At 35.4% G+C, this 72,089-nt stretch overlaps 6 protein-coding genes across 6 annotated transcripts; all 6 read left to right on the top strand.

Moving 5' to 3' along the window:
- The first annotated feature begins 11,454 nt into the window (after nucleotides 1-11,454).
- On the top strand, nucleotides 11,455-12,270 carry LOC138339432 (uncharacterized). Its single transcript, XM_069291029.1, has 2 exons — nucleotides 11,455-12,022; nucleotides 12,131-12,270. Exons 1-2 carry the CDS (start codon nucleotides 11,455-11,457, stop codon nucleotides 12,268-12,270), a joined length of 708 nt encoding a protein of 235 aa, XP_069147130.1.
- A 22,862-nt stretch (nucleotides 12,271-35,132) lies between these two features.
- LOC138339640 (uncharacterized) lies at nucleotides 35,133-38,140 on the top strand. The gene has a single exon (XM_069291501.1). It carries the CDS (start codon nucleotides 35,476-35,478, stop codon nucleotides 36,652-36,654), a length of 1,179 nt encoding a protein of 392 aa, XP_069147602.1. The 5' UTR covers nucleotides 35,133-35,475; the 3' UTR covers nucleotides 36,655-38,140.
- A 3,720-nt stretch (nucleotides 38,141-41,860) lies between these two features.
- Nucleotides 41,861-46,937, top strand: LOC138339645 (uncharacterized). Its single transcript, XM_069291512.1, has one exon. The coding sequence runs from the start codon at nucleotides 42,204-42,206 to the stop codon at nucleotides 43,380-43,382; it is 1,179 nt and encodes a 392-aa protein (XP_069147613.1). The 5' UTR covers nucleotides 41,861-42,203; the 3' UTR covers nucleotides 43,383-46,937.
- Nucleotides 46,938-52,405: 5,468 nt separating this feature from the next.
- Nucleotides 52,406-53,023, top strand: LOC138339431 (uncharacterized). The gene has a single exon (XM_069291028.1). The coding sequence runs from the start codon at nucleotides 52,406-52,408 to the stop codon at nucleotides 53,021-53,023; it is 618 nt and encodes a 205-aa protein (XP_069147129.1).
- A 3,173-nt stretch (nucleotides 53,024-56,196) lies between these two features.
- LOC138339430 (uncharacterized) lies at nucleotides 56,197-56,757 on the top strand. Its single transcript, XM_069291027.1, has one exon. It carries the CDS (start codon nucleotides 56,197-56,199, stop codon nucleotides 56,755-56,757), a length of 561 nt encoding a protein of 186 aa, XP_069147128.1.
- Nucleotides 56,758-59,776: 3,019 nt separating this feature from the next.
- LOC138339429 (secreted RxLR effector protein 161-like) lies at nucleotides 59,777-60,223 on the top strand. The gene has a single exon (XM_069291026.1). The coding sequence runs from the start codon at nucleotides 59,777-59,779 to the stop codon at nucleotides 60,221-60,223; it is 447 nt and encodes a 148-aa protein (XP_069147127.1).
- The last annotated feature ends 11,866 nt before the right edge of the window (nucleotides 60,224-72,089 follow it).

Below are 72,089 nucleotides of genomic sequence, written 5' to 3'. Positions count from 1 at the left end.
AATGGGAAGTGTAGACCACTTTCCCAATGATAAGAAAGAGCTAGTGAATGAGGTACATAGATTGGCTCGGCTGAGTGTTTTGTTGGAAGATTCTCCAAAAGGAGTGCCTATGATTCATCATAATTCTAAATCTTCTTTAGTTGTGGAGGTGAGTTCTAAGCAACATCTTGATCCTCTATTGATGGAATTTATGAAACAAGTCCTTTGTATGTTTAATAATCCATTCTCCTAAGGGGTAATAGGGTACTTAGTTATCAAGGTAGATTATATGTACTGGATATGGATTGTCTAAAGGCACAAGATTTTTGAAGAGGTTCATGGTTCTCAATATTCCATTCATCTGGGTGCCACAAAAATGTATTGTGATCTTCAAGAGGTCTATTGGTAGGAATGTTTGAAGAGGGATCTAGCGGAGCTTATGGCTAAATTACAAGCAAAACATCAAAGACTGGGAAGCTTAAATCAAGTGATGGATGTCCCTACTTGGAAGTAGGAGGATATCAATATGTATGGTGTAGTGGGTTTATCTCGAACTCGGAGGAAAAATGATTTGATATAAGTAATTTTTGGTAGATTAACATAATCTGCCAACTTTATCCCTGTTAAATCTACTTATTAGGTTGTGGAATGTTTTAGGTTGTACCTTAATAATATTGTGAATTTGCATGAGATTCCTTTGTCCATAAAATAGGATTGAGGTGGCCAATTAACTTCTCGTTTTTTTAGGTCATTCCAAAAGGGGCTAGTACTGAAGTGAAACTTAGCATAACTTTTCATCCTCAAACGAATGTTCAAGCGGACTGTACCATCAGAACCTAAAGGATATGTTATTGGCTTGTTTCATTGACTTTAAGGGTAATTTGGATGATCACCTACTATTGATATAATTCTCCTTCAATAATAGCTACTATTCAAGTATTTCTATTGCACCACTTGAATCACTGTCTTGTACGAGATGGAGACCTTCGGTTGGGTGGTTTGAGGTAGGTGAGTCTTCACTCCTTGGCCCCAAGATAATCTATGAAGCATTGGATAAGGTTCAGATGATAAGGGATACATTGAAACTATCCTATAGTCAGCAAACATATTATGGTGATAATCGAAGAAAAGACCCCGAGTTCGCAATATGTTATTGGGTCTACTAAAGAATTTCATCGATGAAAAATGTTATGAGATTTGCTAAAAAGAGAAAGCTTATTCCTTGATATGTGGGACCTTATGAGATTTTGAAATGGGTCAGGCTAGATGATTATGAGCTCAAATTATCAAGTTAATTTTCCCTTTTTAACCTGCTATATCATGTCTCTATGTTCAAGAAATTTATAGGCAATCAGACATTTATTCTCCTGATTGAAGGGTTGGGAGTGAATGAGAACCTTTCTTATAATGAGGTGGCAATTCGAATCCTAGATTGTCAAGTCAAAAAGTTGAGTAAGGAAGTTATCTCTCTAAATGTCCTATGGAAAAACCATCTTGTTGAGGATGCAACATGGGAAACCGAGGCCGACAGCAAGTCCAATTAACCTCATATATTTCCCCTTATTCCCAATCATAGTTTAGGTTAGTAGTTCCTCTTAAAAAAATAAAAATTATGAATAATGATTGAACTTGGCCTATTTTTTAAAGTATGTGAATATCTTTGTAAAGGTTTATGATATGTAAAAAATGCTCTCATCTTTAACTTGGTTTTATATGTTATATGTGTATTTGTTTTTACGTGAATTATATTGAGCATGTTTTGTGTTTCTTGAAACAAGAATTGCATGGTAACTATTGACGTTCATGTTGAACTCATGTTGATATTGAGAAGACAGTTCCTCATATTGTTATATTGAGCTCTTATATGTTGTAAAAGTTGAATTGAGTGGCTATGAGTAATACCAAGTTTATATGTTGAAGGGTGTTGTGAAGTACTCCTATGATCTGTGAATCGTGATGATTTTATGGTGTTGGTTTTGTTTGTCGGGCTGCTAGTATTGAGTCTCGTTCTATATATATATTTAGATGTCATTTAGTGAAGAATGTTCCGATGCGGGGATAATGTAACACTCTAGAAGTTCAATCACATAGTGGAAAGCAAGAATTGATGAACTACGTACGCCTTATGTCCGTGTTTCTAAGATTAAACAAAGATAATGAAATTAATTAGGAAGTGTTAGAATCAAAACGTCAATAAACGAACACGATGTCTCGGGACTAATGAAATTCCGCTAGTGTGTCTGGATGTATTTGAAGGGGTTTTTAGTGTTGGCAAATGGTAAAATTTAGGGAAAAGGTTTTGAATAGGTAATTCAAATTTTGGAAAAAATAAATTAAAAGGGAATACTTGTTTATGGTGGGGACACGTAGGCGGGTCTATGTTTATCCTTTATATATATATATATATATATATATATATATATATATATATTAGGTTTATGGCACATGCATTGCACATGTGCGCATATATGTCTCAGTAGAATAACTTATTTTTAATATAGTAAGAATGCACAAGTACCCCGCAAACCTATTCTCCAAATATCATAGACAGACTTATATTATACTAAGGTCCTATTATCCTCCGAACTTATTTTATAAATAATTTTCTACCACTTTTAAAACTATTGAGCAAGACTATATTGGGCAACGAATATTTGATCGATCGTAGTAGTGCATCAGAGAGTGAGAGAAGTCATTTGGTTTGTTATGATTGAATTAAAAATTGCGTGGAAGAAGTCTACTTTTTATTCAATCTAATGAGCAAAAAATGATGTGGAAATAAAAGACCACAAATGCATGCTTCAGTTGGCTAATCTAAATTAAGGTATGTTTCTCACATTTTTGGACGTGTAAACATGAAATATTCTCTTTCCTTTCATACAATTTGGTTTGTAAATTAGTAATATTGTTTTTTTCTTTCAACTATCGAGCACTAACATGTATTATGTACATTTTTGACAAGCTTTTTGTATCATCATAGATTGTAGTTGTGAGATAAGTTTGTTGTAGCTAGCTGATGAGTGTTGTTCATTTTATTTACCAGAAAATGGTAAATAAAGTTGTTTTTTGCAAGTTCTACACCAACAAAGATGTAAAAAAATATTCAAAATAGCATTGTGTATGAAGACTAAAAATTTAAATGTTCTCTTTAAATTGACACTAAGGGAATAATATTTTTTTTTAATTTTGGAAAATTTATGGGCTAATATTATTGATAAATTGAGGCAGTGTAAATTGTTCAAACAATGAAGAAAAACAAAAAAACTAGAGAAAAGTTGTATAGAGTTTTTATTCTCTTAAATAAAATATTCAAATACAGAATCCAATAAAATGTAATTTCAATATTATTTCCAACAATGAATATATAAATGATATATATTCTTTTCATTAAAATGGATATGTATTATATATAGTTAAGTAGAAGTTTCGTTGTCGCTTCTAGTAATAGAGTAAACAGATGGATTCCTAAAATGAGCTAACTTATTACATTTAGACAATACTACTACTTTACTGCATAGAGCATCAACTTTGTAAACTTTGATTAGGCTTGCTTCTGAATGATGTTAAAAGAAGTGTTGAATTTTGGTCATTGTGTTCTTGGAACCTAATGTTCAATAAAATGTTTCCTACTTTTTTAGCTTCATGAAACATATGTGGGAGCACTTGAATCGCCAACTTTGTCATAGTTAACTTGCAAGTTGCAATTATACAATTATAAGTTGGCTGTGGATATTCTAAGTATTCTAAGATGTCAGTCATGTCATTTTATGTTTTGAAGGATAGGAGATTATGAGCATCGGATATATTTAGGCCAGTGAGGAAATCTTCTAGCTGGCTTTTTTTGGTATTATTATGGCTCTAGTTCCTTTTGTAGAATCTCCCAATCATGTTACCTCATGCATCGCTTATGAGACCACAAGTTCGCATCTTCTTTCGTTCTTAGAGAAAGTACCATCCATGTTTATTTTTTATGAAACATTTTGGAGCAGTAACCACTGAATATGTTGGTGGAGGTGATACGGTGAATAGGGGTGTAAGTATGCTTCATGTATTCTGTGGTTCAGTTTCTTATTATTAGTTCCGATGTAATGGCTGAATTGACATTATGGATATCATCATTCATGTTTAATGATATATGCCATAATGCAAAGGGGAAAAATCTATAGTGGTAAGCGTATTAACTATGTAGAGGTTTCAAACTTTTTACACATGTAATTGTGGTCATATTGGAGACGTAACTGGGAAATATTATTTTTCCAAAGTCCTGTATAATTGTTGAGCTATATTACATTGTATGAAGATGTGGTTAATTGAATCACTATTGATGTGACATATAGGAAATGAAAAAGTTAGCACCTATGCCATTGTGGTAAAGGGAAGCGCTAGTTGGAAGTCAATGCTGTGAACACAACCACATTAACATTTGATTTTCTTCAGTATGTTGAATTTCAAGATACAGTAGAATGAAAAGGAATTAACTGGGTGAGAAGCAGTTTTATTTTTTCTTTGGAAGCTTTTAAGAAAAGGCCACAATTTTCTTTAGGGGATTTCACGTTTCCCCAAAATTACAGCTTTCCCTTGTGGGAAGAAGATCCCCAAATGAAGTCTTATTGAATTTGGTCAATAGAGTTGCAAGTCCTTTTGAGGATGTTAAGTTGTTAGTATTGAAATATTTTATGATACTCAAAAACACAACAAGAAATACGCTCAATATGAAAGGGAAACGTGGTCTCTTAAAATGAGATTCTAGTCTCTAATGTTCAATAGCGACCAGAAAATCTAGTCTCTACCCCGTCTTTATCGCCCCATTCGCTAAAAGACATTAAGGAAGAAACGAAATAGTTGGTACTTAAATTGATTATGAGACCAACATAAAACTGGTCCGTACGATTGTTTTAGGGACTGCATTTCTTGTCCCTAGTTGTTATTCAATAATCTAGTCTTAAAAACACATATACGGAGTATATTTACTTGTCCTTGCACACAAGATCCACTAGCTCAGTGGGCTTTTAGGACCAGTAATCTCACGATCATAATCTAGACCACACACGAGACTGGCGTTGTTGACCTCTAAGAGGTCGCAGACAAAGCCTACATACGTAGTACTTACTTCATCTAGGTTAATTTTAGCGAAAAATTTGAAATTCTTTTGTTTCGTAACATACATTTATGCATACTACTTAACATCATAGGCGTTCACAAATCAATCATCTAATAAAGAGATAATCAAATGAAAGAATCAGATCATAATTTTACTAAACGCATTTTTGCCAAAACGGCACCACTACAAAGTCTCAACAAAAGTGGAAACACAAAAGGAACATGCTCCAATAGCTATAGCTTACAACTAAGCTAGATAATAACGGTAGACATTCACGAAAGCATGAGAGCCTACCAAGTCCGGATGAAAGATCCACGTCCGGATAGCTGCAATGTCAACCTGTAATCTCTAGCGTCCATCTGTGGTTGCACCTAAAATAGTACACTTGTATGGAATTAGTACAGACTTGTACTAAGTATGGGTACATGAAAGCACAGACCAAGGACATGCATGAGTAAGAACAACTCTTTCCTAACAACATGATTATGGAAAGCCAAGTATGTGGACTTGCCAAAATGGGATTAGGAAAGTTAGTGAACTTTCCAAATTTGGATTAGGAAAGTCATGTCATGAGAGTAACATGCATCATCATAATTATCATACTTCACACAACACATAACATCTAACACATAGGACATATCGTTTTGCATATAGCACATAACATCTTAAACATAACACATATCATTTTGCATATAGCACATAACATCTTTCATATCATTCACTCATATGTCATGAGACCTTGAAATCATGGAGTTGACATTACGAATTCCCAAAATGAGGCTCAACATATGGGACCTCAACTAGGGAGCCCTCTTTAGAAAACACAGAGTTTGCTTTATTTATTCATACATACTTCTATTTATTTCATTCATAGGCTAGTGTGGACACCATCTATACCTAGGATGTAGTTTAAGACTTTCATTGGGTTCGTTGTGCAATGATCAAGAATGAACTAGTGTCGTTACTTAGGTCAAGCTCACCTCTTGATTATCCTATCCTTACACCTTTGGTATCATTTATTTCATTATGTGTATCATTTGAGGATGATCTCATTCAATCATTGGGAACATTATCTTTAACCATCTTAGATCATGTGAGCATGATGACATCCAGTGTCTCCTTCATACCGAAAAGACATGGAATCACCGGCTAAAGTGACCCAAAAGATGCTAGTGTACATAGAAATTAAACCTCGTCAGATCCTTATATTGGCACTATCGATTCGAAGACTAGGAAATATAAGGAGACCCATAACCTGCATGCCGAACAGACTCATCTAATGGGAGTTACGTGAACCTACGCCCTTCCGGAAATAAGGCATCACCGCTCATAGCTAGTCTATCTGTACACAGTATAAAGTTCCATTACATTCAACTCAAACGTCTTGGAACCTTCCTTCTAGTAGGATGACATCATAGCTCAATAGATGATTTCTTATCTCATCATTACTATTAAGTGTATATTAATCTCAATACTTTCATTAGAGTGTTCATAGAGACTTGTCACTTCATTAACTTTACACTATCATGGTTGAGTACGTTTTGGTAACATTTACTTAGGCTCAATTGAGATTGCTCCTCATCTTTTACATTAGCCTCTTATCATGTTGTCACCACATTAATTAACTTTAGAACATTTTATCTTCATAATTACTCACCCCTTATTACGTGAATTTTCATTTCATCATATGCCAATGCACTTGGCCATTTAGTGTGTTTCACACTCTTACTTAACCCTCTTAGGGTTTGATCATTTCATTGTTCATTTCATCTTATGCCAATATACTTGGTCATTTAGTGTGTCTCACACTCTTACTCATCCCTTCTAGGATTCATCATTTCATTATATAGATCTTAGTTTCACTTACTTTTAAATGTATGCTATACTTATTAGTTTATATATACAAGCCATGAGTCTTCATTCATAGTTCGTTTAAGTGATTCATATCTTTTTAATATTATTTGGTACAAGACTTATGCATCTTTTATGTAAGCCAAGATTTCAATTTCGATCTATGTGGGCAGCATTACTTTAAATATTTCTTTACGTATGACTTACGTATCGATATAGAACTTGGGGAAGGGAACCCGATTTCGAATCCCATAGTTAATACTTTCATTTTTTTTTCTATTTTGATCCATATGGCTTGGGGACCCAACGTCGAGCCCCAATGCCTTCATATTATTTTTCCTTAATTTCTTCCTTCATTTTTTGCTCATTGGGACTAAGAGGATCTGGGATTGAAACCCCATAACCTCATTTTATTTTAATTTATTTCTTTTTTAATTTCTCTTCTTTTGTCCATTGGGGTGTGTGTTCGAACCCCCATAGCCCACTTTAATTTTTTTCCGTAGTTTTCCTTGGTTCTGCCTAGAGGTCGTAGGTTAGATTCCCACACACCTCAACCTTTTATTTTTCTTTTTATTCATTCTTACATCTGATTGAGAGGTGGTGGGTTCTAATCCCAATCCTCTCATTTCTTTTTTTTATTACATTTTTTGTTCAAGGCACATGGGTCCGAATAACACATGCCACATTCTCTTTTTCTACATCATTTCAATTTGTTTTAACATGGTAATGTTACGGGTTTGATTCTCAGTGGCCTCATGTGTTTTAATTCATTTTTACATAGCATGATAATCCCCTTAGCTTTGGCGAAACTCATCAACAAGCTGTTGGAAATTTTTACAGCATAACTTCTCACCTTTTTTCACATTAAATGTTTAGACGTTTTAAGTAGTTTTTAGTGAGTTATTAGTTGCATTTTAATGGATTCATTTGACTATTAGTTTGCACCTAAATCAGCATTTTTACATCACTTATTAACATCACAATTTAAGCATGTTTGTGCACATGCAATACAACCATAAACATGTAATTTTTGAACTTGAATCCAACAGTGTATATAACGGCTACACATTGCACACACATCATTATTCACCTTATTACATACAACTTGCTCAATATTCATATAATTCCAAACACGCACACATAAACATAACCATCACGAAAACACATTACATCCCTGATTTCTACCAGCAAACATACCCAACCTATGATTTGATGGGAGCTAGTGACAAGGACATGCAACAGGGAACAACCCTAGTTTTCGAATTTGAATATACAAAACCTTAAGGGATATCTTGATAAAGGGACCAAGTGATATACCGTGGTTTCACGGTTTTATTAATACTTTTTCCTTAAGTTTAGTGAAAACTTCTTAAGTTTAGTGTGTCCAAAAGCCTTTTTGTGCTAATTTTTATATAAGTTTCTCTTTATTTGCAGGAAATCTGTCCAAAGATGAATGCAGAGATTTTGAGCGAAAAAATGTAGAAGAGACCACCTATGGAGCTTGTGACGGTCCGTAGGTGGCAGCGTAGTGCAGCTACTGAAGGAAGATGGGGAAGTCTGACCAAGTGTGGGGTTACGGAGTCCATGACGGTCCGTCGTGTCTATGACGCTCCATCCTGCATGTTCGTCATGAAGTTCAAAGAAGTAGTCCCACTACCCATATTCCGAGAGTTTAAGTGTTTTGAAATGAAGACACTCGACGGACCGTTGCGCCTATGATGGTCCGTCATACTTTTCGTCGAGGGTAATAAAAAAAGCAGCAAAAGAAATTGCACAAGTATGGGATGACGGAGTCCATGACGGTCCGTCGTGACCACGACGATCCGTCGCGAGGTCCGGAGACTCATCCGCGTTTTTACAGATTTCAAGAAAATAGAGTCCTTGTTTAATTATGTTTTTATTTTCTATAACTATATCAAAAACCTCATTTTTGAGGTTAGACTATGTATTATTAGGTTAGACTTCGTATTATTGGTTAGACTCTGTATTGTTAGACACCGTATTAGTAGAACTCGCCTTAATGCTACTTGCCGCACCAAGGAGGTAGATAATAGGAAAAGAATGATCAACATAGATTTTGTGTATACTATCTAATAGGCTAGTATTGATTGGTACGAGTTAATAACTTAGTCAAATATCGAATACGATGGTTAATATGAGGTAAAGATAAGGGTTATGATAGCAACACACACGTAGCCGGACCAAGATGCGGAGTGAGTTTTTCTAGATGCCGGACCAAGGATTTAGAAATACATAACTTATCACTTTGCATGCAAGATACTAGGAAAGAATTGTTATAGTTAGAATTATCAAGTTATGAACCTGTGGGGAATACGTAAACCCTAGTTACTTTGATTAATTGATTAAACTCCAACATTCAAAGTTATTAAGTGTCTCTTTCAATCTCGTTAGTTATTTTCATTCATTTAGTAATAGAAATCCCCTTTTATTGTTTTTGCTTTCGAAGGAAGTAATTGACCGAACAATAGTAATAATAGGTTAAAATTAAGTCTAAACTATTTTCCTCGTGGGAACGTTCCTAACATCACTAGTTGGGTTATTTACTTGACACAACCGCTTTACTTCTTATTTAAGAAGTAAGGTTGAGCGTATCAAATTTTGGCGCCGTTGCCGGGAAAAATAGCTTTTAGATTAACTTAAAATTATTACTTTTCTTTAGTTGATATTTTCTTGATTTTACTTTGTTTTATTGTTTTTGATTTGTGTAGAACCACCCTCCTTGTATGCCAAACACACGGAGAGGAAGAGAACCCTTGTTTCCCTACAATCACGAATTAGAGCGTACACTACGCAACATGAATCGAAACTTGGAAATCAATGATGATGATCCAAACCAGAACATCCCAGCTCCGGTTGATGTTCATGGTTAGTTGTTACCCGATGCTCCGGGTGAACACCAACAGAGGGGACAAAATCCCGTTCCACGGCCCCAAGCATACTACAGAGGCTATGATAACATAGCACACTTCGATGGGCCACTTCTCTTGCCTCCTCTACCCACAAGCCACACCTTTGTGGTAACTAGTAGCCTGATGCAAATGCTCAGTGCCAGAGGTTTGTTTTCAGGGCTACATTGTGAGGATCCACAAGCCCATATAGCTAGGGTAAGGGTAGTGTGTAAAAGCTGTGTGGGGAGGCCTGATTGGATTTAGATGTAATAGGGCTCAGAGTGTTTCCTCTCTCATTGACGGAAGAGGCTGCTATATGGTTCACTAATCTCCCGTACAACTCAATTTTAACTTGGAACCAACTAAGGGATGTTTTCTCAGCACGCTACTATCCGGTCTCCAAGAAACTAAACCACAAAGACAGAGTGAACAACTTTGTGGCACTACCAGGAGAGTTAGTAGTTCTTGGGATAGATTCATCTCATTCTTGAGAAGTGTTCCAAATCAACATATAAATTATGAGTCACTAAAGGAATACTTCTATCGGGGACAGGATGATAATAATAAAGCGGTGTTGGACAATATAGCAGGTGGATATTATGGAGAATGACCTTATGCTGAGATTGCTGAAAAATTAGAGAAAATCTCCCGAAATAATAAAGCTTGGAGTATTAGGAAGTCAGATACCGGGAGAAACACCTTCGCAGTGCAGTCCACTCACAACCAGCAACAGATGAGATTCGTGAAGAACTGGCTCATATGAGAACTGAGCTTGGGTAGGTATTAAAGCATGTCCCTGGGGGTGCATAAAAGGTAAATGCAATCAACTACTTGTCGAAACCACCGCCACCTAATGATTAAAACTATTATGCGGAGGACACCTATGCAGTAAATGAGCTGGCGGGGGGTTTCCAACCGAGAACCCAAGGCTCAAATCATGATAATTTGCGCAAAGGTCAAGGGAACCATGGTCGGATCTATGGTCAGTACTACCGTGAGGGTTATTATATCCGAGATGGAAACTACAACCGCGACAATAACTTCAACAGGGGTAACTACGGTAACAAAAATGATAGGATTGAGCCCTATGTCCCTCCTAAAAATTGTGAAGTTACTCCTAGGGATGATGGAGATAGTATGGCACGAGTTGAGGATATGTTGCACAAAATGATGAGGAGGTTTGATGCTAGTGATGAGCACATTAAAGAGTTAAGGTGCGATTTAGGAAGTAGTAGGCAAAAAGTCGATACTCATGCAATATCGATTAAGCAGATCGAGTTGCAAATGGCCCAATTATCTGCGACAGTGAAGACACGGCAACCGGGCACTCTTCCTAGCAACAGTGTCCAAAATCCAAAAAATGATGCGCACTGTATGGTAATCACTACTCGGGGTGGTAAGCAACCCATTGACCCACCTATGCCGTCTAATGAGGAAAAGTTGAGAAAGGATGATGATAAGGTGGTAAAGGGTAGTGGTGAAGCAGAAGAGAGCATTGGAAAAGATGCAGAAGTCCCTATGAAGGTAATTCCAATGCCTAGACCACCACCACCACCCTTCCCTCAAAGATTAGTCAAAAAGACCGAGCATGGTAAATATCGGTGTTTTATAACAATGCTGAAGCATCCTTCTATCAATGTCCCTTTGGTAGAAGCTCTTGAACAAATGACCGGTTATGCCAAGTTTATGAAATATCTGGTTACAAATGAAAGATCGGTCACTTTCGAGGATGATGATAGACTGCAGCATTGTAGTGCTATTGCTACAAGATCTCTCGTACAAAAGAAAGAAGATCCGGGTGCGTTCAATATTCCTTGTACAGTCGGGTCATTACATTTTGCGAAAGCATTATCTGATCTGGAGGCAAGAATAAATCTCATGCCCCTCTCGATTTACAATAAGTTGGGTTTGGGTGACCCAAAACCCACTGCGATGCGGCTACTGATGGCTGATCGAAAAGTGAAACAGCCTATAGGGATACTTCATGATGTGCTAGTAAAAGTGGAGTCATTCATATTTCCCGCAGATTTTGTTATTCTTGATTGTGAAGTCGATTTTGAAGTGCCAATTATTCTTGGGAGGCCATTCCTTACTAGAGGTAGAGCCGTAGTTGATATGAAAAAGGGGCAGATGAAATTTTGGTTGGACAATGAAGAAGCGACCTTCAACATTTGTAGGACCGGTGAGCTCCAATCGTTATCCGCCATATCCCACAAAGAAAAGATGAAGAAGGAGAATGAAGAAAAAAGTTCATAACAAGAGTTTATGGTTGGGGATTTGGTACTTTTAGATAGATCTGGGTTGCCTTGTCTTCCATGCAAGCTCATTTCCAAACGGACAAGCCCTTACTTGATACCCCAAGTATTCCCTCATGGAGCAGTTGAGTTAAAAACCAAGGAGGGAGTGCGGTTTAAGGTGAATAGAAAATGAATAAAACTCTATTTTGGGCATACTGCATCGGTTAATGAAGTTGTTGACACCCAATTTTTGACCCACGTCGGTATAAATTAATTATCGAGCTTCGTGAGTTTTCCAAATTATTTAAGTTGATTAGTTTTATAAATCTTGCGAAAATTAAAAAAAATATGTAATATATATAAATTAAAAATATGTATATAATACGGATTTTATGCTACTTATCATAATTTTAGATAGTATATATATATATTACATAATTATGTATATAATTAGTATATTTTATGATTATTTAAAAGTTATATATGTGTGTGTGTGTGTGTGTGTGTGTGTGTGTGTATGTATATGTATGTGTATATGTATATGTATATGTGTACTATATCTTAAGTTTAGAAGGTATTCTATTAAAATAGTTTACTTTAAGTCACAACTATATTTTGAATCATTATTTTATGATTTAAATAATTTTATTACTAAACAAATAGGCACGTTAATAAATTTATACCAAATTCGTTTTAAATCAATTGGCTATTATTCAAATGGAACTCTTTTTCCATTTAATTGTGAAGAGCCAAATTTGGGCCCTCACCTTATTCCTAACTCCCAGGCCCAAGTTTCCTTTCCCAAACCCCATTTATTCTCAGGCGACCCAAACCCCATTTAAACACCCACTAAATTAAACCCAGGCCCAAACGTCCATACCGAATTTCCCAGGCCCAGCATTTTAATCCAAACATCCCCTCAACCCAACCCAATTCAAACCCAACATCCTACCCAGCACCCATCCCTTTCCTCCCTCTTCCTCTCACATCAATCCAAAAACAGACAATGAAACAACCCCCAATACCCAGAAAAACGCAGAGAAAACAGACCCAAAAATGGAAACGGGACCCCCCCATGCTCTCTCCTCGTCGCGTCTCTATCCCTCTCCCTCCCTCTCTCCACCACGCGCCCCTCCCCTTCCTCTTCCCCTGCTCCTCACGCCTTTCCCAGAAACAGAAGATGCCAAAAACATCCCCCAAAATGCGACAAACCTAGAAAACGCCAGCATCCCGCGTCTCTCCCTCACCCGTCCATCTTTCCTCTTCTCTCTCCCTTCGCGCTCGTACAAACTCTGTACGCAGCAATGGGCGCCTGCAGCTGTAGCTTTGACGCAGCAAAGCAACACGTTTTCGTCCTTGCCGTTGGGAGATGAAGACACGTCGCCTAGCAAGTACCACGGACTCATCTCATCCCTCCACCTCTCTTCCCGCTCGAATCGTCCTTCCGGATAAGGGAGGGAATTCGAATTTCAAACTCGAAATGGGCCTCAAATCTTCACCCGACCCCTCTCCCTCGAAAAACCCTAGTTTCCTCTATAAATACCCCCTCCGAAGACGTTGCAACGGGTTGGACATTTTTGGTTTGAGAAATTTTCAAAGGTTTGGAATTTTTACTTGAAAAAGTTATTTGTTCTGTCTATTTCTGGAGTTTTTATTTTTGAGTTGCATCTACAGAAAGGAAAAATTCTTGAAATATTTTGGCTCTTTTCTGTTCCGTGTTCGTGTGGTGGAACAGTCGTCTGCTCGCCATTGTCCCTGTTCGCTGCACTCACAGAGGTAACACCCATCTTGACCCTCGACTTTTAGTAGTACTTATTGTTTGTATGTTAGTGTTTAGGTTGGTCCTAGCTGCTGTTCATTTGATGTAGTGCAGAAGTTGATTGAAATTTGTTGTTGGTTTCTCTGTTTCGGCTTTGTTTTTGGCTTTCATCTTGATTTATGTCTTCTACCTCGATTGAGTATTGGCGTTTCAGCCCTGTTAGACTGCCTATAGGCAGCATGATATTTTTTTTGTGTCAATAATGGCCGCTAGTTCCTTAATAACATTTAACCGCAAAGGTGCATATTAAGATTGGTTGTCGTCTTGTTCGTAGGTTGTTTTCGTTCTTTTGTTGGTTCATAACTGCCATATATGTTAAAGTTTGTTTGATTTCAAATGGGTTTAGCTTCGTGGACTAATATATGAAGCGTAGCTATTAATCTTCAATCGTGCGAGTTACTCGTCTTCGAATATCCGTGGAGACAGAGGACAGAACATGACCTGGCTGTTTTGTTTCTTTTGGAGTCTTCCTACAACCCTTCATTTACGAATTAACACTGTTTTTGTGAGATGAAGTATTGTTTCAAAATTAGTTGACATGAAGATTTGTTTGTTGTATTATGTTCTCATTCGATTTCTCAAGCATTTGTTGATTACAAGTAGTTGCAATCTGCTTTTCCTCGTTCAAGTTGGGAAGGGATTTAATACCCATTGCTATTTAAACTCTTTTGTCCATTAGTTGCTACTTTATTTCATTCTTCTGGCTGGTCTAAAATAGGTAGTCCTCGTTGTGGTTGTGGTTGTCCTTTGTTAAAATAATTTAGTTGGATCTTAATCATCTTTAAGTGCAGCCTTACTCTCTCACCTTAAAAGTTAGCAAAATGAGTCTTAATGCGTTGTGCCATCTCTTTGTTTTTTTTTTAATTTTATTTTTTTATTTTATTTTTCTTTAAACAATCCGTGCTTTGTTTATATGATTAATGGAAGGGTATGCTTGATAATTCTCCTTTAAGTTGCACTCTTCGTCTCCACTTTGTTATTCCTATGTTGGGTTATTAATTAATATGCTATTAACCCCAAGTGATTCTATGTATGCCTTATTTATTTTATTTTCTTTATCTATGTTAGTCGATTATGTACTCATTCCTTTGTTTTATTTTGTGGCATGTGAAAACACCTCTTGAGCCCGTCTTTTCGGGATTCCCTTTCTCTTCACATTCCAGAAAAGCCTTGAAGGCTCAATTCCTTCGTCGAATAAAGGGCAAGCGTAGAAAGTCCGAATTCCATGAGGATTGAAGAAGAATCAAGAATGGATTAGAAGATTTCTTATTTATTTATGTCCTTTGTATTTTCATTTGTAATTGGCATAAGCCCTTGTTGTTTATTTTTCTTACATTTTAGTTTGTATGTTTAGACTAGGACAGGTGAAAATGGGTTAAAGACCCGACGACAGGTGGGTCCAAATTCGATCAATGCGAACAGAATCGAAGTTGGACCCAAATCTCTCTCTCTCCCTCTCCCTCTCTCTCTCTCTTTATTACTTTGTTTGTGCGTTCGTTTAAATTCTCGTTAGTATTAGGATGGGAAAACTCCAAACCCCTCGAAACGCCTATCTGTTTTATCAAACTTAAGAAGTTTAACTAAAGGTGGAATTTCAAAGAGATAAATATTTCAAACTTATAATTTTGTCTAGATCAAAATTTAAGTTAAGCTTTGTAAAGATTCTCAAATTGCAAGATAAACTAAATATTTCGAAACTTGTAAAGTTTGCCTAGATATCGTAAGAAGTTCAAAATTCGCAAGTCTTTAAAACAAAATAGTCAAATAAGTTAATCGCAGGAAAACCGTATTAGCGGAGTGCCTTAGGTGCCTTCAACACCTTCCTAAGACACTAATAAGAATCCCGAACCCTTAAAATATTTTTCAAGCGATTTTCTGTTTAGTTGTTTGGAAAATAAGTTTTCTTGATTTTTCTTAAAAAATAAAGTGGCGACTCCTATAGTAAAAAATATCTTCAAAAATAAAACAAACTCTTTTCGAAAATACATTTTTCGATAAAACAGAAATGGCGACTCCGCTGGAGATTATTTGGAGGATTCTAACCCTAAGGCTAACTTATTTGACTACTTGTAATAAATTGTTTAGTTGTTTAAATACTTAGTTTTTTAGAAATTGCATTTCATGGCATAAATTTCGCCAAACGGCAACTACTTGCATTAGGAAACGAAAGTTACGTGGCTTACCGCGACTTTCTTCAGAAAAACCCAAAAAGACATTTGGGAGTATCAAATAAATAGTCGGAATGCGGTCATCCGACGTTATTCGATATCTCCACCCCAATGTTTTTCCGACTCGGGTAACCGTCTATTTGTAAACAATTCTAGAAAAGCCTAAGATAGAGCGAAACCAAAACCAAAATTAGGCATCAGCCTAGGATGACTTAATACCCAAGGCGTATTAAGTCCATTCTAGTAGAAAACCACCAAATCGCGTCTAAGGTCTTCGACCTCACGACGCATCATATTGTTTGACATTTGAATAAATATATGTATGTTTAATGCCTACAAGTTATGTTGCTTTGAATGAGGATGTCGTAAACCCACTCCTAGCCAGAAATTCCAAAATATACAGAAGCCACTATTACAAATGTCCGACCAATATTTCTGAGTCTCAAGTTTCTCACTCAAAAAAAAACATCTTCCATACCACAAATCCGAAATAACCCCTATTGTCTCAGACCAGAACTACGTAGGCAGCCTTTCCCAGCCCGGCCCCTATCACAAGAAAATTTTCATTCTCCTCCATGTTTCAGAGATACGAAGATAAGATCAACGGACGTCGAAAAGCAGCTGCAAGAAGACCATAGCTCAACGTGATTTTGCTTTCCCGAGATGACGTCAAAACAAACAAATTCCTGTTTGTTCAAAGTATATTTCCGTCCTCATTCGTCGGTTAAGATACCTCAGACAAAGTGACTTGTGTGTTTATCTGTTTTATGTGCGATATTATGCATTTTGTACTCTGGATATGCACTAAAATTTCCTTTGAGTTGTTTTTACCTCTCAGGTACCTCTTACTCATCTGTGTCGATAAAGCTGGCAGATCACCACTACTTCACCAGATCAAAAGGTCACGCAGATTCCTTCCCCGGACCAAACGCAAATAAAGACATGGGCGACAACAATGAACAAGTCAGCCTCATAGATGTCGTGGTGGCTCAGCCCACCGTGGCAGAGCAGAATGAGCTTATTGCGCAGGTGATGCAGCAAATAGCTGACATGAGGGTAGAGATGCAACTGAGACAAGACACTCCTCCGCCCGGGTTTGGCCCCAACTTTCTCGACGCAAGCCTCCTACATACTTCCCCTCATCCAACTCGGACCCTACTCAGCACCGTCCATCGACACCCGTGCACAACCCGTCCGGGATATATATGACCACCCAAAACCCTCAATACGCCTCAGTCATCTATCAAACTCCCTCACCGCTTCCAAACAATCCTCCAAAATTACCCCCACACCCCCAAAGCACTCAAACAGCCCCACTACCCTAAAATCAAACCCAATATCCCACCGTCTTCAATTCCCAAACACCGCATCCCCACTTAAATAAAAATACAAATCCCCATAATTATCTGCAAAACTATCAAACCGCACAGAACGTCCCAAGCCCTTCCATAGCTCCACCCCTCCCCAAAAGAACCACATTCCAAGCCCCCGTCCCGGCCGAGCATGAGGTGCACGGCTCCGAGTTGGACCATTATGAGGAGCAAGAAAGAGAGTGGAGGGAGAGGGAAGAAGAGAATGTAGACATAAAGGAGGAGATCAAAAGGGCAATGAAAGAATTGCAATGCACTCCAGACGTTTCCGGTTTGAGCTACGTAGAACTATGCATCCACCCAGACTTGAACCTACCTTAAGGGTTCAAGATCCCGATGTTTGATACCATCGGAGGGGTGGGCAACCCCATGGCACACCTAAGGGTGTTCTGTGACCAACTCGTTGGAGTTGGCAAAGATGAAGCATTGCTGATGAGGTTGTTCAGTCAGAGCCTGTGCGGTGAGGCCCTGGAATGGTTCACGTCACATGAGAATCGATAATAGCCAAGTTGGAGCGCACTGGCTAAGGATTTCATCGACAGATTTGCATACAATGTCGAGATAGTCCCTGATCGGTACTCCTTGGAAAAGATGAAGCAGAAGTCCACAGAGAGCTATCAAGAATTTGCGTATAGATGGAGGAAAGAGGCAGCGAGGGTGAGGCCTCCAATGACAGAAAAGGAGATTATGGAGGTGTTTATACGGGTGCAGGAGCCCGAGTATTATGATAGAGTCATCTTATTAATCGGCGCCAAGTTCACCGAGATAGTCAAAGTAGGTGAGACTATCGAAGATGGCCTGAAGTCGGTAAAGATAGCCCGAGTGTCTGCATCGCCTAGGTCTTCCAGATTGGTAAGGGAGGTTAACGCTATCTCACACGGGGGAAGTAAGGCCCCCAGAAACTTACCACGTCCCCAAGGCCGCTACAACCCTCCATCAAAGCGTCATCAAGCTTACCATCCACAATCAAATCATTTCGGCCAGTACAATGCTGCCCCCACTTATCCTTATCCCCATATTTTGTCGTATTAGAATCCACCCCAAATTCCCCAAAATTTTCCCTCCGTATATCCAGATTACCCCCAAGATTATCAAGTCCCTCCCCTTTAGCAGAATGTCGCTCGCAGCTGCGCTAATAAATAGCAAAGCTATCGAGCACCGTCCCCCACATATCAAATACAAACCCCAGCATATCAAAGCCCCCATCCAAATTACCGAGCTCCACGCCCAAATGCCCGCAATTATCAACAAGTCCCTCCCCCTCAGCAGAGCGGGTATGATCCCCCTCGCCCTAGGTTTGAGAAGAAGCCCTCCAGAAGCTTCACCGTGTTGGCTGAAAGCAGAACCCAGTTGTTTGAAAGATTGTCTGCGGCCGGATACATCCACCTTGTGGGGCCCAAGCCCGTGGATGTCAACACCAGATTCTACAGACCGGTGCAGAGATGTGCTTATCATTCCAACAGTGTGGGACATGATACTGAAGAGTGCATCAACCTCAAGCAGAAGATCCAGGATCTGATTGACCAGGAAGTGGTCTCCCTTCAGCCTGCGGCACCGAACGTCAACACAAATCCGTTGCCGAATCATGGGGGTGAAAACACCAACATGATAGAAACAGACAAAGATGGCGGGGAAGGAATCTGTGGCCCTTTCAAGGAGAACAATTCCATCATCGAGAAGGAGGTTGAGCCAGCTGACATTCGTGATGCGGAACCAGGGGAGATGCTACAAAATTGGACGTCTACGCCGATCCTGATGTCCTGAACTCTGTGGTAGAAAGGAGTTATTTTGTGCATATCAAAATCGGTGGTCATCCGGAAGAGTCCCGAGACCCACCATTTCTTTATTCTCTTAATTGCTTGAATTTTTTATTTTTGTCATGATGTTTAAAAAGCATGACACGGCCCTGTGCACGACCCAAGCTCGTATTTTGTTTGATTTAAATGAAAGCCTCTTTATTTTGACTTTGTTTATTTAATTGCTTGTTATATTTTTTTTCCTAATTTTGTCTATTTATGATTTCAGTAACGTAAGTTATAAACCTGCCAATGTCATGTAATGTCATGAGCTAAGCGAGCAAAATGAGGTAAATGACGACGAGGTTGACGACTCCGACAAAGAAAGTGGGGAATGGATGTCATCGGTCCTATAGAGTCAGCCGCTTCTAATGAACACAGATTCATTTTGGTTGCCAGATTATTTCACCAAGTGGGTGGAAGCAACCTCTTACAAGTCGGTAACCAAGAAAGTGGTGGCCGATTTTATCCGCAACAATTTGATATGCAGATTTGGAGTTCCAGAATCCATCATTACAGATAACGGTGCAAATCTTAACTGTCATCTAATGAAAGAGATATGTGAACAATTTAAGATTATCCACCAAAAGTCAACTGCTTATCGCCCTCAAATGAAAGGAGCTGTAGAGGCCGCCAACAAGAATATCAAGAAGATTTTGAGGAAAATGATTGACAAGCAGCGAGTTTGGCACGAAATGTTGCCATATGCTCTACTAGGTTATCGAACAACGGTAAGAATATCAACTGGGGCTACTCCGTACTTGCTAGTATACGGAAAAAGAGGTAGTCGTGCCTGTTGAAGTCGAGATATCGTCATTGAGGATCATCCAAGAAGCTGAGATAAGTGATGCTAAGTGGGTAAGCAAACAGATTGATCAGTTAGCTTTGATTGATGAGAAGAGGATGGTCGTTGTTTGCCATGGCCAATTGTATAGACAGAGAATGACTCGCGCTTTTCATAAAAGAGTAAGAGCCAGAAATTTTGAAGTTGGTCAGTTGGTTCTTAAGCGTATTTTTCCTCATCAAGACAAATACAAAGGAAAGTTCGCACCAAACTGGCAAGGTCCTTACATGGTTCGCAAAGTACTATCTGGAGGTGCTTTAGTCTTTTCAGAGATGGATGGCGCTGTATGGCCCAAGCCTATCAACTCAGATGCTGTCAAGAGATATTACGCATGAACTTCGTTTTGCATTTTCTATCATTTACTTGTAATATTCTGTTTGCTTGTATTTGTTTGAATTTGAACTCTTATCCCTCTTGTTCTGAACTACGTTCGACCTGAATTCTCAAGAATGAGATACGTAGGTGGTCTTTTCAGCCTCGGTCGGTTTCTTTGTAAATTTTATTCTGGGTAACCTTTAAGGGGGAACTACGTTTGACCTGATTCCTACCTCAACGGGATACGTAGGCGCCACAAAGTATCCAGCCAGATTCAAAGGTGATCAAACAGGAATCTCAGCGAAGATTTCATGATTTCTATAGAAGACGCTATTTGCATTACGTTATCAAAGCAAGATGATTATTGTCGATCAAGACCATACATTACCTTAGAAGAGAAAATTATGCAATTATTATTTTATCATTATCGATCAAGTCGATATATTATTGAGAGATCGTCTTACCATTACTATCCACGGGGGAGATATAAATATTCATCCATAGCGGAATCATGCATAGCGGAATCATGCATCACGGAATCATGCATAGCGGAATCACGCATTGTGGAAATCATGCATCGCGGAATCATGCATCGCGGAAATCATGCATCGCGAGTCATTAATTATGCACGATGAGAAGATTTCATGCCTCTTCGAAATTTATGCATCGCGAGAAGACTTCATACCTCGCTGGAATTTATGCATCACAGGAAGAATCCATGCCTCGTTGAAAATCATGCATCGCGAAAATCATGCATAGCGAGTCATTAATCATGCACGACGAGAAGATTTCATGCCTCGTCAAAATTAATGCATCGCGAGAAGACTTTATGCCTCGCTGACAATTATGTACGACGAGAAGATTTCATCCCTCGTCAAAGTTCATGCATTGCGAGAAGACTTTATGCCTCGCTGACAATTATGTACGACGAGAAGATTTCATGCCTCGTCAAAATTTATGCATCGCGAGAAGACTTCATACCTCGGTGGGATTTATACATCGCGAGAAGAATTATACCTCGCTGGAATTTATGCATCACGAGAAGGATCCATGCCTCGTTGAAAATTATGCATCGCGGAAATCATGCATCGCGGAAATCATGCATCGCGGAATCATGCATCACGGAAATCATGCATCGCGAGTCAATAATTATGCACGATGAGAAGATTTCATGCCTCGTCAAAATTTATGCATCGCGAGAAGACTTTATGCCTCGCTGACATTGTATAGAACCAGAAGATTTCATGCCTCGGCAAAATTTATACATCGCAAGAAGAATTTATGCCTCGCTGGAATTCATGCATAGCGAAAATCATGCATCGCGGTAATCATGCATTGCGGAAATCATGCATCGCGAGTAATTAATTATGCACGACGAGAAGATTTCATGCCTCGTCAAAATTTATGCATCGCGAGAAGACTTCATACCTCGCTGACAATTATGTACGATAAGAAGATTTCATGCCTCGTCAAAATTTATGCATCGCGAGAAGACTTCATACCTCGCTGAAATTTATACATCGCGAGAAGAATTATACCTCGGTGGAATTTATGCATCACGAGAAGGATCCATGCCTCGTTGAAAATCACGCATCGCGGAAATCATGCATCGCGAAATCATGTATTGCGAGTTCACAATTATGCACGACGAGAAGGATTCATGCCTCTTCAAAATTTATACATCGCGAGAAGAATTTATACCTCGCTAAAATTTATGCATCACGAGAAGGATCCATGCCTCGTTGAAAATCATGCATCGCGAAAAAGTCATGCATTGTGAAATCATGCATTGCGAGTCAACAATTATGCACGACGAGAAGAATTCATGCCTCCTCAAAATTTGCACATTGCGAGAAGATCTTATTCCTCGCTGAAAGTTATGCATCGCGAGAAGATCATATCTCGCGGGAATATACGTATCGCGGGAAGATATTAATGCCCCGCAAAATGACATATAGGGATATTGAGAGAGCAATATTTATCCATCGGCCTCAACCGCATTCCTTATTTTGATAAATGAAAACGTCAAGAATAGCATCGAAGATAACGACAAAAGAGACATCAATATCGCATCAACATTTATTTACTTATTTTAGCATCAAAAGAGACACAAGTCATGAGCTTTATTTGCTAGATGTCAGACCGATCGAGTCGGCGTCGATTTGAGGAGAACAATGAAGTGTCGACACGGTAAAAAGACACTGTCTCCCATCCAAATTGCATTTTTTTAGCTGATGAGGTTTATCTCAGTCTTTGTCGAGAGCATCCAAAAGAATGAATTCTCCAAAATCACAGGTGCAGACGACATCAAAAAGGATGCAGCACAACGTGAAACTTTTTCTTAGCAGCGAACTGGGGCACAGTCCAAAGAGGAATATCACACTCTTAGGATGCGAGCAGAGGAGCGACTTCCACCACAATCGAACCACCCTCTCGAGGCATGCGGGTCTTCCTTTAGGTCTGTCAATTTCAGTCTCGCATCCGGAAGTTTCGATTCATCGGAAGCAAGTTTCCAATCTGAGTGACAACACGCCAAGAGCTTTGGAAATTATGTCAGTGCAAGTTCTTAATTATGGGTGTGAAGCGCGCCACATTCGTGGTTAAGAGGTTACAAGCCTCCTTGTCATACTCGTTTAGTTTGTCGCTTGTCCAAAACCAAAGGTTATCTAGCATAATAGATTTCCTTTTCCACCGATCGAGTTGAACTACACACAACCTGATTCCGAAGGTTTAAGGGTATGTAGGCGGATTCAATATTGAAAACTCGGCTGTATTCTAACATTCGCTCTCGAATCCTCTTCTCGAGCATTTCGATACCTTCATAATTCGGTATCGAGTTGGCTTTCGATTCTTTCAAAATCATGCGATAAATCAAGCTTATCGAACTACAAGTGGCCTAAATTCTCATATAGCCTTCAACACCTTCCTAAGACACTAATAAGAATCCCGAACCCTTAATATATTTTTCAAGCGATTTTCGGTTTAGTTGTTTGGAAAATAAGTTTTCTTGATTTTGCTTAAAAAATTAAGTGGCGACTCCTATAGTCAAAAATATCTTCAAAAATAAAACAAACTCTTTTCGAAAATACATGTTTCGATAAAATAGAAGTGACAGAGGTATACCATCTTGATGAAAGCTGAGTAATCAAGTTTCCTCAGTCGTGTCACGACGTTCAATCAGGCGCTTGTTGGGAGGCAACCCAATAATTATAGTTTTTATTTCTAGTAATGGTAGCATTTTTCTACTAATGGGTTTTTAAATTTTCAGGCACATCACAAAGAAATTCTGCAGAAAATTACTCTGCAGCAGTCACTGACTGATATATAGCGACGGACCGTTGCGCCTGCGATGGATCGTCGTATGAATCCGTCGTGCTAGGTACGTCTTTCTATTATTTTCAATCTAGGGCACGCACAACGGAACCAACGACGGATCATCACAACTAAGATGGACCATCGTCGGGGAATCGTCACATTATTAATGAGGCGTACCTGACCCGACCCGGTTGGAATTTTTTTATATAAAATGTCACCATTTAAACACCCCAACCCCTCATTTCACCCTTATACCTCCTATTTCCCTCCCTTTTCAGCTTCCAAAATCTCTCCCTCTACCAACCGATCATTGTTCCCCCAAAATCCTCCAAAGCACTAAAAGTTATCTTCTAATAGTCAGAGTTGCTGTTGTGGGTGTCTTATTCGCCACCAAATACTTTTCCATCTTGTTATTCTCCAATTCTCAGGTATGTGTCTCTAATTTCTACTCATTTACCTTGCATTTTTGTTTATCAATTAGTTTTAGCGTGGTTCTTATTGATATGTTCATTTCTTTTATATACATTTTGTCTAACCTAGGTTAAAAATCTTCGAAATTGTCGTGTTTATAGCCCTAGATATAGGTACTTTTGCGTTAATAGTTTACTAGGTATTTGAGTTAGACAAATGTAGGTCTAAAACACTACAAATTCGATTTGGGTCATGGGGATGAAAGGGGTATTCCCAGTTCTGTCACTGATCTACAGAACGAGACCCCGATGACGGACCGTCGTACCTACAACGGATCATCGTAGGGTCCGTTCCAAAACCCGTAACACCCCACTACCCAATTTTAGTAAAGTATCCTCCAACGGACATATGAGACGGACCGTCATACGCACGACGGTCCGTCCTGCACAACCGTTCTGGTTGTAAGAGACCTTGTTCCTGAGGGTCTCTCACTTTTTCTAAGTGTCCTTCAACATAAACATGTGACTCCTGTACAACCGTTCTGGTTGTCAGAGACCCTGTTCCTGAAGGTCTCTCACTTTTTCTAAGTGTCCTTCACCGGACACATGTGACGGACCGTTGTCTTTACGACGGTCCGTCCTGCACAACCGTTCTGGTTGTCAGAAACCTGTTTCTAAGGGGTTCTCTCCGTTTTTTTAAGTGTCCCTAAATGGATAAGTACGACGGACCTTCATAGCAGTGACGGTCCATCCTGTACATACCATCATACTTGTCAGAGACTCTCCTTCACGGTTATCCATATATACATAGTCTATGTAAGACACGACGGACCCCATGACGGTCCGTCATAGTCACAACGAGCCGTTACCAGGCTCGTCGTGTGTCAATGTTACTATAGAAATGTCATTTTATTTGAATTTTTTTTGTGTGGTTTTGCTTGACTTGTTTTCCAAAACTCGTACTAATATTGATCCTTTACAGGTACTATCTACAATGGCACCCAAACAAGATCGAATCTATGCACGCGGGAGATCTAAGTCTGTCGCCCCGTCTGCTCGCCTGGACATTGGATCTGATGATGAGCGTGACCCCGAGTACGTGCCCCCAGGCACTTTCACCCCTTCCCGTGCTTAACATGCCACTAGAGCCACACCGAAAAAGGTGGCTTCCGGCATAGTCAATGCCTCCCAGTATGATGAGGAGCGCACGCTGACCGCCACACCTTCAGGGTCACCCACCAATGAAGAATGAGCATCTGTCTCCTTAGGAGTTTCGTGGTCGTAGGAAGACTCCGGCTCTGCTGAGGTTCCCGCACCCGCCATCGCTGCAGCGTCGGCCTTGTCTGATGAGGCTGACAGTTCGAAATCCACATCAGGTTCATAAGCTCGGGCCCTCACCCCGGCTACTGACCAGCAAAATCGGTGGTGTGTCGACAGACCATTTCAAGTCTACTCCGATACCAAGTTCCTGACTGACAAAGGAATTATGACTCGAACACTCACATTGGAGCGGCGGGTCCTTACAGGGAGTCTCCCGACGATGGCTGAAATCCACAATCTCTTCACCAGACATCACCTGGAGTGGACAGCACGCCTGTTGGGATGTTATTGTGCAGAAATGGTCCGAGAGTTCTATGCGTCCTATGTAGCGTCTCTCCGATCACAGATTGATAGGCGGGCTGCCCCCGCCAAACAGGCCCTACAGGAAAAGGTATGAGTACGGGGCATTCAGGTCAATATTTCCTTGCCTGCCATCCGCCGGTATCTTTATGGCGCGGACCCCTCTCACTGCCGAGTTTGACTACCGATGGCAGCATATTACAGATGGAAGGTGCTTGCACGAGCCATCCCTGAGAGAGAACACCAAGTGGTGAATGGCCCTACACCTGTCAGTCGATGGAGTGGGTGCTGACTGGGTGATCGAGCCAAAGGGGGCCATCAAGAAGGCCAACCTAAATTTCATGGCAAAGTTCTTGTGGTTGATTTTCCACCACTGCCTTTTCCGCACAACCGCTGATAATATCGTTACATGGGATTGAGCACTACTGATGGCGGCAATGATAGCCGGGTTTGACGTGGATTTTTCATGTATTCTACAGGCAGTCAGGTACGAGAGGTCTTTTAAGGTCACAACTACTTACCCTTTCCCGTGCATGATCTTTTCTCTCTGCAGGTCTGAAGGTGTACCTATATGGCACGGTGATCAGCTCAAGACCCCGCAGGGCACTGTTGATGTCGGCCTCATAAGAGATGAGGCCAATGAGTTGGCTCCACGCAGAGGGCCCCGTCCAGAGCTGCCCCCACTTGCTGGCGATGTTGCTTATACGGTAGCCCAGGGCCGTACGGATACGCAAGCGGCGTCCACTGACACTACCCCGGTCCAGTCTATCCCGGGTAGTAGCACTGCCCCGAGCTCTTCTCGCACAGCCCCTCTACCCGCGCTGGTCTCGCTTGCTAGGGTCCAAAAATTATAGGCGCAAATGGCTACACTTCTGCATCATATCCAGCCGTGGATGCAGAGGTCTATTACCGAGGAAGAATAGAGGTTGTAGCAGAAAATGGTCCAGTATACAGAGCGGAAGATCGCCGAGGTTCACCAGCACTTGGACGTTCTGAGTTGCAGGTGCTACCACGGCCTGCCCCACCGGTGGATGTGTCGACTCTCCAAGATGCTGTCGACAGTACTCGTGTAGATATTGACACGATCTGAGAGGCTAGGGTGCCTGAGTCTGAGGCCCCTTTTGTCGAGCCTGCAGAAGACACAGTGTTGGTGGTCCTATGTGCCACCTCAGAGATTCCACCACCTCTCCCTCGAGAGCATGCCAAGAGGCGTAGGGGTCGAGCAGAGGACGAGGTGCGAGCACGGAAGAAGGAGCGCCATGAGATGGAGGCTTCGAGGAGAGCCTCACTTACTGAGGAGGCGGCGCACCAGATGAGAGCAGAAGAGTTAGCGGTTGGGGCGTCTAGCTCCCAAACTGTGGAGATAGTAGGAGGAACTACTGATAGTGCGGTTGTTGCGGAGGACACCACTGAGGGTGTCGAGATTGCAGAGGACATGGGTTTAAGGGAACCTGACCCACCAGCTTGCTGATCGACGGCGCTTTGCGCCACAGGTTTGCTTCACCTTCCACTCTAGTATTTAAATTTTTTATGCATTGGTGGCAATTGCATGTTTCTTTTGTAGGGGGTGGGGTAAATGGAAAGTGAGTGTTAGGGTGAAGTTTGAGTAGCCCAATTCACTATCCTCTTTTGGGATTTTCTTGTCTGTGTTCTTTTTCTACAAATGACTGATTATTTTTTCTGTTGAACCGGCTTGTCTATATCTTTTGTACATAGTTTAATTCTGGAGCATGATGGCTAAAATGATATCGTGATAAATTGGAAACTGATGCACGACTAGGCATAGTAACTGATAAATGTGTGGCTTTATGCATGACATAGAGGTACACCATTGCATTACCCTATGTCTAAAATTCGAACAAGGTGTTTGATAATCATGTATAGTGATGAGATGTCAAGTGAGTGTGAGGAAGATTTGAATAGTCCACTATTTGTACTGAGCTAGAACTTTTCTGGTTAGTCCTTCTAAAAGTAAAGTGTAATAGACAATTAGGAAAGAATCATAGGCCCTTATTCAATATAGCCCATTTTTAGCATAAAAGAAAAAACAAATGAAATTTATCCTTGTTGGATCCAAATGATATGAGCTTAAATTAGACCTTTCTTTTTCACCCCAATTGATCTTTTCTGGGAATAATGTGTTGGCCCTGGTCCCTCCTTGGACATGTGCACCTCAGCTTATGCCAAAAGCATAAGTTGAGGGGGGCTAATGAAGTAAACAACCTTCGTTATGGCCCTGACCCAACTTTTGGTATTGTTGACCTTGACTCATGGCAAAGCTATGAGTTGAGGGTGGCTATTATGAGGAATGCTCTGAAAAGTGGGTTTTAAAGAAAAAAGAGAGAGAAAAAAAAGTAAAGTGACTCAAGAATTAGTTGAAAGAAAAGTAAAGAAAAACAAAAATATACAAGAAATACTAGTAAGAAAAGAAGAGAGTCACTTACACAAATATAGAAAGAAGAGAAAATTGCAAGGTGAAAGAATATGAGAAATTGGGCGAGATAAAATGATAGAAAGTTTTAGGTTTAGCCGATATGTCAAGGAGGGCAAAAAGTCACTAAAGTATACCTAAATATACCCTACCTGACCATGAGCCTATGTTAAAAGCTAAGAAAGTCCTATTGTGATCCTAAGGGTTTTATAACGAACTTATGGAAGTGAAAATAAGGGCAAGCTTATGGCAATAGGTATAAATGAGTGTGACTTTGTTCTGAGAGCGAGTGTTGAAAAGTAATCCTTATACTCAAACTTAAATCATTGTGTGAAAATGAGGATTTTTTTTGAAAGTGAGGACACTAGTTGCAATACAAGAAATATTAACATCTCGGTGAGAAATTGAAGATGATAGGTGTTAGTGCATGGTGAGTCTGTGTGATATTCTGATCCCACATAATTCAAGCCTAATAGTGATAACATGCATAGATATGATGAGATTAATAGGGATTGATAGCCAAATAATTGCAAAGGATAAAACATTGATACTATTGTACAATGATTTTGTATTGAGTCATAGTGCGTCGCTTGAGGACAAACAACGAATTTAAGTTGAGGGTGTTGATATACAATGGTTTCACTGTATTATTAATACTTTTTCCTTAAGTTTAGTGTGTCCAAGTACCTTTTTGTGCTAATTTTTACATAAGTTTCTCTTTATTTGCAGGAAATTTGTCCAAAGATGAATGCGGAGATTTTGAGCGAAGAAATGCAGAAGAGACCACCTACGGAGCTTGTGACGGTCCGTCGTACTTTTGACGGTCCGTCGTTCTTGTGATGGTCCGTAGGTGGCAGCATAGTGCAGCTGCTGAAGGAAGATGGGGAAGTCAGACCAAGTGTGGGGTTACGGAGTCCATGATGGTCCGTCGTGTCTATGACGGTCCGTCCTACAGGTTCGTCATGAAGTTCAGAGAAGTAGCCCAAGTACCCATATTCCAAGAGTTTAAGTGTTTTGAAACGAAGACCCTCGACGGACCATTGTGCCTATGAAGGTCCGTCATACATGCTGTCGAGGGTAATGAAGAGAGCAGCAGATGAAATTGCACATGTATGGGATGATAGAGTCCATCACGGTCCCTCGTGACCACGACGATCCGTCGCGAGGTCCCTCGACCCAACCGCGTTTTGACAGATTCTAGCAAATAGATTCCTTGTTTAATTAGGTCTTTATTTTCTATAAATAGTTTGAAAAACCTCATTTTTGAGGTTAGACTCTGTATTATTAGGTTAGACTCTATATTATTGGTTAGACTCCGTATTGTTTGACACCATATTAGTAGACACTGTATTGTTAGACTTTTGATTATCATTATACTTTTTGTTAGATTCTTGATTACTTTGAGATTCTTGCAAGTCATTGTTGGTGATTTTTGGTGATTAATCAAGAAAAATTTTGAATTTTACTCTTTCTCATTGAAGTAAGTACATGAATTCTTTTATAATATAATTTAATATTGTGATAATGACTATGGGTAACTAAACTCCATAACTAGGGTTGTGGGAACCATAGGAAAATAATGAGGTAAAACCTAACTAAAATAACAATTGTAGAATAGTATCTTCCATGTATTAATAATTCTTTCGCTTAGAAGTCTTTATAACGTATGGCCAACGTTAGAACTCACCTTAATGCTACCTGTCCGACCAAGGAGGTAGATAATAGGAAAAGAATTATCAGCATAAATTTAGGGTATACTATCTAATAGGCTAGTATTGATTGGTACGAGGTTATATCTTAGTAAAATATTGAATTTGATGCTTAATATGAGGTAAAGATAAGGGTTAGGATAGCAACACACGTAGCCGGACCAAGGTGCGGAGTGAGATTTTCTAGATGTCGGACCAAGGATTTAGAAATACATAACTTATCACTTTGCATTCAAGATAATAGGAAAGAATTGTTATAGTTAGAATTATCAAGTTATGAACCTGTGGGGAACACGTAAACTCTAGTTACTTTGTTTAATTGATTAAACTCCAACATTCAAAGCTGTTAAGGGTCTCTTTCAATTTTATTAGTTATTTTTATTCATTTAGAAATAGAAACCCCCATTATATTGTTTTTGCTTTCTAAGAAAGTAATTGACCGAACAATAGTAATAATAGGATAAAGTTAAGTCTAAACTATTTTCCTCGTGGGAACGATCCCAACCTCACTAGTTCGGTTATTTACTTGACACGACCGCTTTACTTCTTATTTGAGAAGTAAGTTTGAGCGTTTCACCAAGGTAGAAGAGAACAAATACCTTTTTGACATTCAAACGTTGATCTATCTGCCCAAACCCTCTCTAAAATTTCGTCTCAGTCCAAAAGCTTCAACACTAACTCGACGGAAAAACTCCTCTCTTTTCCTAACCTTTTTGGTTATGTTTTGAATAAGTTTTTAATGTGAATATTCTTTAAGAGTGAATACATTTCAGTTGCTTATTAGTTCTTGTGTTTTTGGCAGGAGAACATGAAAGAGAAGAGAGATATTTACGTGACCGAGAGACATAGAGTTTAACGTGAAAGAGAATTAAAAGAGGTGAAGTAGTTTAGACTTACTCAACTAGGACTCTTTCAAATAATATTTTAAAAAATCTGATTTCCCCTTTAGAATTAGCTAGGTTAAAATTATTATATGAAAATAAACAAAAAGAAAAAGATAAAGAGCTAGAATTAACAAATGAAATAAAACAAATGGAACAAAAACTAAATGAAGATCTAAATGAAGATATTGAAGTAAACGAAATAGATGGAAATGAAAATGACCAACAATCAGAAATAAGTGATATAAGTGAAACATATACACAAATTCTAGAACAGATAAATAAATCGAAAAAATTAGAGATAAACACAGGAGATATGAATAGACCTAGTACGTCAAGAGTTAAAACCTCAGATAATAGTCCCAAAAATAGTCCTAGAGTTAGTCCTAGGAGAACACCACCAACTTATTATACAGAAAGCTATCAATAATCAGATAGAAATAATGCAATATGGAACAGTAGATTAAATAAAAATTGGACACCTAAACCAGCAAATGAACAATACAATTTTTTAGATTTAGATTGTGTAGCAGATATAAATAAAGCAATATTAATATGGATAGGAAATATGTCTAAACAGTTAATAGACAATAAAATAGAAACAGCAAAAAACACCAAGATACATAGAAAGAACATTTGTAGGAACAACAAAATTATGGATAGAAAATCTACCCTCGGAAAGTTTAGAAGTACTTAGGAATGATAAGAAAATGGATGGATCTGCATCAGCAACAAATATAGATATACTAGATAAATATGAATCAGCAATAAGAAATGAATTTGGAGGCATGACTACAGATATAAGAGAACAAAATAGAGAAAAAATAATAAATAGACAACTTATGACAAAATTAGCTATATGTAAAATGTGTTACTTAGAAGAATATACTTGCGCATTTAAAGAATATTATTACAAAGCTAAATACAATTTAGACGAAGCAAAAGAAATAAGAAAACAATATTATACAAAATTACCAGAACCATTTAGTACAAACGTAATAAAGGATTGGAATAATGAAGGAATGGTAGATACTTTAGGATCTAGAATAAAATTTTTAAATCAATGGTTCATACAACTATGTGAAAACCAAAAAGAAAAATGAAAAATGAAAAAAGTACTAAATAAAAATTTATCATGTTGCAAAAATAAAATGGCACCACAATTTGGATGCACAACTAAAAAACAAAAATCTAAAAGATATAAAAATTATAGAAAAAAGAAATCTATATATAAATATAAACAACCAAGACGAAGGTATTATGTAAAAAACTATAAAATAAAAAGACCATACAGACCAAAAAGAAAGATATCCCAATGTACTTGTTATAATTGTGGGAAGATAGGACACATAGCTAAAGATTGTAAATTACCCAAAAATCCAAAAAGAAAACAAATAGCAGAATTAATTATAGATAATGAAAAATATATGCAAATAGAGTACATAGATTATGAATTAAGTGAAAATGACAGTATATATGAAGTATCAGATATAGAAACTGAGAATGAAGAAGAAAATACTAACATAGATAATAATGAAACAGATGAAGAAATATAATGTCTGAAAATGAAATAAAAATAATATCTAAGGAAGAATATCAAGATGAAGAATCATCAGAACAGAAAATTATATTTGATAATACGATATTTGAACAAATAAAAGGAAAAGAATTAGATTTAAGTGTTGAAAAAGTATTAGAAATACCTATTTTAATAAATTTGTTTAAAAGACAAAAAGAAGAATACTATGTAGTTAGCCAAAAAGAACATATCATAGATTGCAAATACACAAGAGGAAAAGCATATATACCTATAATAAATAAAAGAATGATAAACAAAGAAATACAAGATATAAAAGCTAAAACACCAATAAAATATGTACATTTAGGAGAAACAGAAATATTAATAAAAGCCTGCTTTAGAGAAGGAATAGATACACCTATAGAAATATATTTAGCAGATGATAGAATTGTACACCCTATAGAAAAAAGCGTAATTAGTGCAGTAAAAGGAAACTTGATATATCAAAAATTTAAATTTACAATAAGTGCTAATTATACAGTATCATTAACAGATAAAAACATAGATAGATCATTAGTTCTATATCGGAAAATGTCTGGAATAGAACTAGCACCAGGAAGCAAATTATTTACAGCAAGATGTAAAAATTTATATATATTAACAACAAAGCATAAAATAACAGCAAGAAATAAAATTAATAAAATAAAAATAGAAAATCCTTTTGAAAAAATAATTACTGTAATAGACAATAATGACTATAGCTATAAAGAAATTGATATAGAAGAAGATTTAGAAATAGTAAAAGAAAGATTAAGCACTTCAAGCGTACCAGATACATTGACAAGAGCTACCTCATCAAGGATGAGTACATCTAAAAGAAAATATGAAATTCCACAAAGCCTATTAGATAAAGAAGAAATAACACCATATCATTATTTCATAACAGGAATAATAGACCAAAGAAAATATAAAATATTAATAAATACAGGACAAGAAGAAAATTATATAACAAGAGAGTTAGTATTAGAAGAAGAAATTATAAGAACAGGACATACATGCCCTGGACTACCTAGTGAGATAGTAAACACGAATGAAGAAACAACAGAAAAAGAAATAATTATAATACTCTTAATAATACAATTCAAAATATACCAAGGAGATCATAATATTACATTAGGAATAAAATGGTTAGAAAAAGTTAAACCATACAACATAGAAAATGAACAATTAACAATAACTTGTCAAAATAAGAAAATAATTATAAAAAGGACAAAATGATTAATGAAAATATTTATACTTGCAAAATTTATAGTAGAAGGATATTACAACAGATATTATACACCTATGATAGATACAGGAGTAGAAGCGAATATATGTAAATATAATTGCTTACCAGAAGATAAATGGGAAAAATTAAAAACACCTATGGTAGTAACGGGATTTAACAATGAAGGAACTATGATTAAATACAAAGCAAAAAATATAAAAATACAAATATGGGATAAAATACTAACAAAAGAAGAAATGTATAATTTTGAATTTACTACAAAAGATATGTTATTAGGAATGCCATTTCTAGATAAATATTATCCACACATAATAACAAAAACACATTGGTGGCTTACTACACCATGCGGAAATAAGATAGGAGCAAAAAGAGTAAATAATAAACAACGAAAAACTATGGTGGATAAAAGGAAGTGAAAAGATAAACCAAGAAATGGAAAATATAAATAATAAACAAATAACGCAATTAGAAATTATTATATTTGCTATAGACAAAGTCAAATTAATTAATGAACAAATAGAACAATTATATAGTGAAGATCCATTACAAGGATGAAAAAAACATAAGACAAAAGTAAAAATTGAATTAATAGATGAAAATAGTATAATAACACAGAAACCATTAAAATATAACTTTGATGATCTAGAAGAATTTAAAATACATATAAATGAATTGTTAGAAAATAATTACATACAAAAAAGCAATAGTAAACATACAAGTCCAGCATTTATAGTAATAAAACATAGTGAACAAAAAAGAGGTAAAAGTAGAATGGTCATAGATTATCGCAATCTAAATGCTAAAACCAAAACATACAATTATCCAATACCAAACAAAATACTAAAAATAAGACAAATACAAGGATATAATTATTTCAGTAAATTTGACTGCAAATCAGGATTTTACCACCTAAAACTAGAAGAAGAATCTAAACAATTAACAGCATTCACAGTACCGCAAGGTTTCTATGAATGGAATGTTTTACCTTTTGGATATAAAAATGCACCAGGTAGATTCCAACATTTTATGGATAACTGTTTTAACCAGCTAGAAAACTGTATTGTATATATAGATGACATATTGTTATATTCTAGAACACAAGATGAACATATAAGATTATTAGAAAAATTTATACATATAGTAAAAAATGCAGGTATAAGTTTGAGTAAAAGAAAAGCAGAAATTATGAAATCACAAATAGAACTTCTAGGAATACAAATAGATAAAAATGTAATAAAAATGCAAACACATATAGTACAAAAAATAATTACTATTGATGAAAATATAGATACAAAAAAGAAATTACAATCCTTTCTAGGATTAGTAAATCAGGTAAGGGAATATATACCAAAATTAGCAGAACATCTAAAACCATTACATAAAAAACTTAAAAAAGATGTAGAATATCATTTTGATGATAAAGATAAAAAACATATAAGAAATATTAAGAATTTATGTAAAAAAACTACCAAAACTATATTTTCCTGATGAAAATAAAACATTTACTTATATTGTCGAAACAGATTCAAGTGATCATAGTTATGGAGGAGTTTTAAAATACAAATATGTAAAAGAAAAAATAGAACACCATTGTAGATATTATTCAGGATCTTATACAGAAGCACAAATAAAATGGAAAATAAATAGAAAAGAATTATTCGCATTATATAAATGTTTATTAGCATTTGAACCATATATTGTTTACAATAAATTTATTGTAAGAACAGATAACACACAAGTAAAATGGTGGATAACGAAAAAATTAGATGATTCAGTTACAACAAAAGAAATAAGGAGACTAGTATTAAACATACTAAATTTTACATTTACAATAGAGGTAATAAAAACTGACAAAAATATGATTCCAGACTATTTATCAAGACAGAGTTATAAAGCCAGGACAAGATAATGTTATGGAAAACATACTCAAAACCCTAACTACACTTTGTACAAAAGTGGACAGTATGGGATTGAGAATTCAAAAGCTAGAAGAAAAGGAAGAATCTACAAGTCAGCAGCATGACTCTAAAAATGCGGAGCTACGTCGTTCGGCAGACGGTAAAAAGCCAGAACTAGAAGGAGACGTTGGGAAACACCATAAAACCCATGACAATGTTTGTTTAAATGCAGCTACAGCAAGCACATCTACAACAAAAGGAGCTAGTGGAATAAGATATACAAATTTAAATATGAACAAAATCTTCGATAAACCATTTATTCCAAAGAACCAAAAAGACTCATTATTTATACCACCACAAATACATACTTACTCAGAAAGTTTAAACCAAGATAAAAAAGCCTACAACCACATAACCCGCTCATATATTGAAAACCTTTATAAAATCCAAAATTATTTAAACTCAACACCTAGATCTCCAACTACCAAAGACCCTAATACTGATTTTATAACCCAAAAGCTACAAGGATATAATAATTTAATAGCACAACCGGGCACCAATGCAAATCTAGTAAAAACATGTTATAGTTATGGATTACTTAATACAGTTTATACCCAAACAGGAGATGAAATATCTACCATACCAGAGCTATACAAAGCCTTTATGAACTATAAAAGAATTACTAAAGGAACATTGTTTTATATAAAGTTTTATTCAGCACCAGCAGAGATATTATTTGATGAGATAAAACCAATTATACAAGTTATAAAAATTGGTTTGACCAGAGATATGATAATTCCAGAAGATATCGGAATACAACAAGAAGTACAAAAGATTGAGATACCAGAATTCTACGCCAACAAAAGAGTTATAGGAATAACAACTATCCTAAATGAACTAACTAACAATTATTTAAACGGAAATTCAGTATGGAGCTATTATGTACGAGAGCAAGTTATGATATATTCAAATTCTAAAGAAATCAGAGAACAAGATATGGAAGAGATACGCCAATGGATACTTAGTCTACTCAAGCCAGAGCAAAAACCAACAACAAGAGCATTAAGGAAAGGGTTTATTTCGGAAGAATTATTGACCAGATATTGCAAAATTATTGGACAAAAATACCCCGACCATATATGTTCAAAATGTCAAGGAGAAGATAATGTCATACCAGACGTTCAAATCGAATAAAAAAAAAAGAGTATTTGTATTTTGTATTTTGTTAAAATTTTGTGTCGGCTGAATATCAGCCATATGTAGAAAGAAATAATTTTATTTTTGTCGTGTTGCGTCGGCTATAAAAAGCCAAATTGTATAAAAATCGTAAAGTAAATAGTTTGTCGGCCAATCATGTAAAAAGTTTGTCGGCCAATTATGTAAAGTAGTAATAGTAAGTATTTTGTTTTCTTGTGTCGGCCGAATATAGAAAGGCCAAGTGTAAAGTGTAAAGTATGTGTCGGCCACTTTTGGCCAAAAGTTTGTAAATTTTGTGTATAAATAGAGGAGCTTTCCTCATAAATAAAACACACCTTCATCCTTACATTTCTCATCTTTCTGAATACTCTCTCTTTACGCTTCCATCCCCTCCATTGGTATAATGGAAATAATAGTTGAAAAAGAACAAGAATTACAACATAGAAAAAGAAGATTAGAAGAAAACATATTAGCAGGAGTATGTAATAAATCAATACTAGCACAAAGAAAAGATATATTAATGTTAGAATAAGAATTAGATTGTCTTGAATATGAATTACAACATAATATAATACATAGATCATAATGAACAAAGAAGAATTTGCAGTAGACGAAAAAACATATGAAAACCAAGACGGAATGATAATAAAAATAGTATTTTCAAATTTAGGAAGAAGATACAAGAAAATAGGAAATAACTTATATTTAATGCTAGAAAAAGAAATAGCAAAATTAGAAGATAGTTTAACAGCTATGGTAAGAATAACAAAAGAAAATGAAGAAATAGATAAATCAAGAGAAATTGAAAAATAAAAACACAAGCAAAACAAGAAGTACAAAATTTAGAAGAAATAAAAAATACAAGAATAAGTGAATTAGAAAAAGAATTAGCTAGGTTAAAATTATTATATGAAAATAAACAAAAAGAAAAAGATAAAGAGCTAGAATCAACAAATGAAATAAAACAAATGGAACAAAAACTAAATGAAGATCTAAATGAAGATATTGAAGTAAACAAAATAGATGGAAATGAAAATGACCAACAATCAGAAATAAGTGATATAAGTGAAACATATACAGAAATTCTAGAACAGATAAATAAATCGAAAAAATTAGAGATAAACACAGGAGATATGAATAGACCTAGTACGTCAAGAGTTAAAACCTCAGATAATAGTCCCAGAAATAGTCCTAGAGTTAGTCCTAGGAGAACACCACCAACTTATTATACAGAAAGCTATCAATAATCAGATAGAAATAATGCAATATGGAACAGTAGATTAAATAAAAATTGGACACCTAAACCAGCAAATGAACAATACAATTTTTTAGATTTAGATTGTGTAGCAGATATAAATAAAGCAATATTAATATGGATAGGAAATATGTCTAAACAGTTAATAGACAATAAAATAGAAACAGCAAAAACACCAAGATACATAGAAAGAACATTTGTAGGAACAACAAAATTATGGATAGAAAATCTACCCTCGGAAAGTTTAGAAGTACTTAGGAATGATAAGAAAATGGATGGATCTGCATCAGCAACAAATATAGATATATACTAGATAAATATGAATCAGCAATAAGAAATGAATTTGGAGGCATGACTACAGATATAAGAGAACAAAATAGAAAAAAAATAATAAATAGACAACTTATGACAAAATTAGCTATATGTAAAATGTGTTACTTAGAAGAATATACTTGCGCATTTAAAGAATATTATTACAAAGCTAAATACAATTTAGACGAAGCAAAAGAAATAAGAAAACAATATTATACAAAATTACCAGAACCATTTAGTACAAACGTAATAAAGGATTGGAATAATGAAGGAATGGTAGATACTTTAGGATCTAGAATAAAATTTTTAAATCAATGGTTCATACAACTATGTGAAAACCAAAAAGAAAAATTAAAAATGGAAAAAGTACTAAATAAAAATTTATCATGTTGCAAAAATAAAATGGCACCACAATTTGGATGCACAACTAAAAAACAAAAATCTAAAAGATATAAAAATTATAGAAAAAAGAAATCTATATATAAATATAAACAACCAAGACGAAGGTATTATGTAAAAAACTATAAAATAAAAAGACCATACAGACCAAAAAGAAAGATATCCCAATGTACTTGTTATAATTGTGGGAACATAGGACACATAGCTAAAGATTGTAAATTACCCAAAAATCCAAAAAGAAAACAAATAGCAGAATTAATTATAGATAATGAAAAATATATGCAAATAGAGTACATAGATTATGAATTAAGTGAAAATGACAGTATATATGAAGTATCAGATATAGAAACTGAGAATGAAGAAGAAAATACTAACATAGATAATAATGAAACAGATGAAGAAATATAATGTCTGAAAATGAAATAAAAATAATATCTAAAGAAGAATATCAAAATGAAGAATCATCAGAACAGAAAATTATATTTGATAATACGATATTTGAACAAATAAAAGGAAAAGAATTAGATTTAAGTGTTGAAAAAGTATTAGAAATACCTATTTTAAGAAATTTGTTTAAAAGTCAAAAAGAAGAATACTATGTAGTTAGCCAAAAAGAACATATCATAGATTGCAAATACACAAGAGGAAAAGCATATATACCTATAATAAATAAAAGAATGATAAACAAAGAAATACAAGATATAAAAGCTAAAACACCAATAAAATATGTACATTTAGGAGGAACAGAAATATTAATAAAAGCCTGCTTTAGAGAAGGAATAGATACACCTATAGAAATATATTTAGCAGATGATAGAATTGTACACCCTATAGAAAAAAGCGTAATTAGTGCAGTAAAAGGAAACTTGATATATCAAAAATATAAATTTACAATAAGTGCTAATTATACAGTATCATTAACAGATAAAAATATAGATAGATCATTAGTTCTATATCGGAAAATGTCTGGAATAGAACTAGCACCAGGAAGCAAATTATTTACAGCAAGATGTAAAAATTTATATATATTAACAACAAAGCATAAAATAACAGCAAGAAATAAAATTAATAAAATAAAAATAGAAAATCCTTTTGAAAAAATAATTACTGTAATAGACAATAATGACTATAGCTATAAAGAAATTGATATAGAAGAAGATTTAGAAATAGTAAAAGAAATATTAAGCACTTCAAGCGTACCAAATACATTGACAAGAGCTACCTCATCAAGGATGAGTACATCTAAAAGAAAATATGAAATTCCACAAAGCCTATTAGATAAAGAAGAAATAACACCATATCATTATTTCATAACAGGAATAATAGACCAAAGAAAATATAAAATATTAATAAATACAGGACAAGAAGAAAATTATATAACAAGAGAGTTAGTATTAGAAGAAGAAATTATAAGAACAGGACATACATGCCCTGGACTACCTAGTGAGATAGTAAACACGAATGAAGAAAGAACAGAAAAAGAAATAATTATAGGAGGAATACTCTTAATAATACAATTCAAAATATACCAAGGAGATCATAATATTACATTAGGAATAAAATGGTTAGAAAAAGTTAAACCATACAACATAGAAAATGAACAATTAACAATAACTTGTCAAAATAAGAAAATAATTATAAAAAGGACAAAATGATTAATGAAAATATTTATACTTGCAAAAATTATAGTAGAAGGATATTACAACAGATATTATACACCTATGATAGATACAGGAGCAGAAGTGAATATATGTAAATATAATTGCTTACCAGAAGATAAATGGGAAAAATTAAAAACACCTATGGTAGTAACGGGATTTAACAATGAAGGAAGTATGATTAAATACAAAGCAAAAAATATAAAAATACAAATATGGGATAAAATACTAACAATAGAAGAAATGTATAATTTTGAATTTACTACAAAAGATATGTTATTAGGAATGCCATTTCTAGATAAATATTATCCACACATAATAACAAAAACACATTGGTGGCTTACTACACCATGCGGAAATAAGATAGGAGCAAAAAGAGTAAATAATAAACAACGAAAAACTATGGAATGGATAAAAGGAAGTGAAAAGATAAACCAAGAAATGGAAAATATAAATAATAAACAAATAACGCAATTAGAAATTATTATATTTGCTATAGACAAAGTTAAATTAATTAATGAACAAATAGAACAATTATATAGTGAAGATCCATTACAAGGATGGGAAAAACATAAGAGAAAAGTAAAAATTGAATTAATAGATGAAAATAGTATAATAACACAGAAACCATTAAAATATAACTTTGATGATCTAGAAGAATTTAAAATACATATAAATGAATTGTTAGAAAATAATTACATACAAAAAAGCAATAGTAAACATACAAGTCCAGCATTTATAGTAATAAAACATAGTGAACAAAAAAGAGGTAAAAGTAAAATGGTCATAGATTATCGCAATCTAAATGCTAAAACCAAAATATACAATTATCCAATACCAAACAAAATACTAAAAATAAGACAAATACAAGGATATAATTATTTCAGTAAATTTGACTGCAAATCAGGATTTTACCACCTAAAACTAGAAGAAGAATCTAAACAATTAACAGCATTCACAGTACCGCAAGGTTTCTATGAATGGAATGTTTTACCTTTTGGATATAAAAATGCACCAGGTAGATTCCAACATTTTATGGATAACTGTTTTAACCAGCTAGAAAACTGTATTGTATATATAGATGACATATTGTTATATTCTAGAACACAAGATGAACATATAAGATTATTGGAAAAATTTATACATATAATAAAAAATGCAGGTATAAGTTTGAGTAAAAGAAAAGCAGAAATTATGAAATCACAAATAGAATTTCTAGGAATACAAATAGATAAAAATGTAATAAAAATGCAAACACATATAGTACAAAAAATAATTACTATTGATGAAAATATAGATACAAAAAAGAAATTACAATCCTTTCTAGGATTAGTAAATCAGGTAAGGGAATATATACCAAAATTAGCAGAACATCTAAAACCATTACATAAAAAACTTAAAAAAGATGTAGAATATCATTTTGATGATAAAGATAAAAAACATATAAGAAATATTAAGAATTTATGTAAAAAAACTACCAAAACTATATTTTCCTGATGAAAATAAAACATTTACTTATATTGTCGAAACAGATTCAAGTGATCATAGTTATGGAGGAGTTTTAAAATACAAATATGTAAAAGAAAAAATAGAACACCATTGTAGATATTATTCAGGATCTTATACAGAAGCACAAATAAAATGGAAAATAAATAGAAAAGAATTATTCGCATTATATAAATGTTTATTAGCATTTGAACCATATATTGTTTACAATAAATTTATTGTAAGAACAGATAACACACAAGTAAAATGGTGGATAACGAAAAAATTAGATGATTCAGTTACAACAAAAGAAATAAGGAGACTAGTATTAAACATACTAAATTTTACATTTACAATAGAGGTAATAAAAACTGACAAAAATATGATTCCAGACTATTTATCAAGACAGAGTTATAAAGCCAGGACAAGATAATGTTATGGAAAACATACTCAAAACCCTAACTACACTTTGTACAAAAGTGGACAGTATGGGATTGAGAATTCAAAAGCTAGAAGAAAAGGAAGAATCTACAAGTCAGCAGCATGACTCTAAAAATGCGGAGCTACGTCGTTCGGCAGACGGTAAAAAGCCAGAACTAGAAGGAGACGTTGGGAAACACCATAAAACCCATGACAATGTTTGTTTAAATGCAGCTACAGCAAGCACATCTACAACAAAAGGAGCTAGTGGAATAAGATATACAAATTTAAATATGAACAAAATCTTCGATAAACCATTTATTCCAAAGAACCAAAAAGACTCATTATTTATACCACCACAAATACATACTTACTCAGAAAGTTTAAACCAAGATAAAAAAGCCTACAACCACATAACCCGCTCATATATTGAAAACCTTTATAAAATCCAAAATTATTTAAACTCAACACCTAGATCTCCAACTACCAAAGACCCTAATACTGATTTTATAACCCAAAAGCTACAAGGATATAATAAGTTAATAGCACAACCGGGCACCAATGCAAATCTAGTAAAAACATGTTATAGTTATGGATTACTTAATACAGTTTATACCCAAACAGGAGATGAAATATCTACCATACCAGAGCTATACAAAGCCTTTATGAACTATAAAAGAATTACTAAAGGAACATTGTTTTATATAAAGTTTTATTCAGCACCAGCAGAGATATTATTTGATGAGATAAAACCAATTATACAAGTTATAAAAATTGGTTTGACCAGAGATATGATAATTCCAGAAGATATCGGAATACAACAAGAAGTACAAAAGATTGAGATACCAGAATTCTACGCCAACAAAAGAGTTATAGGAATAACAACTATCCTAAATGAACTAACTAACAATTATTTAAACGGAAATTCAGTATGGAGCTATTATGTACGAGAGCAAGTTATGATATATTCAAATTCTAAAGAAATGAGAGAACAAGATATGGAAGAGATACGCCAATGGATACTTAGTCTACTCAAGCCAGAGCAAAAACCAACAACAAGAGCATTAAGGAAAGGGTTTATTTCGGAAGAATTATTGACCAGATATTGCAAAATTATTGGACAAAAATACCCCGACCATATATGTTCAAAATGTCAAGGAGAAGATAATGTCATACCAGACGTTCAAATCGAATAAAAAAAAAAGAGTATTTGTATTTTGTATTTTGTTAAAATTTTGTGTCGGCTGAATATCAGCCATATGTAGAAAGAAATAATTTTATTTTTGTCGTGTTGCGTCGGCTATAAAAAGCCAAATTGTATAAAAATCGTAAAGTAAATAGTTTGTCGGCCAATCATGTAAAAAGTTTGTCGGCCAATTATGTAAAGTAGTAATAGTAAGTATTTTGTTTTCTTGTGTCGGCCGAATATAGAAAGGCCAAGTGTAAAGTGTAAAGTATGTGTCGGCCACTTTTGGCCAAAAGTTTGTAAATTTTGTGTATAAATAGAGGAGCTTTCCTCATAAATAAAACACACCTTCATCCTTACATCTCTCATCTTTCTGAATACTCTCTCTTTACGCTTCCATCCCCTTCATTGGTATCAAATAGGCCACATAACCCACATGTTGTAGGATCTCATATGGCCGAACATACCTCGAACTCAACTTCCCTTTCCTGCCAAACCTCATCACCCTCTTCATATGTGATACATTCAAATATACCTGGTCACCAATATCGAACTCTAAGGGTCTTTTTTTTTGTCTTCATAAGACTTCTGCCGACTGTAAGTAGTAGCAAACCTGTCCCTAATCACCCTTACCTTCTCTAATGCCTCATGAATGATCTCTGAACCCAAGATGGATTACTCTTCAACCGCAAACCACCAAACATGAAACCTACGTTCTACCATACAGTGCCTCAAACAGTACCATGCCAATGCTAGAGTGATAACTATTATAATACAAGAACTCTATCAAAGGTAGATGGTCATCCCAGCTACGCCTGAAGTAAATCATACACGCCCTCAACATATCTTCTAGTGTCTGAATTTTGCGCTCTGCCTGCCCATCATTCAGAGTATAAAAGGCCGTACTAAGCTTCACTTGTGTGCCTAAGCTATTCTAGAATGATCTCTAGAAATGTGAATTGAATTGAGCTCCTCTATTTGAATCGATAGACAAAGGAATCCGATGACATCTGACAATCTCATCAATGTAGAGTCTCGCAAAATCCTCGGCTCTGTAAGTATACCTCATAGGGATAAAGTGGGCAGACTTAGTCATCCTTTCCACCATAACATATATGGAGTCATGTTGTCTCCTAGTCTTCTATAGACAAACCACTAAGTCCATATTAATGGTCTCCCAGTACCATGTCAAAACGTCGATCATCTGAGTAAGAACACCAGGCTTAAGATGTACTGCATTAACCTGTTAACAATTTAGGATATATGGCCACATATTCTGCAATGTCCTTTTTAAATGCCATCCGACTAATAGGTCTGCTTAAGATCATGATACATCTTTGTAGAACCTTGATGTATGGAATATCTTGAACCATGGGCCTTTGCAATGATCCTGGTCCGCAAGTCATCCACATCTTGTATGCACAACCTATCCTGGTACCTAAGTATGATCTTAACAAACAATGACTTCTTCAGCTCCATTAATAATTTATAAAGATTCTGACCCTCTATTACTTCAAATAATAAGGATGATTCAAAACTAGGATGAACTAAAACACCCCCACTAGTAGAGTTAACTAACCGCAAACCCAGTCTAGCCAATCTATGTATATTTTTCACCAACTCCTTCTTCTAATCGTCAAAAGGGATTGTACTTCCAATGCTCATACTACTCAAAGCATCCGCTACAATATTAGCCTCACCTTGATGGTAGTAAATATTCATGTCATAGTCTTTCAACAGCTCTAACCATCTCCCCTGATGTAGAATCAACTCCATCTGTGTGAACACGTATTGGAGACTCTTGTGGTCAATGAACACATCCACATGCACCTCATACAAGTAGTGCCTCCACAGATTTAGTGAAAACACCACAACACTTTACCACCCTTCATAAGAACACAACCCAAACCAAACATAGGCAAAGTAAGCACCGGGGCTGAAGTGAGTCTATTCTTGAGCTCCTTAAAACTCTTCTCACAAGTCTCCGTCCATTCAAACTTGGACTTCTTCTTAGTTGAAGATGTTAGTGAGGCAGCAACGGAGGAAAAACCTTCCACGAACCTGCGACAATAACTAGAAAATTCTAAGAAGCTATGAATATCTGTGGGAGTAAGAGGTTTTGTCCAGTTCTTCACAGCTTCAGTCTTCCTGGGTTATACATGTACACTATTGTAAGATACAACATGACGGAGAAAGGTCACAAATCTATGACAGAATTCACACTTCTTGAATTTGGCATACAACTAGTGTTGTCTAAGTACCTACAAGGTTAGTCTCAAATGATGTTCACACTCTACCTTGGTTTTAGAGTAGATGAAAATATCATACATGAATACGATGACGAAGGTGTCAAGTTATTCATGAAAGACCCTATTCATGTGATCCATAAATGCAACAGGTGCATTCGTGAGACCAAATGACACAATTAGGAACTCATAATGACCATAATGGGTATGAAATATTGTTTTTGGATGTCTCTATCTCTAACCCTGAGCTGATGCTACCCTGATCGAAGATCAATCTTGGAGAAGAAACTAGACCCTTGGAGTTGTTCAAACAAGTAATTATTCTGGTAAGTGGATACTTATTCTTGATAGTGACTTTGTTGAGTTGTCGAAAATCGATGCATATTCTAAGGATTCGATGTTTCTTTTTCACAAACAATACTGGAGCGCCCCAAGGGGATATGCTCGACTTAATGAAACACTTATCAGTGAGATCTTTTAAAGAAAACTTATAACCTTGGAGTTCAGCTGGAAACATTTTGTAAGAAGGAATTTAAAATGTTTAGTATCGGGTTCTAAGTCGATACCAATGTCAATCTCTCAGGAGGGGAAGAACTCTAGGAAAATCATTAGGAAATACATCTTGGCAGTCATTTACTATAGGCACTGAGTCTATGAACGGTGCGTCATCATCTAAATCATTAAAACTCATAACATGACATAATAACCCTTTGGACATTATTTTATTGGCCTTAAGGTTCAAAATCAAGGGATTAGGATTACTCGAGTTGTACCCCTCCCATACAAGCTCTTTTTCATTAGGGAAATGAAATCTTACAAACCTACTACAAAAATCCATACAAGCATAAAAACTATGAAGCCAGTCCATGCCAAGAATAACATCAAAATCATGCATAGGGAATTCAACCAAGTCTTCACACACAGTCTTACCGAAAACAACTATTAGGATTGTATACCTTATTTGTTCTTATATTTTCTCCTAAAGGTGTACTAACTACCATAGGATCATGCAGAACTACGGGTAATATCTCAAAAGATAGAGAAACCAAAGGAGTTACAATGGAAAGCATAGACCCTTGATCAAGTAAAGCATAAATAAAAGTTAAGAATCCTTGCAGCATACCAATGACCGCATTAACAGACTTCTCTCGCTCCTCCCTGCCCTAAAGGGAGTAGAACCTATTTCATATAGAAGGATTGACTGCTGCTGCATCCTGTGGATTAGGCCTAGAATAAGCATTACCTCAAGCCTGACCTCTTTTCTATGAGCAGTACATAACCACATGCCCGCTCTTATCGCAACTGAAGCAGGAATTAGTGCCCTATCTAAACTATCCAGTGTGAGCACGACAACACATAACACATTTTTTCTAGCACGATGCATCTCACCTCCATTGCGCTTCTTGGGCTCGGGTTTACCTCCTCTAGGTGTTGTACTGCTCTGAAAGTAAGAATTTCCTGAACTCTGTTGCCCCATTTTAAATCTGTTTAGCTCACGGATGCCAAAGTCATTATTGTTGCCCCAATTCCTAGTAGCTGCCTGATGATGAGGCTTGGGACTCCTAGCATCAAGAATGCATCTCTTCTTCCGGCCGTCCTCTACCTGTTGGACATGCACCATCAACCTGGAGAGTTCCATTTTTATCATGGAGAACCTAAAAGTTACTCGCTTCCTCCAACTGTCCATTGGTTCCTATGAGGAACCTGATCATATCATCCCTGCTGTTAGATACAACGGAAGTCACATATTTGGACCGTTTAACAAACTTTAGGGAGTACTCCCTGACTGTCATGCATCCCTGCTTATGGTATATAAAATCCTCAACCTTGGCCTCCATCATCTCTTTGGGAAAGAAGCTCTCCATAAAGGCTGTCTTAAACTTCTCCCATGTGATCAGAACTCCGCCCAAAACTTGGCTATCTTGCCACATCTTGCACCAAGTTTGTCTAACATCCTTGAGTTGATAGGAAGCCAACACTGCTTTTTCAGTATCTGTGGCTCCCAGAGCCACCAAAATGTTATACACCTCATCCACAAACTCTTTAGGATCCTCCAAAGTCTTAGAACCTGTGAAAATAGGAGGTATCATCCTCGTAAAGTCTCTCAGCCTATTTGCCATGCTACGAACTGGTGATTTCTCGATCTCAACATTCTACCGGTTGACCTGGTAAGCCATGGACTGGGTTTACATAGTTATGCAATGTGCTATCTGGGCCAGAGATTCCCTAACCATAGCATCATTCAACAAAGTAGGGTTAACAGGCATAGCCACTCCTTCAGCTGGAGCCTGGGGTGGAACCTGATTGCCTCCATCAACTGATCCTATTCTTCTTTGACCAATTGTTTTTGTAGTATTCACTCTCTGAAAAAAAAACAAGGGTTGATGTTAGACACTCTCATAACACCAAGAAAATCATAAATTACGAAAGGCACAAAAGATCAAAAGAAGGGAAATTTTTGTAATGCATCATCCAGTCTGTTGTTCAGGGTGGTGTATTTCACTACTATGACCTAAAAACTAATCAATGTTGTTTATGTGAACTTACTATCCTTGGAATTTAACCTAGGGATCAGATACCTACTTTGTCACGACCGTAATCTAGACCCCAGATGAGACCTGCGTTGTTGAGCTCTCAAAGGTCGCATAGAAGTCTACATATGTCATAGATACTTCATCTAGGTTAATTTTAGCGAAAAATTTGAAATGGTCGTTTTCTTCACATACATTTATACATACTACTTAAAATCATAGGCGTTCACAAATAAACAATATGATGAGGACATAATCAAATGAAAGAATCACATCATAATTTTTATATATGTATTTTTACCAAAAAGGCACCAATACAAATTCTGAACAAAAGTTGAAATAAACAATTGAGGAACATGATCCACTAGCTATAGCCTAATTTTAAGATAGATGATAATCGTAGACATCCTCAAAAGCATGAGGGCCTACCAAGTACGGATGAAAGTTCCTTATCTGGATAGATCCAACGTCAACCTATAAGCTCTAAAGTCTAGTTGTGCCTGCACGTAAAATTATAGAACTGTATGGAATTATTACACACTTGTAATAAGTATGGGTATATGAAAGTACACACCAAGTACATGCATGAGTAAGAACAACTCTTTCCTAAAAACATGATTATGGAAAGTCAAGTCAGTGCACTTGCCAAAATAAGATTAGGAAAGTTAATGAGCTTTCCAAATTTTGATTAGGAAAGTAATTTCATGAGAGTAACGTGCACCATCATACTTATATATTTGCACACAACACATAACATATTACACATAGCACATATCGTTTTGCATATAGCACATAACATATTACACATAGCACATATCATTTTGCATATAGTACATAACATCTTTCATATCATTCATTCATATTCCATGATACCTTGGAATCATGTAATTAACATTAAGACTTGACCAAATAAGGGCTTAACATATGGGACCTCAACTATGAATTCTTCTTTAGCAAACAGAGTCTGCTTCATTCATTCATTCATACGTACTTCAGTTTGTTTCGTTCATAGGCAAGTGTGAACAACAACTATACCTAGAATTTATTTTACGACTTTCATCCGCTTCGCTGTGCAATGATCAAGAATGAACTAGTGCCATTACTTAGGTCTATATCACCTCTTTATTATCCTATCTTAACACCTATGTTACCATTCATTTCATTATGTGCATCATTTGAGACTCCTCTCATTCATTCATTGGGAACTTTAACTTTAACTGACATATATCATGTGAGCATCATCAAATATAGTGTCTCCCCCACATTGAAAAAAGGTGAAATCTCTGGCCAAAGTGACCCAAAATATGCAAGCATACATGGAAATCGAACCCCGCCAGATCCTTATATTGGCAGTATAGGTTCAAAGACTAAGAGATATAAGGAGACCCATACCCGGCATTCCTGACAACCTTATCTCATGAAAGTTATGTGAACCTCTGCCTTTCCCAAAAGACGGCATCACCGCTCATAGCTAGTCTATGGATTCTCAAAATAAAGTTCCATTACATTCAACTCATATGTTATGGTAGTTGGTTTGTAGTATGAGGACATCATAGCTCAATAGATAATTTCTTATCTCATTATTAGTATTAAGTTCATACTAATCTCAATACTTTCATTAGAGTGTTCATAGAGTCTAGTCTATTGTTTAACTTTACACTCTCATAGGTGAGTACGTTTTGGTAACATTTACTTATGCTCATTTCAGAATGCTCTCATGTTTTACTTTATCCCCTTATCATGTTGTCACTACATTCATTAACTTTAGCACATTTGCTCTTCATAATTACGCACCCCTTATTACTTGAATGTTCATTTCATCATATGCCAATGCACTTGCCCGTTTAGTGTGTTTAACACTCTTAGTGAACCCTCCTAGGTTTTAAAATTTCATTGTTCATTTCATCATATGCCAATGTACTTGTCCATTTATAGTGTCTCATACTCTTACTTATCCCTTCTAGGATTTAATCATTTCATTGCATACATCTTAGTTTCACTTTCTTTTAAACGTATGCTACACTTATGGGTCTATACATACAAGCCATGAGTCCTCATATCACAGTTCGTTTAAGTAAATCATATCTTCCTAAGATTATGTGGTAAAATACTTATGCATCTTGTATGTACACCAAGATCTCAATTTCGATCAATGTGGGCAGCATTACTTTGAATATTTATTAGCGTATGACTTATGTATCGATACAAAATTTTTGCAAGGGAACCCGATTTCGAATCCTTGGTTAACACCTAAATTTTTTATTTATTTTATTTTGATCCATATAGCTTGGGGACCCAAGGTCGAGCCCCAACGCCTTAATTTTATCTTTCCTTAAGTTCTCTCTTCATTTTTCGCTCATTGGGACTGAGAGGATGTGGGAACGATCCCCCACAACCTCATTTTCTTGTTATTTCCTTCTATTTAATTTCTCTTCTTTTGTCCAAAGGGGTGTGGGTTCGAACCCCCACAGCCCAACTTTAATTATTTTCTCCTTACTTTTCCTTGGTTCTACCTAGAGGTCGTGGGTTCGATTCCCACATGCCTCAACCTGTAATTTTTCTTTTTATTCCTCCTTCAATCTGATTGAAAGGTGGTTGGTTCTAATCCCAATCCTATCATTTATTATTTTTTATTTAATTTTCAGATCAAGGCACATGGGTTTGAATCCCACATGCCATATTCTCTTTTTCTAAAATTATTTCAATGACTTTTAACATGGTGAGGTCACGTGTTCGATGCTCAGTGGCCTCACATATTTTAATTTAATTTAACATAGCATGATAGTCCGCTTAGCGTGGTCGAAACTCATCAACAAGATGCTTGAATTTTTTTAGCATAATTTATCACCTCTTTCACATTAAATGTATAGACGTTTTATGTATTTTTTTAGTGAGTTCTTTAGGTGAATTTTCGTGGATTCATCTTACTATTAATTTTCACTAAAATCAGCATTTTGACATCACTTGTGAACATCAAGATTTAAGAAAGTTTGTGCACAGGAAATACAACCATAAACATGTAGTTTTTTTTACTTGAATCCAAGAGTGTATATCACGACTACACTTTGCACACACATCATTTTTCTCTTAATTTTGGACATCATGCTCAATATTCACCTGATTACAAACATACACACATAAACATAACAAATATATTAAATCCCCAATTTCTACCAGCAAACATACCAAACCTATGATTCAATGGGAGCTAGTGACAAGGACATGAACATGGAACAATCATAGTTTTAAGAATTGAATATACTGAACTTTAAGGGGTCTCTTTGTGAAAGAGACCAAGAGAGAAGAGAAATCGTACCTTTTTGATGTTCAAACCTTGAGCTTGCTGACAAACCTTTCTCCAAAATTTAGTCTAAGTCCAAAAGCTTCAACCCTAACTCAACGGAAAAATCCTCTCTTTGCCTAACATTTTTTATTATATTTTGAATATGTTTTTAACATGAAAGTTCTTCAAGCATGAAGATTTTGTAGTTTCTGATCAGTTCTAGTGTTTTTGGCAGAGAGAACGTGAAAGATAAGAGAGATATTGACATGAGAGAGAGAGAGAGAGAGTTATAAAGTATTTGTCTTATAGATAATGTCTTTCATATGGAGTCCTTTTTAGGATATGGTTAAAGAGTCCTAATTGGGGACCAAGTTAGATATCTCCTATAAATAGAGTGCTCCTCTTCATTGTAAATTCATTTATCAAGAGAAATAATAAGTCTTGTCTTCTTTTATCTCTAGTTTCTTCTTCTTATTCTATAGTTTTATAACACGTTGTCAGCACAGGACTCTAATTTCTCAAAAGTGAAGGTTAGATTTGAAGAATTAAAGGTATTATATATTCTTTTGTTTTTAATTTTGATGGTCAATCTTACAACTAGAGTTCATTGACCTTCAAAGTTCAGGCAGGAACTACCTCTCATATGTGTCGGATGCTAAAATCCACCTCGATGCAATGGGTCTTGGAGACACCATAAAAGAAGAAAATAAGGCATCAAATAAAAATTTTACACGAGCAATGATATTTTTGCGCCATCATCTTGACGAGATTCTGAAAATTGAATATCTGACAGTTAAGGATCCACTTACTTTGTCGAAAAACCTAAAAGAAAGATTTGACCACTTGAAGGTGGTCATAAATCCAAAGGCACGATATGATTGGATGCATCTAAGGCTACAAGACTTTTAGTCTGTACATGAGTACAATTCTGCCCATGTTCAGAATCACTTCGCAATTGAAATTATATGGAGAAATGGTTAGTGTGATTGATATGATGGAAAAGACGTTCTCCACTTTCCATGCCTCGAATGTGTTCTTGCAGCAACAATATCAAGAGAAAGGTTTCAAAAAGTATTCTCAACTAATTTCTCATCTTCTTGTGGCCGAGCAAAATAATGATTTATTATTTAAAAATCATGAGAATCGACCTACTGGATCTGAACCACTTTCTGAAGTGAATGAGGCGTATGCCCACCATGTTTGGTATGATAAAGGTCGCGGTCCTAATCGTGGTCGTGGACGTGAACGTGGTCGTGGTCGTGAATACGGTCAAGAATATAATTTTTCTCCTGACATTAATCATTCATCAAATAAAAGGGAAAAATTAAGAGATGAGAAACGTGAAGCAACTAGGAAAGGTTGTTTTCGATGTGGTGGAAGAGTTCATTATGCACATTATTATCGTACTCTCGAACACTTCGTTGAGCTTTATCAAGAATCACTAAAGAAGAAAGAGAAAAATCCTGAGGCAAATTTTATCTCTCAAAATCAGGTTCAGATCACGCACTTGGATGTAGTAGATTTCTTTACACATCTTGAAGGAAAAATAGATTACTTAATTGGTGATGGTTCTGTGAACATGGAAGAGTGATATTTTTTTGGTAGTATTTATTAATAAATTATATGTAATGATAGTTGTTTGCATGAGTATTAGTATTTTAAATTAGTTTAGTCGTTCATTAGCTTGTTCCTTAATTCTTAATTAAGTAATTCATATTTTTCATTGATTTATTAATATTATTCTAATATGATAGAGTTAGTCAAATATAAAAATTTATCACGTGTTTGTATTATATTAGGTCTTTAATTTGATATAATGTTAAACACTTGCAGTCTTTTATTTAACTAGGATTAAATAATGATTTGATTTAATTTTCCTAACAACTCGTTTTTGACTTAGAGGAAACAATAAACTAAGGCTCAATTTCTAATATTTAATTATTAATTTATTCCTTTGAATAACTTTAACCTTTTGACAACACTAATATTTAATGTATATTTATTTTGTGTATCACATTTCATGTGAAGATATGGATAATTCTAAGAACATATTATTGGAATATGAAGATATTCGTTTGATTAATTATAGTACAACACATACGATATTCAAAAATAAGAAATATTTTTTCTCATTTGAGTATGGGTAAAATAAATGTTAATACAATATTTGGTAGTACTAATATGATTGAGGGTTTTAGAAGAGCCACAGTAATTTATCCTAAGGGAACTAAACTCATCATTAATAATGCCATGTTTTCTCCAAAATCTAAGAGAAACTTGTTGAGTTTTAAAGATATCCGTGAAAATGGTTATCATATACAATCAATGGACTAAATAAATCTTGAATATCTTTGTATCACCAAGAATGTCTGTGGGCAGACATGTGTTATAGAAAAGTTCCTTGTTTTATCTTCTTGCTTGTATTAGAAAAAAAATTAGTGCAATTTAGGCACATTTTATAGTAAATAAGAAGTTTATTGATTCCAATACATTTGTAATTTTGCATGACCATCTAGGACATCCTGGGTCAATAATGATGAGAAGAATTATAGAATATTTGAATGAACATCCACTAAAAGACCTAAAAGTTTTTTAAATGGTGAATTTTCTTGTACTGCTTGTTATCAAGGCAAGTTAATTGTGAGACCATCACTAATGAATGTTAAGATTGAGTCCCCTTGGTTTTTGGAACATATATAAGGGGATATTTGTGGACCTATTAACCTACCTAGTGGGTCATTTAGATATTTTATGGTTCTAATAGATGCTTCTTTAGATGGTCTCATGTGTGCCTATTGCCATCTCGTAACTTGGCATTTGCAAAATTATTGGCACAAATAATAAGATTAAGGGAACACTTTCCTGATAATAAGTTTAAGTCCATTCATTTTGATAATGCTGCTGAGTTTTCATCCCAATCATTTAATGATTATTGTTTAGCAATTAGGATAAGAGTTGAACACTCCATTGCTCATGTTCATACTCAGAATGGTCTCATTGAGTCATTAATTAAACGTTTGCAATTAATAGCAAGATCATTGCTTATGAAAACTAAGTTTCCCACTTCTGTGTGTGGAGATGTAATTTTGCATGCTGCAACACTTATTCGTATCAGACCAACAAGTTATCATAAAGTTTATCCATTGCAATTGTTTATGGTTCAAGAACCTAATATATCCAATCAAAGAATTTTTGGATGTGTTGTACATGTGCCTGTGGCACCACCCAACCGCACTAAGATGGGCACTAAAAGAAGGTTAGGAATATATGTTGGGTTTGAGTCACCCTCCATTATCCGCTATCTTGAACCATTGACTAAAGACATGTTTACTGCTAGATTTGCAGATTGTCGGTTTGATGAGACAGTTTTCCCAAACTTAGTGGGAGACAATAGTTAAATAAAACGAGAAATTTTGTGGAAAAATTTAACAATGTCTCATCTTGATTGATATTCTTCTACTTGCGAACAAGAAGTACAAAAGATTATTCTTTTGTAGAAAATTGCAAATCAAATGCTAGACGCATTTACAGTTTTGAAAAGGATTACTAAATAACATATTCCTTCAGAAAATGTCTGAATTCGAGTTGATGTCCCTAAAGGACCATCCACTAGTGTCATAGCTAATGAGTCAAAAACACACCTAAAGCGTGGTAGACCATTAAGGTCTAAGGATCAAAATCCTAGAAAAATAGAGAGATTAAATGTCAAGATGACACTATGAAAGAACCTCATATGGAAGTTCAAAATTTGAATAATTGTTATATTCATGAAAGAATCAATGAACTTGAAACTCAAGGAAATAATGAATTATCCATAAATTTAAGAGATTTTGAAACTAATATGAATCGATCACAAATAGTGGTTAATTATGTCTTTGCATATAATGTTGCAACAAATATCATGCAAGATAATGAGGATCAAAAACCTTAATCAGTTATAGAATGTCGAAAACGAAATGATTGGCCAAAATGGCATGAAGCAATTTAATTAAAGTTGAAATCACTTGCCATGCGTGAAGTTTTTGTACCTGTAGTTCAAACACCTAATGGTATTAAACCTGTTGGTTACAAATGGATTTTTGTGTGAATAAGTAATGAGAAAAATGAAATAAAAAGGTATAAAGCACGCCTTCTGGCACAAGGATTTTCTCAAAGGCCTAGTGTTGCTTATGAAGAGACATACTCACCCGTTATGGATGCAATAACATAGTGTTATCTCGTTTGTTTCAAAGTCCATGAGAAACTTGAAATGCACTTAATGGATGTGGTTACAACCTACCTTTATGGATCACTTGATAATGAGATATACATGAAAATTCCTAAAGGATTTGCGATGCCTAAATCATGTGAATCAAAATCTCGAGAAATGTATTCTATTAAATTGCAAAGATCATTATACGATTTGAAGAAATCTGGGCGCATGTGGTATAACCGTCTTAGTGAGTATTTAATTTAGGAAGGATATACAAATGATGCAATTTTTTCATGTGTCTTTATAAAGAAAATAATATCAGAATTTGTTGTACTTGTTGTTTATGTTGATAACATAATTATTATTGGAACTCCAATGGATATTCAAACGGATATTAATTATTTAAAAAATGAATTTGAGATGAAAGATCTGGGAAGGACAAAACTATGTCTTGGTTTGCAAATTGATCAGTTGACAAATGGTATTTTTGTTCATCAATCTACCTACACAGAAAAAGTGTTGAAAAGATTTTGTATGGATGAAGCGCATTCATTAGTGCAATTGGTGCACTAATGTTCTTGCAGCAACAATATCGAGAGAAAGGTTTCAAAAAGTATTCTCAACTAATTTCTCATCTTCTTGTGGCCGAGAAAAATAATGATTTATTATTTAAAAATTATGAGAATCGACCTACTGGATCTGAACCACTTTCTGAAGTGAATGAGGCGTACGCCCACCATGTTTGGTGTGATAAAGGTCGCGGTCCTAATCGTGGTCGTGGACGTGGACGTGGTCGTGGTCGTGAATACGGTCAAGAACATAATTTTGCTCCTGACATTAATCATTCATCAAATAAAAGGGAAAAATTAAGGGATGAGAAACGTGAAGCAACTAGGAAAGTTGGTTTTCGATGTGGTGGAAGAGTTCATTATGCACATTATTATCGTACTCTCGAACACTTCGTTGAGCTTTATCAAGAATCACTAAAGAAGAAAGAGAAAAATCCTGAGGCAAATTTTATCTCTCAAAATCAAGTTCAGATCACGCACTTGGATGTAGCAGATTTCTTTACACATCTTGAAGGAAAAATAGATCACTTAATTGGTGATGGTTCTGTGAACATGGAAGAGTGATATTTTTTTGGTAGTATTTATTAATAAATTATATGTAATGATAGTTGTTTGCATGAGTATTAGTATTTTAAATTAGTTTAGTCGTTCATTAGCTTGTTCCTTAATTCTTAATTAAATAATTCATATTTTTCATTGATTTATTAATATTATTCTAATATGATAGAGTTAGTCAAATATAAAAATTTATCACGTGTTTGTATTATATTAGGTCTTTAATTTGATATAATGTTAAACACTTGCAGTCTTTTATTTAACTAGGATTAAATAATGATTTTATTTTATTTTCCTAACAACTCGTTTTTGACTTAGAGGAAACAATAAACTAATGCTCAATTTCTAATATTTAATTATTAATTTATTCCTTTGAATAACTTTAACCTTTTCACAACACTAATATTTAATGTATATTTATATTGTGTATCTCATTTCATGTGAAGATATGGATAATTCTAAGAACATATTATTGGAATATGAAGATATTCGTTTGATTAATTCTAGCACAACACATACGATATTCAAAAATAAGAAATATTTTTTCTCATTTGAGTATGGGTAAAATAAATGTTACTACAATATTTGGTAGTACTAATATGATTGAGGGTTTTGGAAGAGCCATAGTAATTTATCCTAAGGGAACTAAACTCATCATTAATAATGCCATGTTTTCTCCAAAATCTAAGAGAAACTTGTTGAGTTTTAAAGATATCCGTGAAAATGGTTATCATATACAATCAATGGATGAAATCAATCTTGAATTTCTTTGTATCACCAAGAATGTCTGTGGGCAGACATGTGTTATAGAAAAGTTCCTTGTTTTATCTTCTGGCTTGTATTAGAAAAAAAATTAGTGCAATTTAGGCACATTTTATAGTAAATAAGAAGTTTATTGATTCCAATACATTTGTAATTTTGCATGACCATCTAGGACATCCTGGGTCAATAATGATGAGAAGAATTATAGAATATTTGAATGAACATCCACTAAAAGACCTAAAAGTTTTTTTAAATGGTGAATTTTCTTGTACTGCTTGTTATCAAGGCAAGTTAATTGTGAGACCATCACTAATGAATGTCAAGATTGAGTCCCCTTGGTTTTTGGAACATATATAAGGGGATATTTTTGGACCTATTAACCTACCTAGTGGGTCATTTAGATATTTTATGGTTCTAATAGATGCTTCTTTAGATGGTCTCATGTGTGCCTATTGTCATCTCGTAACTTGGGATTTGCAAAATTATTGGCACAAATAATAAGGTTAAGGGAACACTTTCCTGATAATAAGTTTAAGTCCATTCATTTTGATAATGCTGCTGAGTTTTCATCCCAATCATTTAATGATTATTTTTTAGCAATTGGGATAAGAGTTGAACACTCCATTGCTCATGTTCATACTCAGAATGGTCTCATTGAGTCATTAATTAAACGTTTGCAATTAATAGCAAGATCATTGCTTATGAAAACTAAGTTTCCCACTTCTGTGTGGGGAGATGTAATTTTGCATGCTGCAACACTTATTCGTATCAGACCAACAAGTTATCATAAGGTTTATCCATTGCAATTGTTTATGGTTCAAGAACCTAATATATCCAATCAAAGAATTTTTGGAAGTGTTGTACATGTGCCTGTGGCACCACCAAACCGCACTAAGATGGGCACTAAAAGAAGGTTAGGAATATATGTTGGGTTTGAGTCACCCTCCATTATCCGCTATCTTGAACCATTGACTAAAGACATGTTTACTGCTAGTTTTGCAGATTGTCGGTTTGATGAGACAGTTTTCCCAAACTTAGTGGGAGAGAATAGTTAAATAAAATGAGAAATTTTGTGGAAAAATTTATCAATGTCTCATCTTGATTGATATTCTTCTACTTGCGAACAAGAAGTACAAAAGATTATTCTTTTGCAGAAAATTGCAAATCAAATGCTAGACGCATTTACAGTTTTGAAAAGGATTACTAAATAACATATTCCTGCAGAAAATGTCTGAATTCGAATTGATGTCCCTAAAGGACCATCCACTAGTGTCATAGCTAATGAGTCAAAAACACACCTAAAGCGTGGTAGACCATTAAGGTCTAAGGATCAAAATCCTAGAAAAATAGAAAGATTAAATGTCAAGATGACACTATGAAAGAACCTCATATGGAAGTTCAAAATTTGAATAATTGTTATATTCATGAAAGAATCAATGAACTTGAAACTCAAGGAAATAATGAACTATCCATAAATTTAAGAGATTTTGAAACTAATATGAATCGATCACAAATAGTGGTTGATTATGTCTTTGCATATAATGTTGCAACAAATATCATGCAAGATAATGAGGATCATAAACCTCAATCAGTTATAGAATGTCGAAAACGAAATGATTGGCCAAAATGGCATGAAGCAATTTAATTAGAGTTGAAATTTGCCATGCGTGAAGTTTTTGTACCTATAGTTCAAACACCTAATGGTATTAAACCTGTTGGTTACAAATGGATTTTTGTGTGAATAAGTAATGAGAAAAATGAAATAAAAAGGTATAAAGCAAGCCTTCTGGCACAAGGATTTTCTCAAAGGCCTGGTGTTGCTTATGAAGAGACATACTCACCCGTTATGGATGCAATAACATAGTGTTATCTCGTTTGTTTCAAAGTCCATGAGAAACTTGAAATGCACTTAATGGATGTGGTTACAACCTACCTTTATGGATCACTTTATAATGAGATATACATGAAAATTCCTAAAGGATTTGCGATGCCTAAATCATGTGAATCAAAATCTCGAGAAATGTATTCTATTAATTTGCAAAGATCATTATATGGTTTGAAGAAATCTGGGTGCATGTGGTATAACCGTCTTAGTGAGTATTTAATTTAGGAAGGATATACAAATGATGCAATTTTTTCATGTGTCTATATAAAGAAAATAATATCAGAATTTGTTGTACTTGTTGTTTTTGTTGATAACATAAATATTATTGGAACTCCAATGGATATTCAAACGGATATTAATTATTTATAAAATGAATTTGAGATGAAAGATCTGGGAAGGACAAAACTATGTCTTGGTTTGCAAATTGATCAGTTGACAAATGGTATTTTTGTTCATCAATCTACCTACACAGAAAAAGTGTTGAAAAGATTTTGTATGGATGAAGCGCATTCATTATGTACTTCGATGGTTGTTCGTTCACTTGATGTGAATAAGGATCCATTCCCACCTCAAAAAAATGATGAAGAAATTCGTGGTTATGAAGTACCATATCTTAGTGCAATTGGTGCACTAATGTATCTTGCTAATATTACAAGGCCTGATATAGATTTTGTTGTTAACTTGTTGGCAAGGTATAGTTCTGCTCCTACTAGGAGACATTGGTGTGCGATCAAACAGATTTTGCGATATCTTAAAGGGTCAACTGATGTAGGATTATTTCATTCTATTAATTGTAGCCCAAATCTAGTTGGTTATGCTGATGCATGATATTTATTTGATCCACACAAAGCTCGATCCCAAATAGGCTATGTGTTTATATGTGGGGGGAATGCCATATCTTTGAGATTTACAAAGCAGTACATCGTAGCCACTTCATCTAATCATGCTGAAATAATTGCTATTCATGAACCAAGTAGAGAATGTTTGTGGTTAAGGTATATGATACATCTTATTCGAGATAAATGTTTTTTGGAATGTGATAAAGTACCTACCATTTTATAAGAAGATAATGCAGCATGCATGGCAAAACTTAAGGGAGGATTCATAAAAGTTGATAGAACAAAGCACATTTCACTGAAGCTTTTCTATACACATGAACTTCAAAAGAATGGTGATATAAATGTGAAATAGATTTGTTCAAGTGACAATGTGGCTGATCTATTTACCAAGTCTCTACCAACTACAACTTTTAAGAAGAGTGTGCACAAACTTTGAATGCGAATATTCATGTCTCTTGATTGATGTTCTTATTAGGGGAGTTAATACGCGTTGTACTCTTTTTTCCGTTACAAGGTTTTGTCCCACTAGGTTTTCCTTGTAAGGTTTGTAATGAGGCAGCCTAGATGTATATTAATATATTTGTGTACTCTTTTCCTTAACTAGTGTTTTTCTTTTCTTAAAGTTTTTTTGTAAGGTTTTTGACGAGGCACGTTATCTATGAATTAGACATTCAGGTGGAGTGTTATAAAGTATTTGTATTATAGTGAATGCCTATCATGTGGAGTGACTTTTAGGATATAGTTAAATAGTCCTACTTGTGGACCAAGTTAGATTTCTCCTATAAATAGAGTGCTCCTTCATAGTAAATTCATTCGTCAAGAGAAATAACAAGTCTTCTCTTCTTTTCTCTATAGTTTCTTCTTCTTATTCTATAGTTTTATAAATTTTCCTTTCTATTTTAAATCATCCAAAAATATTAATTAATTAAATTAATTACAAAGTTAAATTAAAACAATCTAAATAATTACTTTCAGTTATGTCCGAACCCGAGTGGAGAAAGACTTCACTTCATGGGCAAATTTTCGGCCCTCTCTTTCCTAAATACCCCTCCACCTTATTAATTAAATAATTAATTACATATTTAGGGTAATTTCGATACGACCCTTATCCTGGACAAAGACCATTTTACTCCTACACCCTCCGAATTTATAATTTTCCCTTTTAAAATCCGGTAAAGATTCATTCAGGTAAATCTTCATATTCGGGAGCCATACATGGCTTGACCTAACCTTTCCTAGCATAACTAAATCCCCATGTTAGTTGGCTTGGATGTCAGTAGGTTTAAGAGATTTGGTTCTCCACGCATCAATCCGTTTCTAGGCACACTAAGCATTATTTAGCATACCATTTTTAAGCTTGTTACAAGTAAATTCATCTCCACATATATATATGATCTTATGTTTCCAATTGTAGAAATTGTAATGAAAATTTTAAAAGCAATATTTAGCTACATAAACACAAACGTCATACTTTGCTTTCATACATAGATGCATATAAATCCACAATTGAATACATCAATCAATGGTCATTATTTGCACAATTATTTGACAACAAATAAAAATAACATTCTTTATCCAATACTATAACTGTTGATATCTTATTGGTTTATATAGTTTCTTATGCTTTTATGAGTTCCAGTACCTGCAGTTTTCATGTCTGAAAATTGTGAGGTCTTACAAGGTATTTCGAGTAATTCTAGGTACAATCTATATATAGTCCAGTGAAGAGAGATGAAATTCATTGCAATTCCAACTTTGTTGTCAAATCCCGAAACCACACCCAAGAAGTTAAGGTCGATCTCGAATTTCAATAGTCGTTCTTGACATCTCGGAGGTCTTGTACGGGCCCTTTCATATCATTCATCGTATAAACATAGTGAAAAAAGTGCGAAAATTGAACTTTTTACAAAACATAACATAGCCTTTCAAAACTCTTTCATATAAAGCAATAGGAAATACTAAGTCTCAATATCATCATCTTATGACGGAAGGATAATTGCGTCACGGCCCCTACAAAATACGAGTATAGAAATACTTAGTCTATTACAATATTTCAATAAGAAACATAAAAGACATATATGCCCTCGAGTCAAATGAGGATATACTTACACTTCTCTTGAATGATGTTGTTCTCCAAGTGTTCCTTCCTAAAAGATCCTCATCTACCAAGAACAGTATTGACAGGTAAAATCATGGAGTTAGTACAACCACATGTACTAAGTACGACATTAACCATAAAAATCAAGAAAATGGACATTTATTTGAAATATGTATTGTTATTTAAAATATGATGATATAATCATGAGAACAACATTTATCAACTTAGAAACACATAAAGAAACATTTAAACTAAACATCACATTTTTAAGAATCACTTTATAGTGAGTTGATTTACTGTTAAAGTAAAGTCTCTTCGTTGTACCGTGAAATTGCCTTCCTTCAATTAAGACACCTTCTAGCATGTAATTACCCCATTCAAAGTTATCCTAAGATTCAATTAAGTCAAAAAAGGTGATATACCGTGGTTTCACAGTATATTTAATACTTTTTCCTTAAGTTTAGTGTGTCTGAAAGCCTTTTTTGTGCTAATTTTGATATAAGTTTCTCTTTGTTTTGCACGAAATCTGTCCAAAGCTGAAAGCTGAGATTTTGAGCGAAAAAATGGAAGAAAAGAGCACTTACGGAGCTTATGACGGTCCGTCATGCCTGTGACGGTCCGTCATGCCTGTGACGGTCCGTCATGCCTGTGAAGGTCCGTAGGTTGCAGCGTAAACAAGCTGACTCTGAGCCTATCTTACAAGCTAAGAAAGTCCTATCGTGATCCTAAGGGTTGTATAGCGAACTTAAGGCAGTGAAAATAAGGGCAAGCTTATGGCAATAGGTATGAATGAGTGTGACTTTGTTCTGAGAGCGAGTGTTGAAGTGTAATCCTTATACTCAAACTGAAATCATTGTGTGAAAAATGACGATTTTCTTCTAAAGTGAGGACACTAGTTGCAATGAAGGAATTGTTAGCACCTCGGTGAGAAATTGAAGAGGATAGGTGTTAGTGCATGGTGAGTCTGCGTCATGTTCGAATCCCACAAAATTCAAGCCTAATAGTGATAGCATGCATAGATTTGATGAGATTAATCGGGATTGATAGCCAAATGATTGCAAAGGATAAAACATGAATACTATTGTACAAAGATTGTGTAGTGAGTCATAGTGCGTCGCATGAGGACAAACAACGAATTTAAGTTGAGGGTGTTGATATACCGTGGTTTCACTGTATAATTAATACTTTTCCTTAAGTTTAGTGTGTCCGAAAGCCTTTTTTGTGCTAATTTTGATATAAGTTTCTCTTTGTTTTGCACGAAATCTGTCCAAAGCTGAAAGCTGAGATTTTGAGCGAAAAAATGGAAGAAAAGAGCACTTACGGAGCTTATGACGGTCCGTCATGCCTGTGACGGTCCGTCATGCCTGTGACGGTCCGTCATGCCTGTGAAGGTCCGTAGGTTGCAGCGTAAACAAGCTGACTCTGAGCCTATCTTACAAGCTAAGAAAGTCCTATCGTGATCCTAAGGGTTGTATAGCGAACTTAAGGCAGTGAAAATAAGGGCAAGCTTATGGCAATAGGTATGAATGAGTGTGACTTTGTTCTGAGAGCGAGTGTTGAAGTGTAATCCTTATACTCAAACTGAAATCATTGTGTGAAAAATGACGATTTTCTTCTAAAGTGAGGACACTAGTTGCAATGAAGGAATTGTTAGCACCTCGGTGAGAAATTGAAGAGGATAGGTGTTAGTGCATGGTGAGTCTGCGTCATGTTCGAATCCCACAAAATTCAAGCCTAATAGTGATAGCATGCATAGATTTGATGAGATTAATCGGGATTGATAGCCAAATGATTGCAAAGGATAAAACATGAATACTATTGTACAAAGATTGTGTAGTGAGTCATAGTGCGTCGCATGAGGACAAACAACGAATTTAAGTTGAGGGTGTTGATATACCGTGGTTTCACTGTATAATTAATACTTTTCCTTAAGTTTAGTGTGTCCGAAAGCCTTTTTTGTGCTAATTTTGATATAAGTTTCTCTTTGTTTTGCACGAAATCTGTCCAAAGCTGAAAGCTGAGATTTTGAGCGAAAAAATGGAAGAAAAGAGCACTTACGGAGCTTATGACGGTCCGTCATGCCTGTGACGGTCCGTCATGCCTGTGACGGTCCGTCATGCCTGTGAAGGTCCGTAGGTTGCAGCATAAACAAGCTGCTGAAGGAAGATGGGGAAGTCTGACCAAGTGTGGGATTACGAGGCTTGTGACGATCCGTCATGGCTATGACGGTCCGTCTTGCAGGTTCGTCACGAAGATCAGAGAAGTGATCCCAGTACCCAGATTCCAAGAGTCTAAGTATTTTGAAACGAAGACCCTCGACGGACCGTTGTGCCTATGATGGTCCGTCGCACTTGCCGTCGAGGGGAATGAAGAAAGCAGCAGAAGAAATTGCACCAAGTATAGGACGACGGAGTCTACGACGGTCCGTCGCGTGGTCCGTTGACCTAGCCTCGTTTTGGCAGATTTCCAGTAATTAGAATCCTTGTTTAATTAGGTTTTTATTTTTTATAAATAGTTCGAAAAACCTCGTTTTTGAGGTTAGACTCTGCTAGATTAGACATCATATTATTAGACTTTGTGTATTAGAGTTTAATTTTTGGAGATTCTTACAAGTGATTTTTGGTGATTAATCAAGCAAAATTTTCGGATTTTATTCTTTCTCATTGAAGTAAGTACATGAATTCTTGTTTAATATATTTGAATGTTGTGTTTATGGCTATGAGAAACTAAACTCCATAACTAGGGTTGTGGGAACAATAGGCAAATAATGAGATAAACCCTAGCTAAAATAACAACTCTAGAATAGTTTCTTGCATGTATTAATAATTCTTTCGCTTAGAAGTCTTTTTAACGGATGATCAACGTTAGAACTCGCCTTAATGCTACTTGCCGGAACAAGGAGGCAGATAATAGGAAAAGAATTATTAACATAGATTTAGTGTATACTATCTAATAGGCTAGTATTGATTGGTACGAGGTAATAACTTAGTCAAATATCGAATACGATGCTTAATATGAGGTAAAGATAAGGGTTAGGAAAGCAACACACGTAGCCGGACCAAGGTGCGGAGTGAGATTTTCTAGATGCCGGACCAAGGATTTAGAAAAACATAACTTTTCACTTTGCATGCAAGATACTAGGAAAGAATTGTTATAGTTAGAATTATCAAGTTATGAACCTGTGGGGAACACGTACACCCTAGTTACTTTGATTAATTGATTAAAACCCAAAATTAAAAGTTGTTAAGTGTCTCTTTCAAGTTCCTTGTTTATTTTCACTTATTTAGAGACAGAACCCCCCTTTTTGTGTTTTTACTTTCTAAGGAAGTCATCAACCGAACAATAGTAATAAAAAGTTGAAGTTAAGTCTAGACTATTTTCCTCGTGGGAACGATCCCAACCTCACTAGTTGGGTTATTTACTTGACGCGACCGCTTTGCTTCTCATTTGAGAAGTAAGTTTGAGCGTATCAAAAGGTTAGACCGCCCATAAACCCTTTTCAAGTATGCCTAAATTACCCTTAAGATTACTTATAAAGGGTCAAATACACACTTCAAGACATCAAACATATCAACACATAAATAGTATGACATTTTCTCATCAAAGTCAATAAATAATACTTACTTAATTAGACCAAGAAGATAACATCCTTAATTGACCTCTTCAAGACTACCTAAATAATCCTGAAGACTTCCTTAGTTCGGATAATTTTCACATAACCAACGTCTTCCCTAACTAGAGTCATTCTTAAGACTCATCTAGGTAAGATACGAAGTGACCATTCCTACGCCCCTCTCACACCTTAACTAGACAACCCTTAACAACTCTAGATAGGTACTTATTCCATTTACATAATTCATAACATGTCTTTAGTTCATTAATTTATTAACACTCCTATATAACATAAACGACATCCAATTAATGGACTTAGACAAGACCTAGAGACTTTAACAAACACCATCAAAGCCTAATTGTGCAAAGTATAGATAGCGTCCCATACCACCACATAAACTTCATAGATTTTCTCTAGTACTAGTAAGTATCCCACATGATAAGAATAGACAATAACCAACATAGACCATGATACCAATACATGGATTCCGGAGTTCTATCCTACTCTGATGAGGTTGTTCTACTTTCAAAGGGTAGAACTTAGACACATCCCATGTAGGCACATGGTTGAGGAATATGAAGGGCATACTTTTGTAATGTAGTTTCACTCTTATATATATTTAACCTTACCATAATCACTCAGTGCTAAACTTCTTTCTTACTGAGTAACATACGCATTAGGTTCACATAAAAGGGTCCCATAACAAGTTCATAATCCAATCACATTTACCCTACAAAAGAAAGGTCCACTAGGGCTACCTCACAATGGCGACAAGAAGCTCATGATTACTTTCCTAATGATTAATATGAGGTTGTTCCGGACAATTAAACTTGATTCCATCATTCATTTATTTTTAAGGATACCATCACGGCTTACGACTTAAACAATCTTAACATTAGCACTAAGTCAAGGTTTTCACATAAAAGACTCTCTTAAGTTCATTTAAGGTCACGTGTCCTTCATACATTCAATAATAAAAGTTTTAACATACTAATTTAAGATATAACATATCCATAATTATAAATACATCAAGCAAGGGACACAAGTCAACCAAGCCTAGATACCACATACTTCAGTTTTAACTCATAATACAAGTCATTCTAGAAGCACCTAGAAAAAACCCTAACATCTTCAAATCACCATATATACTATCATAATATCATCAATGTAGCCAATATATACTCATATAGAAAAGTAGGAATAACCAAGACTCAACCCTATGGTTATACGCATAAGTTTAAAGTCATAGTCTAACATTATCATCTAAGACAGCATGAATACAAGAATATATATGACTTCACATGTAGATGTATATTGACATGCTTCACATAATAAAACTACAAAAATAGTCATATTTCATCAAAGAGTTGCGAACAAGTCAAAGATCATCATATTCCATAAAGTAACGCCGACAAGGCCATATTAATTGCAAGCAAATCACATAATACCGCCACCATAAGTGGACCATACAAATAAAAATAGGTACAAAGTATAAATAACATAAAAATAAAGGAACTAGGTCATCATACCCCCACTTCATCCCCAACATCTCAATCCAAAGTCAACTTACTCAATTCGATAACACAAGACCCTTACCCAAAGTCATAACCAACAATTTTTCAAAACAAAAACTACAATAATCTATGAACTAGGTCAAATGAATTTAAATTAACCAATTTAGTATAACCTAGATATCAATTTACTAAAATTATTACATCAATGAATAGACCACATAAAACTACATAAGAATTTATCAACATTAGAATATCAAATAACCCACAACTTAGTCAAGAAGTAAGGTCTATCCAAATTCATGGGTTCATAGATAAATTAGGTTAAAATAATTAATACTAAATAAATATAATTGATAATAGACGTTAAAAACAATTGATGTAAGAACATATGGTAGAATCATGAAATTGGACAATTAAACTTTGAAAACATAGAGAACATCTTGAGAATTGGGGCTCCTCGATGAAAAGAGTTTCAAGGATCAAAATCCATACCTCAATGATTATTTTTAGTCACTTTGATAAATAATATCCACTAAAATTGTCACACGAAGTTCTTGTTGATTTTCAACATCAATTAAATCTTTGGGAGTTTCTAAGGGATTTTCGGGTTTTGATTTGGAAGATTGAAATATTCTTAGTATTAAGAACTTATGTACATTGTTAGAATTCCCAAAAGACCCCTATTAAAATTCCAATACTCCTATTTGGAAGTGGGGTGCAATTACAACATCACCTTTCAACTTATAGTAAAGCTGCACGCAGGCAGACCTCTATCGCCGGTTGCTCATCCACGTGGTGTAGGTCCATCCATGGGAAATCGTGGCCTGCATCGATGGGTTTAGAGACTTGAAAATAGTATATTTTCTCCCCAGGATAAGGACCAGATGATGCCCATAATCTACGGGGCGTCGACCAGACCACTGTTCATCTATTTTAATCCCTAGGTAGACTGTCTTGGCCAGTTTTGGCCACCAACTTGGGTCCATCCTCAAGGACCCTTTGTTGGTCCTTAGGGAAGTTTACCCAGACGTTTTAATGCTGAATATTATCTTCTATTATTTATTCACCTATGAAATGAATTTTACCCAAAACGAACACATAAAACTTGACGAAACATGCCTAGACACACAAGGTCATTTCAAGGCACATCTTTCGAACATCATGGACGTTCTTGGATGTTTGATCTCCAAAATCAACCAAACATGACACACTGCCTATGTATTCTATAATAACTCATTTAAGGACCTTAAAATCTCATGAATCGTGACTAAACATGTAACACCACATATAAGGCACATAGATGACTTAGTTGTCGAACGTGTTGGTCATCCCCTGACGTTCGACTTCACTTGCACCTAAAACATTAGAAACTGCTTCAATACCATATATTAGACCTATTTAGGACCTTATAACATAAATACCAACATATTAGGCTCAAGTTCACCTAAGTCATTTTCGGGGTCTTACATTCTCCTCCACTTGGACAACATTCGTTCTCGAATGACACTTGACACTCTCCGAACACTTCCAAACATAGATATGCAACTAGAAGCTAATAAACATACCATTTAACAAAAAAATAAAGAAGAAAATATATGTTTCACATAGTCAAGAGATTCACAACACAACCAGAAACTAGAAGACAATTATACAACACATCGTGCTAGAAAAATCACATGCTTCATTCCAAATAATGATAAGTCCTTTTATATTCAATATAATATCTATATAAATATGTTCTAACCACATTAAAATAAATTTATACCAAAGAATCAATCAGTCAACTTTCCAAAAAAAATTTACAGTGAACTATTTCAATGCTTTAGTGATTTTTACAATTTTTTTAAAAATGTGTCTATTCGGAAATTCCTGATATTAATATGCTAATATAAAAAGTAACATCATATAAAAAATCTTTCAATATAATCATGACTTCATAAAATACACAATGCAAGAAGTTAATGAAATTCAATTTCAACAAAACTCCTAAACACCATGCACATGCAACATGCTTCTATATCATTCTATGTCATTTACTAACGATACTCCCCTGCTTACAAGGAACTCATATTACCACAAGATAAAGAGAAATTAGCGAAATCGTAATCACTCTCATCCGGCTTCTCCCTATAGATTGGACTTCATAGAAACGCCTGTTTGTTCGAGCCTCATCCTTTGGATCACTAGGAGAAACATTATTACCCTCTCTTCTTCTAGAAGAAATCACACGACAATCTCTCACCCTGTGTCCTTCCTTACCACAACAAAAGCAACTCCCGGTACCCAATAGAAAATCACCATAATATTTCTTGCCACAGTTGGCACAAGTAGGTTGGACCTTTTGAGAACCACCTCCTTTCTCTAATTTTACCTTTTCACTCTTATGTTCTTCTTGAGTTTGATCCCTCTTCTAAAACCTTTTTTGCTCTTAATTATTATCCCCACTGCTTTTCAAGCTTCTAGCAACCTCCTAATTTTAGATACTTTAATCAATTGTGCATACACCAAGAGTCTAGCTAAGGTCATATTAACATATAGCATAGCGGTACGACATTCCTCCATCACTTAGTCGGCTACTCCCATAAAAAAATAACACATTTAATCTCTTGTTTTTAGAGACATGAAAAGGGGTATACCTAGACAATGTTGAGAATTTCAAAGAGTACTCCTCAGCACTCATATTGACTTGTTTGAGATTGATAAACTCCTCTACCTTAACTTCTCTTTTTCTCATGGGGAAATTACTTACCAAGAATTGCTTCCTTGAATTCTTCCCACGCAATAGGTCCCGATTCATCCGACATACTGTCCTTTCATTGAGTGTACCATATTTTAGAAACATCCCTCAATTGGTACGAAGAAAAATCCACCTTCTCCCTAGATGTAACTCCCATAGCACTCAACACCTTATAAATTTTATCAAGATACTTTTGTGGATCCTCCACCACCTTAGAGCCAAGAAAGATAGGAGGATTCATCCTCACAAAGTCTCTCAACCTAGATATAAGAGTGCTCTATAAAATATTCACCCTAGGCATCATACTGAAATTTTTTTGAGTAATCATGACTTTGGCTAAGGCCACAAAAGTATCTCTAATCTCTTGATTAGTCAAATCCGGATGAACCACCGACACCTCATTACCTCCTTCCACATTAGGAATATGATCACCTTGGTGAGGAACTTGAGCACCTTGAGATCTATGGACACCATGCCCATATTGAGAAACTTTCTCAACTTGCTGCACATCAAGAGGAATCACCTCATTCATCCTCTCCTCTTCAAACTAGCGGCCATCCTTCTAGTATTTATTTCGTAGAAACGCAAGGAAACAAATTCAGAGGATACTTGAAACATTTACTCCACCGCACAACATAGGAGTAGAAAATAAGGGAAACTCTATCGTCCTATATCCTCTTGCCCATAGATGTGTCGTGACTCACACCGATGGTCAAGACTCTACTAGACGTGAATTGATGAGATTTGTCTATATCTAATACTAATTTCACAACCTAGATCTGATACCAAGCTTGTAAAATACCGAAACCACACCCTAGAATTTAGGGAAATATTTGATTGCAACCCGCATACTTGACCTCGTAGGTATTGTACAAGCCCTTTCTTATCATTCATCGCATAAACACCGAGAAAGTAGTGTGCACTTAAAACTTTTCACAAACATAACATAGTCTTTAAAAACTCTTCCATATAAAGAAATAGGAAATACTAAGTATCAATCTCATCATCTTATGACACAAGAATACTTGGGACAAGGCCAATACAGTCTACTAATATAGAAATACTTAGTCTATTACAATACCTCAATAATAAACATGAAAGACATATATGCCCTCGAGTTAAATGAGGACATACTTCAACTTCTCTTGAATGATTCTATGGTCAAAGTATTCCTTACCAAGAACTATATAGATAGATTAAATCATGGAGTTAGTACAACCACATGTACTAAGTATGGCATCATGCATAAAAATTGCCAAAAGGAACATTTATTTAAAATATGCATCTTTTCCTAAAAATATCATAATATAACCACAAGAACAACATTTATCAACTTAGAAACAAATAAAGAAACATTTAAACTAAACATCATACTTTTAAAAATCAATTTATATTGAGTCATTCACTATTACAGTGAAGTCTATTCATTGTACAATGAAATTGCGTTCCTTCGATTAAAACACCTTATATCATGTAATTATCCACTCAAAGATATCCTAGGATTCACTTAAGTCACACAAAGAGAGACTGCCCATGCACCCTCTCTAAATGTGCCTAATGATCGTTAAGATTACTTATAATGGTCACGTACACACTTTTAAACATCAAAATATAAAAACATGAATACTATGACATTTCCTCATAAAAGGCAATAAATAGACTAACTTATGTAGACCAAGAAGATGACCTCCATGATTGACCTCTTCAAGACTACCTAAATAATGCTTAAGACTTCCTAAGTTCAGATAATGTCCACGTAATCAACGTCTTCCCTAACTAGAGTCATTCTTAAGACTCATTTAGGTAAGATACAAAGTGACCATTCCTATGCCCCCTTCACACCTTAACTAGACAACCCATAACTACTATAGATAGGTACTTATTCCATTTACA

The sequence above is a fragment of the Solanum lycopersicum genome, chromosome 11 (assembly GCF_036512215.1).
Source record: "Solanum lycopersicum chromosome 11, SLM_r2.1".
Lineage (NCBI taxonomy): Eukaryota > Viridiplantae > Streptophyta > Magnoliopsida > Solanales > Solanaceae > Solanum > Solanum lycopersicum.
Note: the sequence above shows the minus strand (reverse complement) of the source record. Positions and strands in the feature narration are given on the sequence as shown.

Bases quoted from the DNA above. Each gene is read 5' to 3' on its own strand.
- LOC138339432 (XM_069291029.1), top strand. From the start codon at position 11,455: ATGCTGAAGCATCCTTCTATCAATGTCCCTTTGGTAGAAGCTCTTGAA. The intron at 12,023-12,130 runs GTGAGCTCCAAT...TGGTACTTTTAG, and splicing joins CTTCAACATTTGTAGGACCG to ATAGATCTGGGTTGCCTTGT.
- LOC138339640 (XM_069291501.1), top strand. From the start codon at position 35,476: ATGGAAAACATACTCAAAACCCTAACTACACTTTGTACAAAAGTGGAC.
- LOC138339645 (XM_069291512.1), top strand. From the start codon at position 42,204: ATGGAAAACATACTCAAAACCCTAACTACACTTTGTACAAAAGTGGAC.
- LOC138339431 (XM_069291028.1), top strand. From the start codon at position 52,406: ATGGTTAGTGTGATTGATATGATGGAAAAGACGTTCTCCACTTTCCAT.
- LOC138339430 (XM_069291027.1), top strand. From the start codon at position 56,197: ATGTTCTTGCAGCAACAATATCGAGAGAAAGGTTTCAAAAAGTATTCT.
- LOC138339429 (XM_069291026.1), top strand. From the start codon at position 59,777: ATGAAAGATCTGGGAAGGACAAAACTATGTCTTGGTTTGCAAATTGAT.